The following is a 72,089-nucleotide window of genomic DNA, read 5'->3' on the forward strand; positions in this document are numbered from 1 at the left end:
AAGAGTATCAAAGAAAATGGAAAAATCTGTAAAGGAAAGGAGAAAGGACATGGATAGGAAGAAAGTAAAGTAGAGAGAAAGATTCACAAGGGGAATGAAAAATGAGAAAAGAAGCAAAAGAGGATCAGTATTGATGCTCTTTGTTGGCAGCCTTTGGGTAAGACAAAGGGATTATCCTACTTCATTCCATTCCGTATATGGTAGTTTTTCGAATGAAAAACCGTAAATGTACGTTTTTTAAAAAAAATTAATAGGAAAAGTATCGTAGAACTTTTTGAGGAATTTCACTGTCCTATGTTTTTTCTCATGACAAAAGTGGAGACAAAAGTTTTAGTCCAAACACTTATTGCCAACAACCAAAGCTTTTAAGCCCATCTCATGGATCTGAAACAAAGCAGAAGAAGAAAAGAAGAAAACGGAGAAAATGAATAGTCCATGGACCAGGTTGTAGGGTTAAAGGTGGATGGCACCTCACTTACAGCAAGAAAAAGAAAAGGAAAGAAAAGAAAAAGCATAATACATAATACAAACTAACAAACAAACTCCAAACGAGAGCCATGAGCTTTTCTTTTATCTTTTTTTCTGATTTTTGTTCTGTTGTAAAGAATTTCCGTCTTCAATTGCGGGAGACACGAAACAGGAGGTCAGAATCAGAGGATGTCACCTGTAGGCTCGATCATCGGCAGCTGGACCTGTGTTGACCTGCGACACCGAGAATAGAAGCTGCATTGTGAAGAATGTGTCCATGAGAGACGTATTCTCTGCAAGCAATCGCAATCGGGGCAAGAACCCTTCAAGCTATCAAGTCATTCATTCACCATCGTCTCGCTCGGTGTTTTCTTGCCTTCTCACACAATGGCAACAGAAAAGCTTGCGTCGCTCTCCTGGTCCTCCGATAAGGTTTGAACGACAGCATTAGAGGGAACGAGAACCGACAATGTGAGCTGGGAATGTAGAAGCTTATACATCCCCTGTTCGGCGGAGGGCACATGATCCCCATACAAATGTCGCTTTCATTTTTCTTTGTTGTGACTCGTAGACTTTGACATCCAATGTCTTCTTCGACCATTGAAAGAAAACTTTCATTCCTTGAGAATCCGAATAAATGAAGTTGCATCGTGGCCTAATTGTAATTTGGAATGAAAGTGCAAAAAGCGATTCAACTAATGTGAGCTTTTGAAGGTGGTACTGAAATGTTACCATGTAATCTCTTACTACGGCAGTATCGTGATTGCTAATCAATGACACAAATGTCAAATTGTTTCACAGACTGAATTGGTGAATATGAATGATGAGTATGGAGTTGATTATGAATTCAACCACATTCAAGGACACTATGTTATTTTTTACAGCAGTTATTTCAAGAAATTCGACCTGATTATCTGATAACTGCAAGATCAGAGATGGACTTTGTCCCAAGCAATTCTGAGGAGGAGGAAGAAAGGCTTGATCACCAGAAGTGCTTAGAGGCACTAGAACAGTGCTGCAGCCATTGATCAAGGATTGCAGTCCATCTCGAAATCATGAATCCCTGAGTAGTAGCCGTGTTTGAAGCATGAATCGTGAGAGTTGACACCGTAGCTTGAGCTAAACACTTCCTTCGGACATCTAAACATTGGCTTTGAAGTGCAGCCGAGTGCCGTTTCAATTGCATTGGTGTTGTAAATGTCATATGAGCAGAAAATAGAAGTGATAGATGGTGTGCACATGGTAGCTCTGTTTTCATAAACAGAGCTAGAGCTTCGCAGCTTGAGCTTCTTACGGTGTTGGGAGGCAAGCCCGATTATTACGCTTCGTAACGTCTTCCAGTGAATATTACAACCTCATCATTATTCAAAGTTGATGAAAAGACAAGTTAACTGAGAAACATGCCGTTGGCATCGGTATTTGAGGTCGCGTACACCTCGAGAAATACTTTAGTGGGACATCTCAGGCCGACCACTGAACATACCAACAACCATAACCTCGTTACTTATGTCTGTGTGACAACGTCTAACCTCTCCTTTTGCTGATTACACACAGTAAATGTTTGTTGGAGGCTGCATTCCACGACAGAGTGCAAGGTTATGTCGGCTATCATGAGCACCGTCGTCATGTAGCAGTTTCTAGTGTAGAAATCACATAGCCGCTTGTCTCTACCTTCTCCTGCTTGTTGGCTCTGGACCCCAGCCCCCCGTCGTCCTCTTGCTTGTGGATCTCTGCTTGCAATCACGCCCCCTCCCCGCTCCTTATTATTTGCATCTATCTTGGGCCTCTCTTCTCTGCCTTTCCCTGTTTGTTTGGCCTGCTGCCCTTATCCTCTTTAATTCCCTTCGCCTCCACTGCCCTGCCTCTTCAATTAGCCCTTTGTGTCGTTTGCTTTGCTCCTTTGATTTGTGTCTGTTGTTTGCTATTTCAGACTCATGTGTCGTAGTTGACGTTTGTAAGTTGCTGTTTGTGCTCGTGCATTACTGTTTGTCTTTGTGCACTGCTGTTTGTGTTTGTGTTGCTGTGGTATTTTCCATGCAATTCTGAACGGTGTGGGAGGTGTCGCTAGGTTCTACTTCAAATGTTCTGTGAAACACTATTTTTGAAATTGAAATCAATGCAAAAAAAAAATATTCAAAAATCCTACACACTACTGCCTAACAACTATCCAGTGCCACCAAACACTCACTAATTTTTTTCAATCTAGCAACAAATATTTCCATCATTGTGGAAATTTACAGCAAACCGACACACGACGTGATGCATCAACACAGCCACAATGCATGTGAATCGTATTGCATGTAGAATGAAGGTGAGTTCAATACCAAAGATAGCAGGCTGAAATTAAAATCTAGAAACCTATGCATAAAAACACTCACAATAGAGACTGTTCTAAAATTGAAATTGTGAGGAAATGGTCATTTATCCTTTCTTGGGACCAAAGTGGTAGTTCTAATAGTGTTCTTTAGTTTGCTTTGTAGCCTTTGAAGATGACTCTTTGATATATATATATATATATATAAACATGCTGAAATTGAATGTTTTTAAAGTTATTTACAGGAAAATATTTTCCAACTCATGCCAAACTTCTAAATTTTCCATCTATACATTTGTCTATTCTACCTTTGGATACAATACAAATAATCTAAGCTTTTGTAATTAGGCTTTTAAAATTGTCTTCAAATTTGTTCATAAATCTACAAGGTATCTTCAAATCTTAGAGAGCTTTTGTGTTTTTCAAATAAAGCCTTTAAAGCTTCAATAAATTGTCAAAGAATCACATTCATAGAAGGCATCAAAAATATTTATTATGCTTGAATTCATTCATTTATATATACTAGTAATTCAATGATGCTTCACACAAAAAATAAAAGCAAGAAATTAAAGACTACATGGTATCCACCACAATTGCACAAGCAACACTACTTTTACAACTTCAATTGTAAGCTTCCAAATTCCATGCCTAATAATCTTGCAATGCTACTTCCAAAAATTTACTTCAATAGTATGTAGATTTTGACCTCTGATTAATCAAAAGTTGAATTATTGCTTTACTTTTGTTTCACTATTGATAAAAAAAAATGAAATATGCAATCAATCAAGGATGGTTTTTATTTCCATTTATTTATCTAGTTGGTTTATCTCTCTTAAGTTGTTTCATATATATATATATATATATTAATAGAAATTTATACAATTGGCCATAAAAAATATATTGAACATTAACTGCCATTAATATATCCATCACTTCTTGTCACATCAGTTTTTTTTCTTACACCACCAACTTGTACAATAGAATATGCCTCTATCTATAACCTCCACCCTTGTATGGCCCTGATTTTGCATATGCCATTACTCTTGCTACTCCATCAATAACTTACCTATCTAAGTTTCTAGTGACCTTAGCTCAATTGTGGTGATCCAAGCTATAATCCATCCATACTACTCAAATACATTATCTTAATTAGCATCATGCCCTCTGACACACTATGGCACACTTGTGGCATTTATTGTACCTCATTTCCAAAAGGTTGTACCAATGCTTTTAGAATCATGTTTTGATCTTGTTCCTTCTTCACCTTCAGTTTTGTTGCCACTATTGTTATACCTCTTCTTAAGTTTACAACTGCCAATACATAATTCTATAATTTCATTTTTACCTTTACAAATACTCTGCATGTCATTTCCAATCCTTCGTACATCTTCTACTACTAATTCCTCCCACTACGTCAACTACAATCCATTCTTGCATCCATATCTTATGTACGATTTCCACCACAATCATTCCATTGCTACTACCATCTTCTTTTGTCATTGTCCCATCTTCCTTATTAATTCTTGCCTCTCTAATATTTTATCTGCCTTTGCTTTCATTTCACTCCATTTACATTTAAATTTGCATTCACATTCACATTCACATTCATATTTCTCAAGACTCCACTTAAAATGCTTTAGTGCAGATAATGCAGCCATTGATGCATTCTTCTCCACTTACTTCTTTATCTTTACAACTTCTCCATTAAAAGTCATGCTTGCCATCATAACATGAGAACCTATCAAGGACATGAATCTCGAAGAAAGAGAATCCTCAATAAACTCTTCTATCACTGAAGAAAACTAGAAAGTCACTCAAAAGGTGATATAATATTAACTAAAATGGCTATTGCCAAAAAACAAGAAAGACTAGAAAGTTTTGAAATAAGACTAAGACTAGAAAGGCATTCACAAGAGTGAAGAAGGCTTCACTCTTGTCTCCATATACACTATCTAACTAAGAGCTACTTGGCGATGTCCTATAGGACCTCCAACTTGTGTTGACTTTGCTTGCCACATGTCTTATCTTGCAAGGCAAGTTATCTATATATGCACCACGTAGTTGGCTTGTTCCGCAAGCTACAACATGGAGATAACTTGTTCCACAAGCTACCAGTACATAGTTAGCTTTTTGGCAAAGTTTTTAACCTACAAACAAATCTAAAGTCAAAATCGTGTCTATGAAGCGTTTAGGAAGCTTTTCAAGAAGACCTTATGAAATTATTCTATTTTTATGTACTTCTACTTAATCATATAAGTAACTATTGACGTAAATATATATGTCCGTGATATTACCCCCCCCCCCCTTCTAGAGACAAGTTTCACGAGGAGTGGTCTTCATATGTTGAAGAAGTTCAAGATGTGGCGAATTCTATTTGCTACATACTCCTATCTTTGCTTTCTTTGAAGATGGTTAATAGGTCCTCTCAACCATCTATAGTGTGTCATATCAGGGCGAAAAGACCACCCTATTATTGGGTCATTGTTGAGGCCTTCATAACTTCCTTCAAATAAAACATTTGAAACACCATCAAGAGTTGTTCCTACCTCTAATAAAATCACTAAACATCAGGAGTCTCTTCCAAGGTCGTGATACCAAATATGTTGTAGCTTGCCATCTTTTGGAGGAAGGACATGTCGTACTTGAGGATCTTCATCTTGATTTCATCCTCTTGAAGGTTGTGACAATCGTAATATTTTATTTAGATGTAAATCCACAAATGAAAGCTCCTGAGTTGAATCTGTTAGTTGTTGGTGCTCCATCTCATCACAAATACACAAAAGTTACAATGAAAGATAGAAGGTAGAATGTTATTTTCTTTTGATCTTATTTCTTTTATAGCAAAGGTTTGCTATTCTTCATCTTGGTTTTGATGGATGTCATTGATGAAAATCTTCAACTTTCTTTACTGTATTTACAAGATTCTTTGATGGCTCCTATGTGCATTCACTAATATCATATCCATACCAATAAACAAGATATTTCAACCTATTTCCGTGCCACCTTGAGTCTAAGACTTCTTCCACTTCAAACTCTTGGTTATTATCTACTTCTATAGGAAGAGGTGGCATTTGTCTTCTTCCTAAGATTTTCATTGTCTTATATGGCTCTAAAAGAGACACGTGAAATACAAGGTGGATCTTCATAGACTTTGGTAGATGTAATCGATAGGCAACATGATTAATTTTTTTACAAATAGGATAAGGTCTCAGCCTACGATAATCTAATTTATTACAAGGATGAATAGTCTTCATATTACGACAAAATAATCATACTTTGTCATCCATATTATATTGTGATTGCTCCTTGCAATAGGCATCCATGTTGATCTTTTGTTGTTCTTGAGCTTCCTTTAATTGTATCTTCATTGTTGTGTGTAGCTCTGACAAGTAATTTGTTAAATCTTCTATTGCAGGATTATCAACTTTTAAAAAGTCAAAAGTATCAAGATGTCGATGATAACCATAATTGGCACAGAAAGGTAGTTTTTGAGTGGAAGAATGTATCGAATTATTATATGCAAATTCTGCCAATGGTAAAAGAGTTGTCCAATCAACTTGATGATAGTTGATGGTATATCTCAAATATTACTCCAGAACTTGATTTACTCGTTCTGTTTGTCCATCATTTTGAGGATGAAAAGCTGAAGAAAGCTTTAAATCCACCTTTAGAATCTTAAATAGGATTTTCCAAAATCTTAATATAAATTCAATCCATGTATCCAATATAATATTCTTTGATAATCCATGATAGCAATAGATATTGTCAATGAAAAGCTTAGTTGTTTCTTCACCTATAATAGATTTTGTACATGGTACAAAATGTGCCATCTTGATAAAATTATCTACTATCACAAATATACAATCATAAGAACCTGAGATTAGAAGATCCATGATGAAATCCATAGAAACATAAGACCATGGTTGTTCTGGAATGGATAATGGTTGAAGAAGTCCATAAGGTTGATGACGAGGAGTTTTTGATCTTGAGCAAATATTACAAGATTGCACAAAATCTTTGACTGTCTTCCACATTTGCGGCTACCAAAAATCCTTGGATATTTGTTCCAAAATTTTATTGTATCCAAAATGTCCTACTGCTGGAAAGTCATGATAAGCTTGAAGAACACGTAATCGAGCTTCACCTTTTGGAACATATAGGTGTCCTTTAAAATATAATAGATTATTCTTGAATTCAAACTTGGAAGTATCATGAGACTTAAAAGAAGTATCCTTGATATCCTGAACAAGAGGATTAGAGGACATGCTTAGTTGAATTTGCTTCATAAATGTTGAATCAATAGTCAATGTTGATTTTATAGCTCAAAGATGAAAATACTCAAGCTTCAAGAGAATGGATCTTTGTTGATTAAAAGATGCATCTCCTTCTTTCAGTACAAGATAAGAACATCTAAAAAGAGCGTTTGATAGACCTTGTTGTTTTTTGGGTTGATAAGTGAACTTGAAATTGAATCTAAATAAAGACATGCTCTATCAGGCCTAACGACAATTTAAGACATGTGCTGACATAAAGTACTTGAGGTTCTTATGGTTTGTATACATGGTAATTGGACTCGAAGTACCTTCTAGATAATGATGCCATTCCTAAAATGAATCCACAATTGCAAGGAGCTCTTTGTCATGGATCTCATAATTAATCTCGATTGCTGAAAATTTCCTTGAATGAAAAGCTTTTGGGTGAAGTTTGTCATCTATTTCCATTTGTAACAATACAACACCTATAGAAAAATTTGACGCATCTATTTCCATAAAAAAATGCCTTAGAAAAGTCAATGTAATATTAAATTGGTACAAAAACAAATTCTTTCTTTAAAACATCAAATCATGCTTTTGTTTCTTTATTCCACTCAAGTTTGTCTTTACAAGTCAAATGTGTAAGTGGAGCTGCAACTTGAGAAAAATTCTTGATGAAGATTTGATAGTAATTAGCAAAGCTCAAAAAGCACTACACATCTCGAACTGTTCTTGGAATCTTCCAATCTATGATAGTTTGAACCTTCTTGGGATCCATCATAAGGCTTTCGTTGGAAATGATGTATCCTAAAAAGTCAACTTGAGTAGTGTGGAATACACACTTTTCAAACTTGGCATATAATCCTACATCTCTAAGTTTTTGTAACATACGACGAACATGAAGCTAATATTCTTTTGTGTTCTTAAAGTAGATTAGAATGTCGTCTAAATAGAAAACAATGAAATCATCTAAAAATTCACAAAAAAACATCATTCATAAGCTATTGAAAAGCGATTGATGCATTTGTGAGTCCAAAAGGCATGACATTATATTCAAAATGTCCATACCTAGTTCGAAAAGCAATCTTCTATTCATCTCCTTCTTTGATATGAACTAAGTTGTATGCTCTTTATAGATCTATTTTGGTATAGATCTTTGCTAGATTGAGTTGGTTAAGAAGTTTTGAAATCAAAGGCAAAGGATATCTATTTTTGATGGTGATCTTATTGAGTCCTCAATAATCCATACACATTCATAGAGATCCATCTTTCTTCTTCACAAATAAGATAGGAGCCCTAGCTAGAGATTTAGAATGGCGTATGAAGTTATTTGCCAAATTCTCATCAATGTATTCCTTTAATACACCCAACTCATTCTCTGATAAGCTATAGATTGGTCCGAATGATAATTGAGTTCCTTCTTATAGATCAATTGAACAATCATAAGGTCAATGCTCAAGGAGAATATCTGCATTCTTCTTTTCAAAAACGTCTTGGAATTCTTGATATTACTTAGGAATACTACTCGACATTGTTTCACCATTAGAAATGGATGTAGCATATATAGCAAAAGATGATCCTACTTTTGCAACATGCATGAAAGCTTTTGCACCTACTAGTAAAGGTTTGGACAAAGTGGACTTACATACTTCTACTTTGTTAATGGGACCTTGGATTATACTATCATGAAAGTTAAGGTTACGAGAAATCCAATCTATTTGAGGGTTATATTATTCTAGCCATGATAATCCTAAAATAATCAGATTAGAGGGAGATTTTATTACATTAAATACTACTATGATGTTATGATCTTTAATTGCTATATCTAAAAGAATAGTTTCATGGATGACATTTCCAAAAGACAACAAACGACCATCTATGATTTCTACATGTACGGATTTAACTTTCTTCACTAAAGGTATTTTTTGATTTTTGACAAAATCTTCGTCTATAAAACATGCTGAGGCTCTTAAATCTAACAAGGCAAAGACTTTGTAATTATTAGGTCGTAAATATACTTCTATTATAAAAGAAGGTGAGGGATCTGAGGAGAGGATAGAACCTTTACTAAGTATTGTAGCTGGAGACACTCGTTTTCCAACACATTATCTTCTTTGGTAATTATGCTCCTTATTTTGTAATTGTGTTGCTTCTTTGGACAATATTGAGCAGTGTGTTTAGCTTCTCCACAATATAAACACAACCCTTCTTGGCGATGTCGAGTCTTTTCCTGCTTTGTGAGAGGTTTAAAACGTATCATATCAATTTATATTGGTTCTAGCTTTGACGAATACGTTTCAAAAAACTTGAGAGCTGCCACCATTACTTGATTTGTTCCTCTCCAACCAAATCTTTATTCTTAATGTCTTTCAAATAAAATTTTTTTGTATGCAATGGCTTGAATAATAAATTGTTTCAAAGATTCTACTTTCGGTATTATTAATAACAAATCTTTGAGGCTATCCTTCAATCCATATCGAAATTGGTTGATAAGTGCTTTGTCGTTCCAATCCACATTGCAAGCAAGGTTTTGGAATTTGGCAGCATATATAGTAGTTGATTGTAATCCTTGTCGTAATAATAAAAGCTTGGTCTCTGCTATTCGTTCTCAATCACTTTCTCCGAATGTGGCCATAAACACTTCTAAGAATGAATTCAAATCATAAAGGAGTCGTGAATCTTTTTCCATTAAAGGTGCAAACCAAGAGAAAGGACTTCGTGATAGTAGTGCGCCTATGAATCTAGCTTGGATAAATCCATCAAGATATTGGAAAGGGTGCAATCTTAGATAGAGCTTGACTTGTTGTAAAAATCCTCAAAATTTTGATCTTGTTCCATTAAACTTCTTAAGCATACTAATCCTTGTCCCTATCATACTTATAGAAGCAAAATTCCCTAGATTTGGTTGTGAGGTTGATCTACTTACTTCTTTCAACTGCACAACTTCTTGCCGTAGACTCTGAACTTCTTCCATAGGCATAGGAATAGTACTTCCATGATTCACATTATAAATATGTGAGATTTTCACTCTGAGAGTATTGACAAGCTCATGAAGATCTGCTATAGTTTCAAATCTATTCTCACTTTCGTTGAGAGAAGCATCCATAATTTTTCCTTCTATAGACAACTCAAACAAATTCAAAAGTCAAATTAGAGGAGGGTTATCCGCAACCTCTAAAAACAAATCCTACAAAGAGGGATAATCCACTCTCTCCAAGAAAAAGATCAGTGTTAGAAAACAAGACTTTTTGTTTAAAGGTGGGTAGTCTGCAATCTTCAAAACACAACAATAGAAGTGGGATAATCCACTCACTTCTAAAACAAGACAAAAACAATATGTTAACACTCTTGTCAAACTGTCAAAGAGATGAATCTCGAAGAAAGAGAATCGTCAATACACTCTTCTATCACTGAAGAGAACTAAAAAGTCACTCAAAAGGTGATGTAATATTAACTAAAATGGCTATTGCCAAAAAAGAAGAAAGACTAGAAAGTCTTGAAACAAGACTAAGACTAGAAAGGCGTTGACAAGAGTGAAGAAGGCTTCACTCTTGCCTCCATATATACTATCTAACTAAGAGCTACGTGGCGATGTCCTATAGGATCTCCAACATGTGTTGACTTTGCTAGCCAAATGTCTTATCTTGCAAGGCAAGTTATCTATGTATGCGCCACGTAATTGGCTTGTTCCACAATCTACAACACTAAGATAACTTGTTCTACAAACTACCAATACATAGTTAGCTTTTTGGCAAAGTTTCTAACCTACAAAGAAATCTAAAGTCAAAATTGCATCTGTAAAGCTTCTACGAAGCTTTTCTAGAAGACTTTATGAAATTATTCTATATTTACCTACTTCTACTTAATCATATAAGTAACTATTGAGATAAATATATATGTCCGTGATAGTATAAATTAGTTTAACTTGTTTGTTGGTATGACATGTTAACAAATAAGCTAAATTTATTTTTACAAGTATATTATTAAATAGACAAATAAATTACACACATAAAGACAAATATATAAACTAATCATGGAAAATATAATCATATAATTATAATTATATAATTATAATTATATAATAATGAAATTATAAAAAATAGAATCTAAATAATGATAAATAAATAATATAAAAAACTAATTTAAAAAAATTATAAAAAATGACTATATAAGCTAAAGTCAAGATTAAAAGAAAAACCTAAGAAATTATTTCTAAAAGTCAAATTTTAAGATAAGAATTGTTGCAATAGTTAAATAAAAAACTAAAAATACACCAATATTTCTAATTAGTATATAAATTTAAATAGTATGTATTTATAATTAATATGATACACACTATTCATTGGATGGTGTTCTTTTGTTACTTTGTTGGTTGCAAAGCAAATAAGTGTGTGTCATTGTGTGTGCCATAGTTGTTAGTAGACCTAACTATAAGTTGTATATATTATATAATATAGTCTACACATTATTTAAGTATAAATATAAATAGCGTGATATAGACTATTTGAATTATCCTATTACTTATATATATTTCTAATTAGTATATACTATAAATTGTACATTTATGTCCCAAAGGCACTTTGCAAATAGTATGATATATATTAATTATGGATACTAGTATAGTTCTAACAATTAATGCAAGACCAAATGTTTTAGTAAAAGTGAAGCAAAAATTATAAATTAAATTTGAGACCTAGATCATATTTATAATTTATTGATTTTATTAATAAAATTTACATGTTATTTATTTTAAACAATAAATGAATAGAATATTAATTTTTAATTTTTAAAAGTTATTCATATTAAGATGTTTTTATTTTATCTTTTAAAAAATTAATAATATATAATTTATGTTTTCTTAAAATTTAATTAAATAATTTTTTTTTACAAATTTATTCAAAATTGGTTTTTAGATTATATATATATATATATATATATATTTATTTATTTATTTATTTAAATAATTAATGAATCACCTTCCAATAAATGATTGCATAATGGTTCAAGATTTAAAATTTTATAATAATCAAATAGTCAAAGAAATATATATATATATGACTTTAAAGAAACCAAAATGAAATACTTAAGATATGAAGTAAATAGTAAAAAATGCATCCATTTGCCAATTCCATGCTTGAACACAAGGAAGTATCAATAAGTTGGATAGAATTTTTATTAAAAATTTCATTTATGTTGTCTAAAGAACCTTAACTTTACCTATGATGTGCATGAAATTATTCTTGGTAAATCATTCCCTTTCCATTGACTGTTATTGTTTCGAAGGCACATCTATCTAGAGAAGACTCGACTGTGTATGAAGCTCATGCATTTGTTCTACGCACGTCATCTTTTGTATAAACAAGTAATGTTATTTAGGTACACGGAATATATACAAGGAGTCGTTCACAGCACAATTCTCAAGATTTCAAAAGTAATGCTTGTAATTCTGATTTGATGGTTTACAAAAGAAAAATGATGCATGTATGTAGCTTAATAATCCATTACCCTCCAAAGTATCATACAACTAAGATCAATCTCCCTGATTAAAAAAGGAAATTTACTTCCTCCTAAATTTTTCAGCAGCAGAAGACTATGGGTACTTGTGCTTGTGAAGTCTCTGCAATATGATCCATTTTAAACAGTTCCCCTCCTCGGATAAGCGTTGTTGAATGACTCTCATTCATATGTCACAAGTAGAAGAATCCACTTTAGAAGTCCGCACCAAACTCGTTTACAAACCTTGGATATTATGCAGTGCGACCCTGAAACTCAACAACCTCGCATTACGACTTAGTGCAAGTGATTCAGCGTTCTGCAGAGATAAAGCACCGATGGCAATTGAATGCTATTCCTTGAATTTGTAATGAAAAACTAAATAATGAGACTGCACACCTGATTGTCGAGGATTCTACAGGCCCTTGGACACGATTCTGTAAGCAGCTTCATCACCGACGGATGGCGCTGCATGGCTGTCTCATAAAACTCTAAATCACCATAGTTGTTGGTAGAAAGTGATACCAAGCAAACACAGAAGAGGCGTACATGTGTGCTTTAACGCTTTCAGCGTTGCAAGAGAACATATTCAACTTGGAGAATAGAGCAATTAGCACATGTATTCAATGAAAGAATGCCACCACAATATGTGTTTGAGTTGATCATGCATGATGAAAGACTCACATGCTTTATGAATGGGAGTCTGACCATCACTATCTTGCGCCTCCACACTTGCGCCATGTTGCAACAGAACCTTCACTACCTCGATGTGTCCAGCAAATGCTGCCCGGTGCAGGCTTGTAGCTTTCCCTGATCGAGTTCTCCTGTCCACTTGAGCGCCGTTCTACAACCACAGATATGCATAGTCAGCTTTTAAATCCCTGTAGCATTCAGGAACTAGGGATGTTTGTCATACATAGCGAATCAAGCTGATGATCCAGAACGTTCGGTCCTATGACCAAACCACATTCAAAATTAAGGTTCATTCTGTTGACGTTGTGTTGTGTTTGGAATCATGGTTTGGACGCGCACATTGCAGCCCTGAGACACGATAGAGCTAAACAAACGAGATGCGACAACCTAAAGACCGGCAGACATAGAAAAAGGCACAAGCGGATTGCACACCTGAAGGAGGAGAAGGCAAGCTTGGACGTGGCCATTGCGCGCGGCGTAATGCAAAGGTGCGTAACCCGATTCTCCACCTCCATCCACTTCAGCACCCCGCGCTAACAACTCCCGCATCCTCCTTACATCCCCGACTTGCGCCGCTCCTGCCAAACTCCTCTGAAAGTCCATCTCTTCTAATGATTCTGCCACGCCCTTGTGAGCACCTCCCACGCAACATTTGCAAACTCCAGTACCGGCCTCCCCTATGATGCTCATCTTCACACAAAACTCCTTATCTATACTAGCCTAGCTGCTGCATGCGTTGATACGTATTCCCTCACACCCAAACAAACGCCTAAATTCGACACAGAGCATCCTCTACTAACGATCATTAGCGGATTCCTCCTCGCATGCTTCCAATATTGAGCGAACCATCACTCTTACGAATGAAAGAGAGAAATAGCAAATAAACCGATGAGTCCTGCTTGCGTCATTCACAACACCGCGTTAGCTCCAAAACCAGTTGAAAACAGAATTGCCTAGTCAATTTCAATTTCAAGTCTTGTATGAGGTGCCGCCATCCCGAATTTGGCGATAGTCATCAGCATCGAAGAAGATCATGTGCCAGATTCGGGCTTGCTCCGTGGCCCCTAAACCTTCCGACATTCTCATCGGCGGGATTTGGATCCCAATCAGTTGAACCCTAAACACAGTTTCTCCAAAAATCCCGCCCCCCACCTTATACTTTGCCACAATTCTCACAGTGGAACACCTAAATTTTTGTCTGATATGGAACAAGCATGGGAAAGTAGAAAATCATGGATCTGGCAAGAAGGGTGCAATTTTTGCGGTCATGCAGAGCTTCGTAAACCTTTGTGCTGCGAGCGCGGCAGCGCTGCGAGAAGGATGTGTAGTATTCGCTTTGCAGTGAAGTATAGTTGGGTAGGGGGTAGATTGATTTAGTTAAGCGTAGTTCGTGAAAAATACAAAAAATAATAAAAACATTAACAATAATTCAGCGAGAAACAGTAGCGATAGGCTAGGGTTTGAATGGCGACGTATGCTACGAAGGTTAGAGGAGACACAACCGAATCAGATGGTTAGCCCCAAGCACCACCTCGAAGGAATCTGCTTGGGACACAGACGCACAAATTTATATGCAAGTAACAAAAAATATTTTTGGATGCAATAGGAGTCCACCAGCAAGTGGGTCACTTGCACACAACAAGATGCATTATGGATGAGAACCTTTCCTCCCAATTATTTTAGATGTTGTTTGGGAGTTTTAATGTGCTCAAACTAGTTGTTAATAGTATAGTATAGTAAAATTTTAATTTTTGGTGAATTATGTTGTCATAACTTTGTGGAAGAAAAACATTGTATTTGGTAGGTTGATTAAAACTATCAAAATTCTTAGCTAAATTTACTTTTATTTTAAAGAAAAATTTAATAGACACAATTTGAAAGATGTTGATATAGTCCATGTATAGAATTTTGGAAGAATTGTGTGTCTTTTAGAGACAAGATTCACAATTTAATTATAAAGTATTTTGAGTTCTAAACAATCCAAAAGTTCTATGATCTAAGTAATTAAGGTTCTAGCTTAGTTAATATTGAAGGGATTTCTAAAAGAATTCTAAAAGATGGTCAATAAGTAATAGCTCTAATTGAAGAACTTATAGGTTGGATTTTAAAGTTGGATGAGACTTAGAAATATTAGTTAAAAATTCAATAATTTTATACAAAAAATCTATTAAAATATGTTTATTTAAAACATTTATGAAAGTTTCTTAGACACAAATCATATCTTCAAAGTCTTCTAGATATATTATATAATTATAGAAATATCTCCTATAATTTTTTTTAGTTTTAAGAAGTTGCATTAGAAGCAATTTAAAATTTATTACTTGGGCAACAAACCTTTTGGTCTTACAAAACTTCTACAATACTTTCTTAATAGTTTGTATATATAAAGGTAAGATTGAGGCTATTCTTAATTTTGTTAATACCTTTCTTGTATTTTAATCTTAGTTTAAGACTATCTAATTTCTTTGTATTTGGTAATAAATATTTTAGATCTTTTATGTCTTTAAATTATTCATTTTTTGTTTTTTTATTTTTTATTTATTTATTTTAGTGACAAAAAAGTTGTTTCTTCAAAAGAATTATTTATATTTATATCCTTAAAAACTATAATAATAGACTATATGAATCTTTCTACAAAGAATTCTTTGTATCTAAATAGAATCTATTATATTTGTAATTGAAATGCTCTAAGTTTAGTAGAATATAAATAGGCTCAAACAACAAGCTTATTCAATATTGCTATACATACACCTATTATGTCTATATACATACAAGACTTGTAATTGAATGTATTGGATCCCCTCTTCCTTATCTTGGTATGAGTCTTAGTCCTCTCTTCTCCTTCTTCTTTATCTTGGTATAGATCTCGTACCTCATCTCTCTTTTATCTCAACACAAGTTCCAATCTCTTCTCCCACTTATCAAATTTGCCTCTAAATTCCACCATCAAAACTTTTGCATCTAATGTGGTGATTTTTTTCACTAATACAAGCATTGATGGATTGATATTAGACATTGTTGCTATTTTAGATCCATATATCTACATTGATGGCCAAATAACTATTGAAAGATAACTTTATAATGGATACAACAAAATACAATAAGGATGTAGTGCTACCTAAAGCAATACCTATTTATTTAGTGGGAGATCTTGCACTAGCCCCTCAACTCATTACAACACCAATAACACTTTCAAAAATCACTATTGTTGATATATGAAATAATGGTGCACAAGCTATAACTTGCATTGTGGCATCAATATTGCTTCCTTCCCTAGTCTTGCTTCTAATAGATCCCTTGTAAATGTAAGGATACTATTATAATTATTTGTTGTATATAGTATGTAGCAATATCTCCATTTTTCAAGATGCAAAATTTTCATCTCTCAATGGTTGTACTTATCAATCATCAGCATTATAAGCAACAAGTGTTAGGTGTCTCATTTAATGAGCATTGAAGTTTATGACATTAAACAAGATGATACATTAAAATTTTAAATGCATGTTTACTTACAAAAAAATGAGATAAAAATTACAATATGATGAAATCTAGTAAAACAAATCTAAGGCCTTTTAATAATATGTTAATTAATAATTGAATACTACTCACATAAAATAAATAACTTTATTTAATCAATAGCTTCATATAAAGTTAATTAATAAATTATCAGCTTATTCTAAAATATTTATAATAAATAACAATTCATAAGAGAGAAGAAAAAAAAAAAAAAAAAAAAAAAAAAAAAAAAACATCTAAAATGTCAAAAAGACAATGTACACTACCAATGCAAAAGACCATATAAACTACAAAATTATATTTATACAACATACACATATATTTACATATAAATGAGAATAAAGTGACCATAATGGCTTAAACTACTACTCAATTAATTTGTAATAGGAAAGACCATATCTTTTCTATTCTAAATTTGATCTATTCTCTTCCTCCATGTGTATCCTACCATAGACAAATTTTTAAAAAATATAATATTTCATTAGACATCAATATATAAGCCACATGACAATTGATATTTATCCTATAAATTTTCTACTTTAAAACAGTTGCATCAAAAGCAATCTACAACTTGATACTTGGGCTACAAGCCTTGTGGTCCTTATAAAGCTTTTATAAAGCCTACTTAGGAGATAGTATATATGAAGATAAATTGTGAAGCCATCCTCAATCTTTTTAATACCTTTTTTGTGTTTTAATCTTTATTTAATATTTTTTTAGTCTCTTTGTATTTGAAAATAGCCATTCTATTTTATTTTATTTATCTCATAACTATCTCTCATCATTTTTACTTTCTCTCTTCTTCAATAATACATAAGTGTATTGATTTCAAAGTTTTTTTTAGATTCATGTCCTTGAAAGCACATCTTGATATAATCCATGCTTCTTGGCTTAATCTCATTCAAAATAATGTATACTAATTATTGAATATTATTTGGTGTACTAGTCTATTTAAGCTTCTACAATCTAATTTTGTCAATATTAAAATTCTTGATTAATTTTTTATTTCTCATTTTTTACAGATTCTTGCATGAAACCAATCAAAGCATTGATAATTGTTCTTCTAAAGTTAGATGAACCATAGTGCAAAGATAGTAAACTATTCTTACTTAAAGATTTGCCAAAGACTTCTTTTAATAGCTAATATAATAATTTTTGGTTTATCAAAAAGCTAATTCTAAAAGTTAATTTTTTTAAAATTTTTTTTCTTTATTTTATTTTATTTATAAACTTTATCCAAATATCTCAAAATATTGAGAGGCCAATTGAGAGGAATCTAAGCGCTTTATAAATGAATTTTGGCTCATCCTTTTATTAAATTTAGTGTTGACTTTGGACCCATAGCATGACCATTGACATCAATATTTTCTATCTCATAAAGTCTTATGAAATGAAATCCTTCGAGTAGGTCAGCTAAAATATCATCACAAATTTATTGTAATAATGTTATCTATTTCTGATGAAGCATCAAAACAATCAATTATCCAGTCATTAAACTGCCCTGAATGCTCTCAACATCGTAACTTGCCATTGCATCAATATTTTGACTATTGCAACTAAAATTGTGATTATAAAGCCTTCTAATTACTACTAATGGCCTCAATTTCTTGCAAGGTTTTAATTATTACGACATTTCTAAATAATATTAAATTTTGTGGTCATTACCAATATGTGTAATGCTTTTAATAAATTAATTAGTTGAATGCTTCACTATTAATGCTACTTGCTATTGAATTATTGAGACACTCTACTCCTAGTAAATAGAAGGGTTTAATAGTGTCCAAAGCTAACAAAAACTCCTTGTTAATATTATTAAATACTTCAAATTTTTGCACAGAGTTACTTTTCTATTTATAAGGATTATCTTCTTATCCTGAATCTTGAAACTCAAAACCTAGAAGTGTTATATTGGTCAAACCTATGTAGGCATCTATATTCAACATAAGTGGGTTTATAAAGGCAATTTCAAGTCAAGCTTGTTCATGATATACCATGGTATTAAAAAATGGAGACAATATCCCACAAGACATTTACAATGTGATTGCTTTCAATATATCATCCTTCTCATCATATGCCTATATTTCAAAGTTTAAAGTTGATATATTATAAAAAAAAAACATATATATATATATATATATATATATAGGAATGAATGAATGAAAGACAGAGAACAAGAAAAGAAGCATGTTGCATCAAATAGGTTGAGCTGATTTTGGGCACATAAAACAAAAGCACAATTGATTCTAATGACAAGGCCCCATGACCCATGCTCCAACATTCCTTCAACTCACCTCAACCAGAGAAGATCCCAAACAACAACTTCATCACCCTTTGTCCCCATGTGCATTGTTACCACAATTAGCATTGATACCAATGTAAGGAAATAAAACATGTTGCAAAACAAATAATACCTCAAATCAAAATTAAGGCTCGCAAATCCAATCAAAAAATGAATCTCAAAACAGGGCTCTGTGACTCCTGCTCCCACAATTCCTCGTCTTTTCCCCCCTCACTTGGTGATCCCAAAGGGCTTTGTAATCCCAATCTGTTTCCAGGTGCATGGTTCTCAGGGTTCCCATCGTTCACAAAGCCTAACATCAAACCATGTGGCAAATTTCACTGTGCATCAGTCCAAGGTCTGCATTCATCCCAAAATTCCAATGCAGGTTGAAATTCTGAAACAGAAAGAGCAATGTAAGAAAATCTAAAGCATTCATATATAAGTATTGCACAAACCATAAGCAGTTATTATTCAAGCCAAAATAAATCAGAAATAAAAAGCTTCATATATACATCTAAATATGTATATATATATATATATATATATAAACACATGCATGCACACACACACACACACACACAAATGCAGGCCTTGCAATTTCAGCAAGTATGTATTTTGAAAATCCCTACCTTTTCAAATACATAAACAAACAAACAAATATTTATTGAAGCACACAAAAAAAAGAAAGTGTAAACTTGGAAGGCTTTGAATTGGAAAATTTGCTAGCATACAGTTGCAAGTTGTATTGCATTTATTGTATTTAATTTTCTGTCAAAATGATGGCAACATCATTAAAACAATTCATTGATAAGCATGAGAAGAAAAGGGAGAGGGGGTGAAGGGTTGAGAGTTTGTCGGGGTTGTTTGTGGTCGAAGATGTTGGTGGTTTCAGAAGCGGCAGCTGAGTGTGGGGGTAAGCAGGGAAGGAGAATGGTAAGTTTGAACCAAAACGTATAGGAAGACGCGTATGGAAATGATCTCCACGTGAGACTCCACGGGAGTGGGGTAGGCCCAAGTAGTGTGGCTTTGTTAGCTCAGTTGGTTAGAGCGTCGTGCTAATAACGCGAAGGTCACAGGTTCGAAACCTGTACAGAGCATCCTTATGATTTGGTTTTAATTTTTCTCCTAGAACACCACATATTTTCAACAACGCTTCATTCATTACAAAGTCAAAAAGTTGAATTTTAACCCAGTTCCAAGTACACAACAAAGAAGGATAGAATGCCCTGCTACACATAAGCTATTAAAAAACCAAAATGAAGGGACACTTTTGATATTACTTTTAGTTTTAGTATTACTATGATATATTTTTTGAAATATCATAGTAATACTAATAACAAAAACACTTTTGGCTTTGTTGGGTGGTAGCCATAATTCACATACAACCAATACATGTAGCAAATAATGAAATATACATGCACAACTCATGCATTGTACATTCAAAATAAAAAAATAAAAAATGGATGGGCTTTGCTTGACATAAATTTTAAAATACAACTAAGGGCCATAAAATATTTTTACCAATCTTATATTCAATATTTTGGATTTTATTTATTTATTTATTTATTTTTAAGATACAACATTTCTTGTTTCTTTTATTTTTTTATTTACTTACTTATTACTTATTTACTTACTTATTTATTTTGGCACAAATGAAATACACTCAATGCATTAATACAACATGGAGATTCAACAACCATCCTATGGCCTAATGCTTTAACTAAAGCACATTTAGGAACATGGTGACCACAAACCCTTACTTTCTATTGACCTAAAGGACTTTTTATTTATTTTTAATTATAAACTATCAACTTTGAAAATAAAAACCTTAGATTCTACCTTATTTTTATTTTTGTACAATCACCTAACATATGATTTTAGTCATTTAAGTTCTATTCTATTTACAAAGAAAGATTGTACAATCATATGGTTATTTTCTATCTTTTTATATGTGTTTTTTTACATCATTTAGCCATCTTCTTATAGAAGAGTTTAGATTAAGCTTCTAACTTATGTCTTGTTTTATATTTCTTCACCAAAACAAAAAGGATTTTTTAGAATCCATAGTATATGAAGGCAAGTGTCACAAAGCAAAGATTAGATGATTTTACAATGCTTGAAGTAAAAAAAAAAAAATGTCTTTATTCAAAATTGTTTGTTTCTAAGAGATTTTTTTTGAGGATCTCCATTTTTTCAAGCTATTTACTAATTTAGACATAAAATAGGGCGTCCAATTTTGTATATGTTGTATTTGTAGGCAAGTCTAAATTCTTTGTATTATGGATTTTAACTTTTTAAAGATAGCATAGAAATTTCTTTATTATATTGCACCTACTTACTATATATTACAACTTATTAATATTGAATAGAAAAAAAATAATATTGATATTTTATTTTTATATGGTTCAAATGTCATATCTTTTTATTTAAAATCTAAGATGTTGGGCTTTCTAGATGATATTCTAAGTCCATATAATACCAAAACATGTGTAGATAAATAGAATTTAAAGGTTTCATATTTTATATGTTATTTGTGTTATAATTTTACATTATTTTTTTTGAGATAGTATAAGCAAATTTTGATTTTTGATTGATGGTATGAAATAATATATAAATTATATTGAAATTACTTATTTATTTAAAAAATATTTATAATAACATGAAATATTAAATTTGTAAAGAATTGAATATAGTAATACAAATTCTTATTTGTAATATTATCATCTTCAAAGATATTGATGACTCTTGTAAGATATAAATTTCTTAAGAATTGAAATCATATGTATAGAAGGCAAACAATGACCATGTTGTATCAAGGACAAGAATTTGATGAATACAAATAAATAATTGAGATGTTGTTAAAAGGGCAAGCCTTCTTGGGAGAACATAGGATCCTTCATTGCAAGTGGGTTGTAAAAAGCACAATGTTACTCAAATAAAGTCAAATATAAAAAAATAGTCAAAGGCAAAGTATAAGATTTAGACTAAATTCTTTTTTATGCCAAGATGCATCCAATTCCTAACTCAAATCTTAGATCCATACTTCATCTTATTAAAATACATATAACTCAATTATTACTAATTTAATCTAAGAAAAGTTAAGCTTGTTGAGCTTAATTCAAGCTACAAACTTCAAATTGTTAAATTCCATAAACAAAATCTGGAAAAAATAAGAACCAAACCAAGGAAAAAAAAATTGATTGCTTGTTTGTGGACATTGCCTTCAAAACCCCTATGTACAAATTAGATTGGATCTCCTTTGTCCTAGCTTTTCTTCTTGTTTGATAAGACTTGTTGAAAAGCTAACAATGAGCTTTAGCTTCTTCTAAATTCTCAAAATAAAAAGAAGAAAATCCAATAAATGGCATAGAAAGTACCAAATTAGTCTTGAATTTTTCTTTCCAAAAACTCCACCAACCCCCCTTTCTACAAATTCATGTGAATCTCCCTTATCAGAGCTCTTCTTGTTATATGGAATATCTTATTGGAAAGCTAACAATATGATCCTTTTTTTAAAAAAATTTTGGAACAAATAGATGAAAATTCAAGAAATGCAATAAAAATTTTCAAACCAGTCTTGAATCTTACCACATGAAAACTTTTGTGACCTCCTTCTCACAAATTTGTTTGATTCTTCCTCCTCGTAGCTTCATTTCTTGCATGCTATAGTTCATTGAAAAGCTAACAACTCAATCTAAATTCTCTCAAAATGAAAAGAAGAAAATACATTAAATGGCATAGAAACCCCTAATTAGTCTTGAATTTTGCCATTCAAAAACTCCAGCAATCCCCCTTTCACAAATTTGCATGGTTCTCTGTCCTCATAGCTTCATTTTTTGTATGCCACAGCTTGTTAAAAAGCTAACAACACGATCTAACTTCCGTTAAAATAGTAGAATAAGAAGAAGAAAATACGAGAACTCGCATAGAAATCCCTAACCAGTTTTAAATTTCACTATCCAAAAATTCTAGTGACCCCCCTTTCACAAATTCGCATGGTTCTCCCTCTTTATAGATCTATTTCTTGTGTACTATAGCTTGTTGAAAAGCTAACAATATAATCTAACTTCTCTCAAAATTTCAAAATAAAAAGATGAAAATTCTGTAAGTGGCCTTCAAAACTTCAAACTAGGGTTGAATCTCTCCCTTCTCCAAAAATTCCAGCGACCCTAGTTTCTCTTCCTTTTGATCCCTACCCCCCCCCCCTTCCATAAAAAAATTAAAATCCTTGATGCCATAAATTTCTATTCCTAAGCCTCTCCTAATATCCATCTTAAACTACTATAGAACTAGGTATTTATCCTAAAAGACAATACCTTCAAGCTCAAATAATCCATTCAAGATAACAATTTCATATTCTAAATCCTATTCAAATTTGTAAATGTATTAGTACTATATTCTTCCTTCTCCCTCCCTATAAGTAAAATTAATTATCTTCTAAATATCTTTGATGCACTTAAATTAAGAGCGTCACAACAAGGTCTCTCAAAGAAAGATGAAAAAATAAAAATATGTAATATATATATATATATATATATATATATATACATATTTAAAAAGAAATTGAATAGCTTTTTATAAAAGATAAGAAAATTAAAGACCCTTGAAACTAGAGTAGAAATAAAATAAATAAATAAATAAATAAAATTGATAAGAATAAGAAATGCTTTACTCTTGTATCTATATATACTATTGAATTAGAAGCTATGTAGTGATATTTTGTAGAATCTCCAACATGTATTTAACTTGTACGTGACATGTCCGATTTGAAAAATAAGCTTCATATATGTGATCCACATGTCTAACTTGTAGTACAAGTTACCAACATGTGCTATATGTAGTCAACTTGTTGGTCAATATTTCAATCTATAAATTATATGTAGACATCTATAAAAGCAAAGTTATATTTATAAAGCCTCTAAGAAGCTTTTTTATAAAATATTATTATTATTATTATTATTACTTCTATCTATTCATATTATATACATAATTATTAGAATAAATATGAATACTCATGATTTTATCCTCCCTTCTAGAAATTGTTTTTGAAACAAACAGTGATGACATGTTGAAGAAGTCTAAGATGCGTCAAATTGTATTTGATACATATTTTGATCTTTGTTTTATTCAAAAGTAGATGATAGATTCTATCAACCATCAATATTATCCTATATCAAGGTAGGAAGACAACCTGATTTTTTATCATTATTAAAGCATGTATAACATCCTTCAAATAAAATATTTCTATTACTATCAAAAATTATTTTTTCCTCCAACAATATCATCAAACATCAAAAGTCTCTTCTAAAGTCATAATACCAAATATGTTGTATCTTGCTATCTATTCAATAAAATATATCTTTATTTTTCATGCTATTTATCTTTAAATATTTAATTATTATCTATTTCTTTAAAAAGATGTGACATTTTTTTTTTATTGACTTATTCAATGTCTTATATGGTTAAAAAAGACACATAAAATACAAGATAGATCTTCATAGACTCTTTTAGATAGAACTAATATATAATTGGATCAATTTATTCACAAATAAAAAATGATCTAAGTCTTTATATTACAACAAAGTAAGCATATCTAATTACCAACATAGAACAAAGGTTGTTCCTTGTAATAGGCAACTATATTGCTCTTTGTTATTCTTGAGTCTTCTTTAGTTATGAATTCATTGTTGTATGTAGTTTTGATAAATAATTTATAAAATCTTTTGCTATAAGATTACTAACTTTTAAAAAGTCTAACTTATCAAGTCATGGATGATAATCATAATTAACATAAAAAATATTTATTGAATAGAAGAATGTATTATATTATTATAAAAAATACTTTATTAATGATAAAAAAATTGACCATTCATCTTTATTGTAGTTGATGGTATATTATAAATATTGCTCCAAAACTTAATTCACCTATTTTTTTTGTTTATCAATTTAAGGATGAAAAGACAAAGATAATTTTATATCCACTTTCAATATCTTGAAAATAATTTTTTTAAAACTTGATACAAATTGAATTTATCTATTAGATGTAATATTCTTTGATAATCCATAATAATAATAGATATTGTCAAAAAAAATATTTAATTATTTTTTTACATGTAATAGATTTTTTACATAGTATAAAATATGTTATCTGATTCAAATAATCTACTAACACAAATATAAAATAATATAAACTTGAGATTGAAAGATCTATGATAAATCCATAGAATCAAAAGATCATAGTTACTCTTATATAAGTAGTAGTTTAAAAGTTGATAAGGTTAAAGTTAATTTTTTTTATCTTGAATAAATATTATATGATTGTAAAAATTCTTTAATTTCTTTTTATATTTAAGGCCATCAAAAACAAATTGAGATTAATTTCTAAATCTTGTTGTATCCAAAATATCATACAGTTAGAAAATTATAATGAGCTTAAAGAGCTTGTAATTGTGGTTCACCTTCTAGAACATATAAACATCCCTTGAAATAAAGTAAATTGTTCTTTGACTCAAACTTAGAAGTATTATGAGATTTTTAAGAATTATTTCTAATATCATAAACAAGAGAGTTAGATGACATAATTGATTAAACTTGCTTATAAAAACATTGAATCAATGATTACTATTGATTTTATTATTCAAAGATGGAATCTCTTTGGCTTCAAGAAAATTATTCTTTATTCATGAAAAGCTACATCTCTTTCTTTTGATACAAGATAATAACTTCTAAAAAAAGATATCTATCAAAACTTATTGTTTTTTTAGTCCATATGTGATCTTGAATTTAAATCTTAATAAAGTCCTACTTTAATAGGCTTGGCAATTATTTAAAATACATACTAACATGAATATTGGAGATTCTTGTGATTTGTATAAATAGTCAATGGACTTGAAGCACCTTCTATTGAATGGCACTATTTTTGAAATAAATGCACAATTGTAAGAAGTGCTTTGTTGTGAATCTTACAGTTGATCTCTATTGCTAAAAAGTTTTTAAATAAAAAATAATAGGGTGGAGTTGATTTTTTTTTATTTATTTTGTAATAATACCATAATCAAAACAAAGTCTGATCTGTCTGTTTTCATAAAAAATGATTTGAAAAAGTTAACATAATACGAGATTAGTGCATATACAAAAATTATTTTTAAGCTTCAAAATATCCCATTAGCTTCTTTATTTTACTCAAGCTTATTTGTACATGTCAAATATATAGCCAGAGTTGTAATTTAAAAAAAAAAAAAAAAAAAAAAAAAAAAAAACTTCATGAAGATTTTTTCCTTGAATTGGTTCTTATTTTTTCCAGATTTTGTTTATGGAATTTAACAATTTGAAGTTTGTAGCTTGAATTAAGCTCAACAAGCTTAACTTTTCTTAGATTAAATTAGTAATAATTGAGTTATATGTATTTTAATAAGATGAAGTATGGATCTAAGATTTGAGTTAGGAATTGGATGCATCTTGGCATAAAAAAGAATTTAGTCTAAATCTTATACTTTGCCTTTGACTATTTTTTTATATTTGACTTTATTTGAGTAACATTGTGCTTTTTACAACCCACTTGCAATGAAGGATCCTATGTTCTCCCAAGAAGGCTTGCCCTTTTAACAACATCTCAATTATTTATTTGTATTCATCAAATTCTTGTCCTTGATACAACATGGTCATTGTTTGCCTTCTATACATATGATTTCAATTCTTAAGAAATTTATATCTTACAAGAGTCATCAATATCTTTGAAGATGATAATATTACAAATAAGAATTTGTATTACTATATTCAATTCTTTACAAATTTAATATTTCATGTTATTATAAATATTTTTTAAATAAATAAGTAATTTCAATATAATTTATATATTATTTCATACCATCAATCAAAAATCAAAATTTGCTTATACTATCTCAAAAAAAATAATGTAAAATTATAACACAAATAACATATAAAATATGAAACCTTTAAATTCTATTTATCTACACATGTTTTGGTATTATATGGACTTAGAATATCATCTAGAAAGCCCAACATCTTAGATTTTAAATAAAAAGATATGACATTTGAACCATATAAAAATAAAATATCAATATTATTTTTTTTCTATTCAATATTAATAAGTTGTAATATATAGTAAGTAGGTGCAATATAATAAAGAAATTTCTATGCTATCTTTAAAAAGTTAAAATCCATAATACAAAGAATTTAGACTTGCCTACAAATACAACATATACAAAATTGGACGCCCTATTTTATGTCTAAATTAGTAAATAGCTTGAAAAAATGGAGATCCTCAAAAAAAATCTCTTAGAAACAAACAATTTTGAATAAAGACATTTTTTTTTTTTTACTTCAAGCATTGTAAAATCATCTAATCTTTGCTTTGTGACACTTGCCTTCATATACTATGGATTCTAAAAAATCCTTTTTGTTTTGGTGAAGAAATATAAAACAAGACATAAGTTAGAAGCTTAATCTAAACTCTTCTATAAGAAGATGGCTAAATGATGTAAAAAAACACATATAAAAAGATAGAAAATAACCATATGATTGTACAATCTTTCTTTGTAAATAGAATAGAACTTAAATGACTAAAATCATATGTTAGGTGATTGTACAAAAATAAAAATAAGGTAGAATCTAAGGTTTTTATTTTCAAAGTTGATAGTTTATAATTAAAAATAAATAAAAAGTCCTTTAGGTCAATAGAAAGTAAGGGTTTGTGGTCACCATGTTCCTAAATGTGCTTTAGTTAAAGCATTAGGCCATAGGATGGTTGTTGAATCTCCATGTTGTATTAATGCATTGAGTGTATTTCATTTGTGCCAAAATAAATAAGTAAGTAAATAAGTAATAAGTAAGTAAATAAAAAAATAAAAGAAACAAGAAATGTTGTATCTTAAAAATAAATAAATAAATAAATAAAATCCAAAATATTGAATATAAGATTGGTAAAAATATTTTATGGCCCTTAGTTGTATTTTAAAATTTATGTCAAGCAAAGCCCATCCATTTTTTATTTTTTTATTTTGAATGTACAATGCATGAGTTGTGCATGTATATTTCATTATTTGCTACATGTATTGGTTGTATGTGAATTATGGCTACCACCCAACAAAGCCAAAAGTGTTTTTGTTATTAGTATTACTATGATATTTCAAAAAATATATCATAGTAATACTAAAACTAAAAGTAATATCAAAAGTGTCCCTTCATTTTGGTTTTTTAATAGCTTATGTGTAGCAGGGCATTCTATCCTTCTTTGTTGTGTACTTGGAACTGGGTTAAAATTCAACTTTTTGACTTTGTAATGAATGAAGCGTTGTTGAAAATATGTGGTGTTCTAGGAGAAAAATTAAAACCAAATCATAAGGATGCTCTGTACAGGTTTCGAACCTGTGACCTTCGCGTTATTAGCACGACGCTCTAACCAACTGAGCTAACAAAGCCACACTACTTGGGCCTACCCCACTCCCGTGGAGTCTCACGTGGAGATCATTTCCATACGCGTCTTCCTATACGTTTTGGTTCAAACTTACCATTCTCCTTCCCTGCTTACCCCCACACTCAGCTGCCGCTTCTGAAACCACCAACATCTTCGACCACAAACAACCCCGACAAACTCTCAACCCTTCACCCCCTCTCCCTTTTCTTCTCATGCTTATCAATGAATTGTTTTAATGATGTTGCCATCATTTTGACAGAAAATTAAATACAATAAATGCAATACAACTTGCAACTGTATGCTAGCAAATTTTCCAATTCAAAGCCTTCCAAGTTTACACTTTCTTTTTTTTGTGTGCTTCAATAAATATTTGTTTGTTTGTTTATGTATTTGAAAAGGTAGGGATTTTCAAAATACATACTTGCTGAAATTGCAAGGCCTGCATTTGTGTGTGTGTGTGTGTGTGTGCATGCATGTGTTTATATATATATATATATATATATACATATTTAGATGTATATATGAAGCTTTTTATTTCTGATTTATTTTGGCTTGAATAATAACTGCTTATGGTTTGTGCAATACTTATATATGAATGCTTTAGATTTTCTTACATTGCTCTTTCTGTTTCAGAATTTCAACCTGCATTGGAATTTTGGGATGAATGCAGACCTTGGACTGATGCACAGTGAAATTTGCCACATGGTTTGATGTTAGGCTTTGTGAACGATGGGAACCCTGAGAACCATGCACCTGGAAACAGATTGGGATTACAAAGCCCTTTGGGATCACCAAGTGAGGGGGGAAAAGACGAGGAATTGTGGGAGCAGGAGTCACGAGGCAGTGGGAATCTATGGCTGAACATTCCTAAGTTCGGCCTTCACGGATAAAGCGGGTGAGACGGGGTGCCTGGGCGTTTCTATGGGCGTTTCTATCGGCGCATCCGCACCCGTTTCACAGCATGCCATTGCCATGGGCAAGGAGAAGAGGGTTTAGGATGTTGAGTTGATTTTCTCTGTTTTCCGCATTCTCCGTCTCTCTTCGTCAGTCTTTCTGCTCCCTTCTTTTATCAGATATCGTGATCAGGTGACGACTGACCTCGCATGGTATGGACTAGTTGTCGCGCCGGATTTTACAGCACCGAAATTTGTTTGTTCTCGTGATTTTGGGGTGTTGGGTCTGATGGTGCGGTTCGTTTCACGTTCTTCTGTTCTTTCTGACATTTCTCCATGTCCGAGGAGTTTACTTTTTTCGTTGCTACATTCTCCTCGCAAATCTTCATTCAAGCTTCTGCTATGACTATACGATGTCTTGCGATCTTGGTTAGGAGCTCTATTCCTGTTCAGTTTGTTTGCCGTGAAATTTCAGTGAATTAGGTAGTTTGGATTCCATCGATGTTGGTTTGCTGTCGATTGCTTTGTTTAGAACATGGATTTGTTCAATTGCGGTGTTGCCTAAGGCTCTCAGTTGTTTTGGATCAAATGATTAATGTTTTACATGAATGTGTGTGGATTTTAAAGCATACGCTGCGATCGTTTCTTGTGTTGTCGAATCTTCAGATTTATGCACGATGCACACTTAGTGCTGTTCTATTGCTCGAATTTTCAGGTGTTGTTAGAGTGAACCGTTTGGAGTCAGTCTTCTTCCTCCTTTGTAAACTGATAGAATAATTTTTTGAATGACACTTTTGTCTCTTCACGCTGTGTGATCTCTATGGAACATTTCTTTATTCGCTTTTGGTATCTTTTAGAAGATGGAAGGTCCACATTGCAGGATCTTGTCAAATGTTTCATCGCGGTTGTGATTACGAAGCAAGATTGATTTATGTGCGCAGGAATATCTTCCGAAATAGATTATCGTTGCTCGGATGAACTTCTGAGCATAGCAGGGTTTTCCACTGAAACCATTTCTTTATTCCGCTATCTAAAATTGATGCTTGAAGTTTTTTCACTTTCGTGTCCAGACCTATTCTGATACCACTATTCGATGTTGGCAAAATATTTGTTACATAAATGTCCGATTGAAAATATACTTTTAAACTTGTCTGTGGCTCCGCTTCTCTCTTGAGCGTAAAAAGCGTTAACACTTGCCTTTAAAATTATGAGTAAGCTACTGAAAGCCTCCTTTATGCTTGGGACTAGTTGGCGAACTTGAATAATTTAGAAGTGATTTTTTTTCGATTATTGGCGTGCTGGTCTACAGCTCTGCTATGCAACTCGGAATTGCGACGACAAAGTTTTAAATTGTAGGGTGTAGGTTCATCACCTTATTGCAGCATTATTCGTAGAATTACATCTGATTTCATGAATCTGAATTCGATCCCCCAGTGGTGTTTGTGATCAATTTGATCAGGTTCTTTAAATTCCAATGGAATCCTTTCTGAAAAAGATTTTTTTAATAGCTTCTGCTAGCTGTTAACTGCAGTGTGTCCAGTGGTTCTGCATTTTTTTCTTAGTACGCCAGACCAAGTTTTAATGTTAAGGACTCTCTTCATTATTACCAAACTTTGTAGATCAATATAGTTTAAGAGCTCGCCATCCTTGCAATGGATTCTGGTTAAGGGATTTCTTTTCAGAGTTTTTTGAGGTTTTGCATCATATTTGAAGTTATTATCACACTCTAATAAATTCTTCCTTTTGTGTTGACCGTGTAGGTGTATTTGCAAGTGTTCTCGTAACATAATTTTCGTTGCATCACAGGGGCCTGTGGTGATGGGATTTTGATTTGGTACAGCATTGAACACCAAAGGTTTATAAGTTTTACCGCGAGATCAGAACACTGGATTTTCAGAATATCGAAGTTGCTTAACTTTAGAGGATATGGAGGGTTTCACCCCTCCTCGTGGAATTAACTCCAGTAGTTTTCGTGAGTCCGATGTTGAACTTCTACAGAAAGGAGCCCGAGAATGGCTGGAGGCAGTGTTGGAAGTGAAACTTGACCCTGACGCAAGCTTACAGGATTTGTTAGCTGACGGCACAGTACTTTTCAACGTTTCGCAGATCGTCAAAAAGAATTTGGAAAAACTTTCTTTCAGTAAAGGTCATATCGAGAATCCGCCTGCGCCATCACTGTCCTCTCCACACGTGAATCTGAAGACTAGCCTGAAGTATCAACCATATTCCTATGTTGAAGCTTTTCTGAAGGTTTGCAAGGATGTAGGAATGTTGGATTTGGATTTATTTAATCCATCTGACGCAGTCGACAAGAAAGATATACGCCATGTGTGTGTTTGCTTACGAAGCTTGTCAAAGAAAGCGCGAATGCTGAGTATTCAACTACCTGACTTCGATAACGTGAGGCATACTTGGGTGAGCCCTTCTCCTAAACAGTCAACGTCCACTGAGGTAGTGAACAATCTCCGGGACCATATCGAGCAGCCGTCAAATAAGCTGCCTTCCGCCAGGCTCAGCATGAGCAGTAAGCTGAGCAAAGATGGTTCTTCATCGACCTCTGTAGATCCACCTTCAAGGGGTGCCTCTGATGCCGATTGTGTTAACACAAAATTATTTCAGGTCGGCTCGCAAGCTGTGGAGACCCCATATGAGACTGCTGAAATTAGGCAACCTTCATCAATGGAATTAATAGAGTCAAATGCAAAACAAGCAGTGCCTGAAGTGGAGACTACCGCCTTAATGTCTGACGAGAGGGATTTGAGACCTATTAGTCCCTCAGTAATATCTAAGGAGCCGCAAGTGAATGGGTTGGGTGTGTTGGACTTGAGTTGTAAAGACCTATCTTTCATGAAGTCGCAGGGACTTGAGCGGAACGAGCTTAAGAAAAGGGGGAAGAGCAATAACCGGTACTCATGGTTTCCATATGTAACTGGAGTGGTTATGTTTGTTGGTGCTATTGTGCTCATGGTAGTGGACAGGGAGAGAACGTCCTCACAACTTGTGCATGAGGCCCAGCCAGCGGATACTCTGGCAGAGATTTCTAGACGGACAGAAAAGTCAAGCTGGCAAGATATTATGCGAAATAACACTGATATTCATGACCCAAATATCACACATCCTAATGTGCCACGTAAACTGTAGAAGAGTAGATTATTGTTGTGGAGTCCTGTGAATTTATGAGTAAAACATGTTCATGTCGGAGGCTATACATGTCTTGCATATTCTTAGGGTTTGGGTCTGTTATTCTAATGAAACCAGCCGGCTAAACGACTGAAGCTAGTTGGAATGGCCACGCTGTCTTAGAGTGCACTCAACAGGCACTAAACACGCACACGCGCATAAATTGTGCACTGATTGTGTGAGACCAAGCTTGCAAACAGAGGAGCTCTGACTGCTGTGTAGCATTAGGATTTGTAGCTTCGTTGGTGCATGTAAACCAGGCCAAGTCGAATTCTCACTGCCCGGCATTTGAACAGCTAGATGCAGTTTCGTTAGCGTGCAAGAACAGCGATTCGACGTACATCATAGACCATAGCAGTTTAGCCAGGGTTGAAAACAGTAACCTAGAATGCAGCAGGTTCACATTCTGCCGTGCATTGGAATCTTGCTTGCGCTTATAATGACTGGAATCAAATTGTCTTTCTATCAGTACCCAACAGTACTTCAGGAAAGCTTGGGATACACAATGTTGTCCAAACGTAATTATCTCCACGTTCCTGGAAATGTACCATTTTTGAACAGTTACTTGCTCTAAGAATACGTTTAGCAGACCACCCCTTTGTAATTAGCGGACTCATAATAAGCACCTTTGTTTCGATGAACTAAGGCAGTGACGACCATATTCCAAGTTACGGGTCCTCTGTAAAGGCAACACATCTTTGGCCAGTATATGATGCTAAAATCTAGCCTTCGCATGACACCGGAAATATCATTTTGCATAACTGAGTTTTCACGCATGTTAGAAACTCCAGTGCATTCGAAGGTAAGGATGATGCGGCTTTCCGAATCGAGAAGGGCCTAGATGCCATAGCCTGGTCTAGTGAAGAAGTTTTCACTACAATCTAGGATCATCGCTGCACAGACTTCGCCATGCATAAATCAATCATGTTCTGACCTAATTTCGCAATCACACACTGTACAGACAGACTGTGAACCTTCTATGAAGAACCTAGTAACAATGACCTTGATGAAAGCATATTAAAATGACTTGCATATGGCTTGGAGCAGCAAAACCACAGCAATTAGCCATCGAAAAGAGTTTAAACAAGAATAGAACAGTGCAGGAGTGCCATAACTATACATAATTAAAAAGTTGGTTGCTCGGTATAAGGATTAATCAACACAGCAATTAAGTTTAAAATTCAACCAAGGAAGAACATAAATGCCCACACGGCAATTGTGATTCTAAACCTCCGACACACGAACTGCCCGCTCATCCGGATCAACGAAACCAGCTAATCCAATTACCTTAGCGATCTAGTCACGGCAGTCTCAAACGCAGCGCCAAGAGCTCCAAGATACAAATTTAGGTTTGCGGTGATTACGAAACCTCTAAACCACTGAGAAAATTCGATCGTGCAACACACCTCTACAACACCGCTGCCTCTTCACTCTTTGCAGCCTTGGTGGCCTCCGCATACTCCTGAAGCACGAACGCCTTCAAGGACTCCAGATCGCGCGCACCTTGATACTTCTTCACCTCCTCGCCGTTGTAAAAAATCTTCAGGCTAGGGTATGATCGGATATCCGCCTTAGTGCAAGTCGCCTTGCTCGTGGTACAATCCACAGATGCCACTTCGATCCCGGATTCGTCCGCAAGGGCCGTGCCAAGCTTCTCCCATGTGGGAGCCAAAGTCCTGCAATGGCCACACCAGGGAGCGAAGAACTTGATGAACCACAAGGTATCCTGCTCCTTCAGTTTGTCCGCGTACGTGGCATCGGTGAGGGAGACCACGTCCGCCGTCACGGCCATGACGGTAGCGCTTAGAAGCAAGAGAACAAGAACCCTTGAGGAGCCCATCTCGCGTATCAAAATAAAACCTGTCAAAAACACTAGCGCCAAGGATGAGGTGAACCTTGCTTCTGGCACGTCGATTGTTCACTTCAACTCTTACAGATCTGGAAACAGAATCAAAAACAAAGAAAGAGTTCCTGCTTACCTTGCTCTAGAAAATCTTTGCTATGTTTGAAAAGGAGTATGCAGTGGCTTCGACGATGAATAGGGGGGCTGTGAAGTGGACTCAGATTCTCCAACTCACACTAGAAGAATCCGAACCACGACGATAGGGACGCGATCGCATGTAGCCGCCGACCTAGACAAACACTCCATACGAACGCTTGAAGCCTGCGGTTAAACATGAGGGCCTTAGACCGCGCCTCTGATGGGGGCAACGTGGGGTCCCCATAACCGTTTAAATTGCCAGTAAGTTGGTGTGGGCAGAAGTTAACACTGTAACAACCTGCATCGAGGCTTAACGTTTAGTGTGAGTTTTGTCATGCATTAAAGCCCATAAAAGACAGTAGATTATTCTTTAAGACTGTATAATGAACACACATTTGACAATATTCTCACATTTAAAAGTTTGTTATGAGAATCCACACTTTTGCTAATGAGTTATAGCTTTTTGGTTCTTCAGATTGGCTCAACAAATCAAGTTCAAAATATTCCTTTAAACTACTGCGTTCCAAATCTTATTTGAGGAACATAATATTGATGAAATTTTCAAGAAATACCAGTTTCTTTGGTAATGTAAAAAAAATATAGCATTTCATTATCTTGTATATGTATGTATATATATATATATATATACATTCACAAATCATGAATTAGGGATTCTAATTTAAGTATAGATGCAAATTTTGATTTAATATTTATTTTTTAAAAAAATTGGGATAAAATCTTACGTTTTCGGGTATGAGTTTTAAACATAATGGTTCAAGTAAAATAAGAAGTTCAAGAAAAAAAAAAAAAAAAAAATCTCATGTTTATAGATATTGTTAAATATCATATCACAATTTCTGCACTAGAAATCTGTAAGCACATAAAAAGAATTACTATAAGCTTGTCAAATATATATATATACACACACACACACATTCTTATCATTGGTGTTTTAAAGGATTTTTTTTTTTTTTTTTTTTTTTTTTTTTGTCCAGGGTTTGAAGGTTGTTTTCATTATATTTTTTTCATCCTGCAAAAGGTTTTGCATTTGAAAACTAGAAATGCATATTCCTAGTTTGTAGCTTGCGAGAGGTGTTCGATGTTTAGCCCTAGGCTGAATCTATGAAGGGCGAATTTTGTACTGCATCCATACACCGTAGATTGTGTTGATGAAGTATAGGTGTGAAATATTTGTTCACACACAAAAAGATCAAAGTGTAAGGATGGGGAATGAGTACTTTTTTCATGATGCTACAGAAGTCGTTTATAGAAAGATCGTGCATCGATCCGTAAAGGAGTTTAACTAGAGTGCCGTCATCGCAAGAGTGTGTGCTTGTTTGAACAATTGAAACTTAAGGCGTGTTTGTGGATGGCTTCGTAGTGTCGGATCTCGATCTGCTCTGCAACACTTGTAGGTCCCCGACGCTACCTTCCAAGTGCCGCATCGCATTATTTGTGCTTCTCTAATTCCGTGGCTATTGTTTGCTGCAGATTTGTCGGCCTCGGTATGGTTCTGTAAATTTGCGTCTAAGATTTCTTAGATTGTCAGGTGATCGTCTGGTGGCCTTCCATTCAGGATTTCGGGTCAGGATTTGGCCGCTTCTGGCTTGTCGTTTTCACAGCTAGTTGTAGTGCGTTGCTCTATCCTTTCCTTGCCAAGTTGAGGTCAGTAGCGGGCTACGGCAACAAGTCTTAATGCTGCGCTGTAATAGCGTGGAAGTGCTTGTCGGTGTACGACCTGTGCTATCGTATGTGCTTGGTCAATGGCGACTAGGTTAACCCGGAACAAGAGTAATGACGCTAGAAATTGATGCAATTCTTTCACGGTAGTTTTTTCAAAAATATAAAACTTTAAAAAAATCTCACAACTAACAGCGTACTTAATAATCTAATTTTAGCCCAAAATGTTTTTTTAGATTTTTTTAAAATAACATATTAAATATTAATTTTATTTCAACTACTTCTAATTATTAGGTGATGTACATATTTGTAACAACTATTTTGTTATTAGGTCCAAATTGCTATTTTTGCTATATATTATTTAACTGTAATTCTTTAAAATACTTATAACTTGATACCTTTTTTTTTATATATGTTGAGCATGTATAATATACACTTCTCATTAATTAAAAAAATAAAATTAGTTACTGCATCCAAATGTACTTATAATTATAAAAATATAAATCTTAAATTTTTTAAAAACTTAATAAATATTTATAATTTTAAGTAACATATTTTACAAACTTAAAATTATGATATTTATTCTAAATTTATTTTTCATATATAAAGATAAAATATCAAATTGTATTATATTTAATAATTATAAATAAATAAATTAGATATGATTTTATTTAATTTGATATAATATATATAAAATATAAGTACATGTAAGTTACTATTTAATAGATCTAAAGTCTAAATTTTAATAATTTGGACACAGGTAAGTCTAAAAGCTAGTAAGTCAAAAAATTCTATCTAAACTTATCTTTTGATTAAAAGAAAGCTTGATTATTACCTTATATCGTCATTAGATTGTTTTGCCTCTTGTTGGTTACTGATGTGTAAGTATTAATCTTCAAATAGTTTATTTGCTAAATTTTATATTAAAAAAAATCCTTACCAACTATTAGTTTGAGCCAAATTCCATATACCTCAACATCAAAAGAAAGACCATAAAGATTGAACTTAGATAAAACAATAGAAGTACTAGAGTATTGATTTAGAAAATAATGTATAATTATAATTAATTTGAATGAGAATTTATAATAAATAATAACAACAATGAACATGGCCCTTCATACTACCAACTATTAATATTCCAGGTGACTTATACTATAGTCTTTAATTGCTAATAACTAATTATCTTTTTGTAAGCAACAACTTATTCATCTCACATAATTTGTTCAAATCTAAACTTTTGGACATTTGATTCTTATATGAATTAAATATTTCTAATGTGTCTTCTATTATTTGGGCTCTATTGATATTGTTCTTATGTAACTTGAATATATCCTAGCTATCATTTATTCTCTAAATCTTGTTACTTTAAGTTTCCTAGAAGGGTTGATTCTTCCAAACTAACATTTATAAACTAGACTAGCTAATTATTATTTATACTAAAGTTTAAAAAATAATAAGTTTTATTTATTATATATTTTAATATTATTTTAACTCATGTGAAATTTTACATTAAAAAAATATATGTACAAGGATTTTGTAATATATAAATATCGTAATATTGATGTTGTTTAAATTTTTAAATTTTTATTTTGATATTATAAATTTTTAATTCATAATCAATTTCTAAAAATTATTTATCTATTATTTTATTTTATAATAATTTAAAAAATTGCAAAATATATTTTTAAAACATCTTTAGGAATGATATTGAATGTAAAGATAGTAGCATTAATAGTGCTAATAGCAAAGATGTACATAGTGTTTATTATAAAATTTGAAAATTCTTCTATCAATTAGATAATGGCATTAAGTCATTTAATTTTACATGATCCATCTTAAAAAATAATAAAAAATAAAAAATAAAATACAAACACTTTTTTCTATATTTACATTAAAAAAAGATCCTTCTATTAATAAAATCTGATGTATCTACTCTTTTACAAAGTATGCCAAGTAATAATACAATTTGAGATATCAACAAAGGGTTGTAAATAAAAAAATTACTTATTTTGAGTAGAAAATCATCTAACAGATTTTATTCCCTAAAAGATAATTGCAAGCAAACTAATATAAAACTAAATAATAAAAAAAAATATGTTATTTACATTTATGATTTTAAATAAAGAGAATAATAAATTGTGCTGATTGGAAAAAATTAATTTAAATTGATTATGCCTACTTTTCATAAATTTTAAATTTTGAAAGCATCACAAATAATATAGTAGACTGGTGCCTTGTAGTTTACATCTTCATGGCATTATATTAGCTATTATTGCATACAAAGGATATGGTAATAATAAAAAAAAACTTCTAAACAAAAAATAGTTATCCTTTCGGATATAGGTTGAATATTGTAGTTAAGAAAAAACAATGTCTTTAGTTGATTTACTATATTCCAGATCTTGGTGCAAATATATATATCAATGGATACTTCTTACATCCAGTATAAATCCAAAAACTTGTGAAATTATTTTGAGTTTTAACATTAATTAAATTAGTTTTTTAATATTAAAAATTAATACAAAGAAAAATTAAGTAATGTAGAGTAGTATGTAATAAATTATATATTCTATATTACTTGTTTTTAAAGAATATCAATTTTTAAAACTAAAATTTTAATATTACAAAATATTATTTTATGAAATACAATGTGTTTTTTTCTTTGGAGATACTTTATGTTAAAGGCTTCTATCACATTATAACTAAGCATAATTTTTTTTATAAATAATTATAAAAAAATATTTATAAAATGATGCTTGAATTTTTTTTTCTTATTATAAAAATAACTATAAATCAATTCAATTAGCAATCAATTTGTCAATACTTTATAAGGTTTTTTAAATATGTTTAAGATTATATGATTTTTTTATGTAAAATATGTATTATTAAATTATGTTTTAAAATATTTATTATTATTTTAGAACAAAATTTAATTAAAACCATTAATCATTAAAAATAGCATATTTTGTTGCTATAAAATCTTAGATACGTGTGTGTATATGTACATAAATATACATATACATATATATACAAACTCATATACACATGATTTTATTCATTTATTTACACAAAAATTTACATTTTTTATAGACAAATTAGTTGCATTAATAGAAATCAAAGAAAATATTGGGCCAATCAGCTTTAAAGATAATTGGTTTGTTCTTTGTTGTTGGAAAAAATTATTTTAAAATTATTTTCACATACCATTAAATGATATATATATATATATATTTATTTTAACTAAAAATTATCAAACTGGTAATAACCTATATAATAGTTAGATCCTTTTAGTTCATTGTTTAACCATTGATTTACATGGGTTTCTCCAAACACCTGTGAGTATATCATTCTCCTAATGCAAGTGAGGATTATTTTCAAACAAAAAAATTTTACCTAGACACATGTTCACACATAGACATGCCTCATGTAATAGACATGGAACTATGCAAGACAGTTTTGTGCCAAATATGTAACTCAGATTGAGGACAATGAGGGTATATATATATATATATATATATATGTGTGTAAGGGAATGTTAAAGAAACCTAGGTTTTTATTTAATTGACCTACCCATCATGAAGAATATGAGGGTATACATATAGAAATGTTAAAGAGACCTAGGTTTTTATAAAATTGACCTACCCATCATGAAGAATATGGTAATCATGATGAATGTGGTTAATCTTCATTGGTCTATTTAATATTCCTATGTATATATATGTGTAGAAGTTTCGAAACAGAAGAAATGAGCATAGAGTTTCCGAGTAGCTTTCAGAGCAATTCCCTTTGGAGCATCCCAGACCAGCCAGTGTGTACGGCTTCCTTTCAGAACATTAATTTCTGACTCAGTGCTCGAACCCTCCCTATCTGCTTCCATTATCCCACGTTTGTCAGAGCCCCAAACGTGTTCAATTCCTCACGTGTTTTTGGTAAAAACATTCTCCAACGTGAATCATGCGCTTCTCCCGACTATCATCATTTGCATTCCAGCACAACACCACCAGAATCTTGATCTTCATCCATTTTCGCCACCTGGTCCAATCCGTGAAAGGCAACAATGATGCCCGTCCTCACTACATCCAGAATCTCACATCGTGGCACAATTCAAACTCGCAGAATCTGTCCATCCTGTAACTATCATCCATCCAACGCTTGATGCTGAAGTGGACATTTTAGGGGTTTGGACTAAACATAGTGAAGATATTATACTCGTGGGTAAAACACGTGTTAGAAGTTTTCCTGTCGGTGCGGATCAGTTATCGAGGATCTTGGACGATCAGGAGCACTTTGGTCGGAAGGGCAATTGTCGTTACGAATCTTCGATTTGCGTTGATTTACTGGTCCATTCCAGGGAGCTGTTCACATGGTTAAGATGGTCGGATATTTGATCTCATCGGAGAGGATCTTGTAGTGTGATAGCGTTGCTAATTACCCGCCCTTCCAACTTTAAACTAATTTATCGACATTTGCTCTGGGTACAGTTTTTGCTCTCACATGTTGCTTTGCTTAAGACACGGATTTCTATAGGTTGTCCAACCATCGGTAATGAGGTCGGTGCTTCCCAGTCTACCTGAGGAAGGCGGCACCGATTATAGAATGTGCGCTGCACTGAAACTGGTGGGTGGGCCCATGCACATTCTTAGACCTAACTCTGTGATTTCCGGGGGAGGCTGTAGAGTTTTTGTTTGATTGTGGCTTTCCTACTGAGGGTATCATGAAATCGGTAGCGATCTTCGCGACCCACGCTGGGCAATTGCCCGGGAATTTGAAACGTGCGTGAATAGGGAAGATGGCGGGGTAGGGGCATCGAGTAGCAGCTTGTAGCTATGGGTGATTCGCGAGCTCAATAATTTTGTGATTTGCGGTGGTGGCTTGTGAGGACGACTGCACACACTCTGAATGGGACTTGGAGTGTGTATGGAGTGCTCACGGACAGTGTAACCCTTGCGGTTCGGAGAGGATTCTATTTTTATGTATTTTGAGATTGTAGTTTATTACTTTCGTGGGTTGAGAGCGGTGGTGCTTTGGTGTTGTGTATTGTGGTCTATCCACAGGGGTAGGCAGGTTGTGCTGGCATTGGCAGTGATGATCTGTGGGATATGATGTTGACGTATTCTTTGATGTTTTGTGTTTGGATTAGGACTTCGAGTGTATTTTGAGTGTGCTCCTTTATATGAGTGATTGTGGTGTTGAGATGTTTCATTGTCACGTTCTTGGGTTGTTGGGTTATGGGTAGAATAGCAGCAGACATGCGGTCCGTCTTTGAGTCGCGGTTCGAATTGAAGGTGGAAAAGGGTGGATAAGTATAGGAATTTTTAATTCAGTGGTTAGGTTGAAATTTATGCGTTTGGCGTTTTCGAAAACGGCCGCTGGAGAGTAACGGATGTGCTGCAATTTGTGTCAGATTTCATCCTTTTCTTAGCGTGAAGGGGAATGGTCAGTGGTTGAAGCTACCCTTGCGGAATCGATGTATTTATCTGGGGTTCGGGTGCGCTCTCAGTTCCTCTTAACGCACACTGAACGTATTTTCTGAATTCGTATTTTTGCTTTGTTCTTACGACGTGTTTGTGTAGCTCCTGTAGTTACCAGCTCACTTCGATTTTCGTTTCGTAGCAGAACATATATATACACCTATACATTATCCTTCCTATTTTGTACAAGTTTATTATGTCTAATAATTTATATTACTGTTTTTATGCTTCCAAATGTTGCATGAGTTGACGATAAATGAAGTGTAGAAAAACCATAGTAATGGAGGTATTTTTCAGATTGTAGTTAGAGCTTGTGACAGTACTGATTGATTAGACTGTTCAATTGATTAGGCAGAATCGTGTGGTTTAACTTCAACTGGACAGTCAATCTGTATTTCAGGTCCTTTACATCATAATCCACGGTGAGCGCTTCCTGTTGAATTAGACATTGCTCTTGCATGCATATTGTACCCAACTGTGGCTTTGTAGGTCTTATCAATGCTGAAATGATTTGATGCTATCTTTCGCTTGAATAATTACGATCCATGTGGTTATCTGTTCGGTTTACTGTATATTGTATATTAGTCGTCTTTCATGTAAGTCTATTTCAAAAAACATTTTAGGTTGACGATTGTGACATTTTAGGCTTTCAGTAGATTCTTCATTCTTGAAGGTACACATGTCGTTGTGTAAGGAACCAAGAGCAGCTTGAGTAAGTTGTGGTTCGAAAGTGGATTTATGATGTCGGGCGTTTATTTTAAGTGACAAATAGGATGTACTTAATCAGAATATTAACGTAACCTGGTTCCTAGGTTGGTGATTTTGTTTGTTGCACAAGATGGACACGGATCTGTATTAACATGTATTTCTAGTTATAACTAGCTTACTTTGTATTAATAGATTTGGGGAGCCTTTTGTAAGGATCATGTAAATGAGGATTATCTTTCCTTTTTTCTTTTTTTTACTCAGGTATCACTGCTTCATTTTGTTTTACAACCTCATCGTTGAAGAGTATTTATGATCATAGATTTGTAGTAGCAAACAGTGGGAGTTGCGGCTGTAGGAAACCGCAGATTGTTTCGGTTAATCACTCAAATACTTTGTTATCTGAAACAGCCTTTGGCCACCCACCGGCGTATCTCTGAAGAATTTTAACCAACGTTGAGTTGAGGGGTTGGAATAGGCACATGGGAAAGTTGCATACATGCTTCATCTGGTAAAGCAGTGACGACATTCTCTGTTTCCATGTTCTCTCTTCTGTCTGTTACGTTTTTAAAAAAGTTCGGTCCTTCGTCGTTCGTCTCAAGGATTGTATGTGTCTCGGAGCATCTCATTCTGTTATTTGATTGTTCCACTGTAGGTTTAGACCTTCATCCTTGTCCAGGTATGCATGTTTTGGTATCTCCAGACTTCCACCTGCTTTCAGAGTATATGTCCTCATGTAGTCTTAAGTTGATTGATGGGTTTTCCATCCAATCATGTGTCATTTCAATGTACCCTAACTTGGTGTGGTATTGTTGACAAATTCATGTTTGGATGAGCATCTGCGGGCAGTTTAATATGATTTTATTTTAGTTAATTAATTAATTATATGTGGAGCTCTTTGGATTTGAGCAACATGGTGAATGATGGAATTCGTCATGTTTGGCAGCCTCTGGAGCTTGAATATATTAACAATAACTGATTATTATAATTGCGAAATTTCTGATCAATTTGATAGATTGTAATTATCTAGCTCCAATGAAGTGTTATCGGTTTTCCTAAAGAAGGGTTTACCACGAGTTTTCAAAAGATGAATGAGGAACGTCACTGCTATGATAGGAATCGTGTAAATAAAAGTGATTGTAGAATAGTCTTCTTGAAACGCGATACTAACTTCTCTCTTCTAGTAGGTTGAACTTTGTAATGATTTCTTTGACTGGGCAGTGCTATTGCAGGTGAAATTTCATTCAATTTGGGATTTCATTACCATGGCTAGGTTGGGGCTGCATGGTAACATGTTTCGCTTGAATACAGCGTTATTTTGATGGGAAAGCCACAATATATGAATTATACTTACATTTGCTTTTCCTTCTATGAAGAAAATTAAATTACGGTTGCACACATGATTATCTTTGCTGTAAAGATGTTACCATTGCAACCACAGTCTATCTAAGGTATTAGCTCTCTTGGATGAAAGTTGTACGAATTTTTGTCTGGCTTGTATCTTCGTTTAATCTTATCAAGATCCTAGTATGTTCTTGTTGTTCTCACAATCAAGAGGTAACTCCAACTCGGGTTTTTGTAATCTTAGTATTACCTATATTCTGTAATTGTTGTGTTCATGTATCCCTGAATTATAGACGGTTACCTCGTTCAAATGAATTTCACTTCATTCTAAGGATTGGAATTGTTGTCGTGAAAATGTTTAATAGTGTATACGCTGATGCTTTATATTTCTAGCATTGTTCACGGATTTCTTCTTGCATGCTACTAGTTGGTTTGCATGGACTGCGCCAGTAAGTATTAACAACACTTGAGTCTCTCATCTTGGTTTATGCGAACAGATTATGATGCTAAGATGGTATTGTTGGCAAGAATACTGAATTTTATAGCACAAGCAGTTAAATTGACTCATGCAAGAGATCAAAACTAGCTATGCTGTATGAGTCTAGTGTCAATCATGTATGAAGGAGAGCTGCATTGGATGTTTTTCATTTTTTATGTTTCAGCAAATAATTATGAATTTTGCAGTTTTAAAGTTTTGGAGAAACTTTGCATCAGTAGGATCTTATCAATATTTTCAGCACTGATTTGAGCCGTTGCAGCTTTTCGAGATAATCTCTGAATCTTATAATGTTATGAATGGAACTTTATTTTACTGCGTAAATGCAATGACCTTGAGTGAACATTTGTTCACGAACTGCAGAGATGTGCAGAATTAAGCTTGGTTGATTAGTGCTTAACATACTGTAGGAAGTTTTGTAACAGCTGATGCTATTGCTGTTTTCTGATGCCATTTTCCAAATCTTTTTCTAATTTCAACTGGTGAATGCAGCTGACTCTTTGAAGTCCTTCATCTACGCACCCTCTGAAAACCTGAACATTTTTACTGCAGAGGAGTTTTATTTTGGTTCGTTGTGCAGCCCATTCAGGTAAGAAGCATTCACCAAATAAATAAATTACCGCTTCGTATCTTTCTTCAGATGTGTATCAACGTTTGTCGTTGTAACCTTAAGCGCTTTGCAACGATTAAGTTGAAACCATGAGTGCTGTAAAAACGACTGTCAACCAACTATTTGCATTTTTCGGTGCTATCGACGTCTGTTGATTTTGTAGGTTTACTGCGACTATGCACTTCCATTTCTAGATCTCCGTACGCTGGATTTGGGACTTTCTTCAAATTTTGGTGACGAAGAAAACTAACAGGTAAACTATCAAACAAACAGTTGAACAGAAAAATAATAGTTACGCAAAATAAATATTATCAGAGAAAGAAAATGAGAAAAAGAGAATGAGAATCTCGCCGAAAGGGAAGTCTAAATTCATCGGCATCTGCGAGTTGCATTCAGGTCTGCAGGCATCTTTGCATTCCTGTTTTCTTCTCAGTCGCTCGTACGTACTGCGACCTAGTGCCTCTAACAGAACATTTATTCCAACCACAAGCACAACACTTTGTATTGCAAGACAAGTTGGTTTACCTTGAATTTGCACCAAGGCTGAACGAAGATTTTCACTTTATCAGAAACAATGAACGCGTTGGTTCTCAAGAATACTACATTGAACGTTTCTATTTATAGACCTTCCAGTGGAGTTTTGAACATTTGAAAGTCAATTAGTTATCATTCATGCGAGAAACTTCAGCATCTCTTGGATAAACTGCGAAGTAATGTGGAGAGGCGGTGAGCTGGGTACGCGTAGATTTGTAGTGGGAACTTTCTGGAAATTTTTGGGGCATGGCTGAATCACCATTGGAGACTGGGGACAGGTGTTGGGGCGTTATTTAGTGCAATGTGTTCTTTGAAACTTTCTTTCCAGGTTCATTGGTGCCAGCACGACCGTTCCCAAGAGCACATGTGTTCAATGTGCCGAACGGTGCGCCTGGACTCTTTTTGCGAATTGAAATATTCAAAATCATTTACACATGTGCACTTTGATGCAAGTAGCAGGTCCCCACACGTTTCTAAATCAATATTCTCCACATTCATCGAGGGTTTTTGTCGTATTCCCGCTCTCTGCTCATTGTATGCTAGAAACTGTCCAAGTATGGAGGGCGCGATCCTAGTTGTAAAGTGTCAAACAGGTTGACTTGCGCGTTACCGCAAATTTTGTTTTTTAAATAGACCCTGTGAGTGGAATACTAGAATAACCAGGACTTGTCAGAAACCACATGGCCCAGATTGAGGAGAGGTAAGGTTAGAACGTCGAACCTGCCTGGTGCGCGTCTCGACACAACGATGCATCTTTTTCTCTCTCCCTCCATCTTTTGATTTTTTCCGACAAATCACGTAGTAGGGCCACTGCGGCAACTTTGGCCATGATCATATAACTAAGCACTTGAAGTGGGGTTATTTTAAGGTTTTTCTAATTCCTTTTTGGAAAAGCTCTATCCTCACTTAATTGAATGGACCATGAGAGGACTCACTAGTTAAGACTTCGCTGTAATTTTAGACTCCAGACGTAGATAATAGTAGTCTTCTTAGTGCATATTCACTCTTAGTACGTGGGGTGAAATTGGTAAGATCACTGTAGCAACTCACAAGCCTCAATTGCCGTTTGAGTATATAAATCCATCAGGAACGCTTGATTTGTGAAAACTTTTCTATTACTCACTTGGCCATCGGGCTGTGTAAGTGTCGGTGACGTGGAGAGGTGCCACAGATGATCTGAAAAGGTAAATGTGGGATTGCTGTTCTTGCCAATGAACTCCACATTGGACATGACACACGCAAACGAGTTAACTTCGACTAGTCTGTAATGGTTTTGACCTCAGAACTGGGAAGTTGTGCAACTTTCAGCTGGACATAGACATGAAGGTATGAATTATACACGTGGCGTAAAATGCGGTTGAATTATGCAGGACCAATCTGATTATCTTCTCATGCGTAGGCTACCCATTCATTTGCTGAGGGACATATAGACCATGTTGAAATCAATTATAATACTGAATCAGCTTTTACTAGCCTTAGATTGACAAGTGATTCGATGACCCCACGGGTGTGTGCCAGAGCATGCGTTCTTTGTGACCCCTCTGTAGGACCAGATCCTTGTGGAGTCCAAAGCAAGATTTTGGACTCTAGTCTCCCAATTTTGATTTACATGCTTTCCTGTTCATACTTCTCCTTGATTATGTTACCGGTTTGTGAGAATATTCTAATCCGACGTCCACGTCAGCCCCTACATAGCTGGAAACTGGGTTGCTTTTTGGAATTACGCTTGGGGAAGAAGCTTAGTCTCGAGATTGCACCAATGGCCACTGGGGCCTGTTACTCAAAGGTAGGCTTACCATACTTTTTACACAATCATAAGGCATATGCTCATCGTCTTTCATCCACAAGCATCTTCAAACAGCGCCGCTGTTCACTAAGCTACAGTCCTTAGAGTAGAGTAAGTTCACATATATGTAAATATATGTATATACACTTCTTGTTTTGTTTTGTTTTGTTACGTTTTACATGGTGGTATTCTATTTTTATTGAAATACAAGGGAATAATCCTTTACTGGTTAAGGAAGTGAATTACATATGCAGACCTCTAAGTGGTCTATATTCAGATGGAACTAAGCTTACATTTGAAGGTGGAATGTAGTTCCATCTCAAGTAGGGTTTGGTATCTCTTAGTCCCAACTTAACATTTTTAATCCATGTTTTTTCAAACTTTTTGCGAAGTTCGGTTTTCCTTTCAGGTCTTGGAGCTTTCTTCCAGCTTGATTAACCTATGCCACAGCACAAATGTGGCTTTATTTTCTGGCCAAGATGCTTGCTTGAAGATTACGGCATTTGTTTTCTACCATATGGTCCAAAAGCAAATTCCTACTGTGAGAAGCCACAAAGTTTTAATATCTTTGAGGTTTAGAGCAGTATCAAAGATTGCTTAATCTGATGTCAGAGCTAATCGTTCTGGTTATTTCTGAAGTAAGCTTTTCTCTATTGCAGAGTCGGATTTGCTTCGAAGACGAGTGGTCCCGATCTGATCTGGCGCATATTGCTGGCTTGTATTTTCTGAGAAGAAGAGCTCTCTTTACCCACAAGCCTGCCTCTGACTTGTAGTTCAAAAGAACCGTGAAATTGATTATTTATTTACTTATTGGGTTTATTGTCTCGTTTTGTTTTCTTCATTTCCCATTTGATTCTTAGAAGCGTAAATTAGAATTGAGCCGAAGCTTTGTTGTGTTTCGAACTGACCGGGTTTTCAGTACTTTTTGTTTTTTGTTATTTACCCTGAATTACATGTACCACTGTAGAAACTCAAGTTACTCGTTTGTGAATATGATTCGATTATATTAATGATGACCACGTGTGTTTGACACGCTTCGTATGAGGAGAATTATTCCAACAAAGCATAAGTAGAACGAGAATTCCAGTTACCTCCTAACCAAATATATTGAGTTTATAATAACTTTTCTAATTGCAGCCGAGCTGTTTAGATCACCTTCTCCACTCTTATCATCTCTTTCCTTTTCCTTCTTCCCTGTGGATGGTGGCTGCAGCCTATTCGAGCATGGGCACCATATATTGGAGGCACCAATAGTTTATCGGCAGCTGCCTCATTGGTTGTGAGTAAAGTTCCTCATCGAATAGTTTCTATTTGCAGAAGGGCCAGCTTTCATCTTTTTCCTCCTTAAACCAAGTTAAAACATGCTCCATCTGCCGAATTCTCGGTGTACACATCGGCTGATTGCCGGACAGCAGGACAAGTCTGAGATTATTCTGTGGAATAGAACATGTGTGTAAGCCTCTCTAGGTCTATTTTATCCCTTTTATATTGCTACCCATGACCTGCTCAAACTTGTGCAAATTACCCCCCCCCCCATCAACATATTTATCCAGGTTCGTGCCCCAAGTCAATGAATGAGAAGATAAGCATGTTTTAGATTACAATATTATATTTTGAACATAAAATTATTTCTAAATTTATTAAAGCTGAATTAAGTGTAAACCAATTTTTATAGTGATGGTTTTATCTAATTAATTGATGATGATTATCCTTCTTTTTTTCATGATTCTCTTGTACTTTTGAGTTTTATGATGTTTCAAGCATGCCGCAGTATTTTAGTAAAACAAAATGTCTTCTTGATCTCAATATAAACTTTTAAAATATAGGCTCTTAAATGTTTTGGATTCATTTTATAGTTCAGAATCCAAAACCTTTAAGAGCCTATATTTTAAAAGTCTAAGGTTTATTTTATTAATTAATTAAGTGTTATACTCTGATAGAATATTTGATAAATTTTAATTTAATGCCTGTGTTAATAATATGTAGATTGATAAGACCAAAATCCTTACATGTGTACAAGTCAAAATAATCAATAAAATATACTCAGGAGCAAAATAAAAAGTACATACCAATAATGAGGCTAAGATTAAGTATTGCACAGAAGAAATGTAATGCTTTTACCAATATTAATAAATAAAGAAAACTCATATCAAATCATACATAGAAATGAAATTTAATTTCAAAGTGGTGTTCTAACCAGAAGCAAATACAAGCACCCAATACTTGTTAAACCCATGATATCAATACATGCTCAATGCAAGGATTCAAACCCATCAATGATCTTGGTCAACTCAAGGCTGTAAAATAGCTCTTGGTCTAATCTTTTGAGATAGCACCAATCTGTTGTAAACATGAGTAACACATGAAAATATCCACACAGTGAAACATGGTGGGATATCACTCTTAGATTTATTATAGAAAATAGGTCATCCAGAGAAAGACCCAAAATGGCAGGCAGGGAACTAGCTCGGGATCACCATGGGAATAAATCCTTGTGGTTTAAGCTTTATGTCAGTTTCTGCCAAAACAGGTGATCTGAGTGCCCTTTATGTAGGGCAGCAAAGGCTACATGGTAGTATGATGCCCAGAATGGAAATTTAGCTGCAGTGGAATATGGAGTTGGCTATTACTTGACATGTGCTGTTAACATGACAACATGCCACATGAAAGATCTGGATGAATATTGAGAGTGTGCAGTTATTTTTGGTACAATCCAGTCACTAGAAGTTTCTGTTGTGTGTGATGCATTGCAATGAATACATGGGAAATGCCAAAGAAGCATGAATAGAGCTGCAGAAAATCACACATTAAAACCATGGATGTCTTAATCTCTTTATATATATATATATATATATATATATATATGCTAAAAAACAAGTTAATTGATCAACTTTAGTTTCTACAAGTTTAAAAACAAGTGTTTGTGCTTGGGTTTTAATTTTCACCTAATGTCTTTTAACAAGGCCTTTTCCAAGCACACCTACTTGAACAAAGATTTGGTGTAATCAACCTGACCAAAGCTTGAAATTCCACATCCTGTATACCTATCCATTCTGTATAGGGTAGGAAATGTTAATCCATTTGAAATTGCTGTCCAATTACATGAGAATTAGAGTGCATGTGTGGAATGATAAAAAAAAAAGAAAAAAAGTGTCAAGGTTAGATATGTTCTTGATAGAGAGAGAAATTGGAACATGGACTTCTTCATTGACCTTCATGACTTCTAATTCATCATTCCCCCAAATATCCTCCAAGCATGCACTTCATGAGTTGAATCCAACATTCTTCATACAATCTAGAGAGCGTGTTTGCTCCCTCTCACATGTGCTTGCAATGTTGGTGACTTGCAAAAGTTGGAGGATCAGAATTCCTTTCCAGTTCTTGAGCTTGGGTGTCAGGCTGTGGTGCACCCTGAGAATATAGTACTTTAAAATTTTAAAGCTCTTTTGATTTCTCACAATACAACAACAGAACAAGTCAACCAAAGAATAGTTGTGCATTCAAAAAACATGTTTTTATCTATTATGCTGGTATAAATGTTTTTTTAAGTATAGTCAGTAAATAAATAAATACGACGTTTTGAAAGAAATATTTTTAACCATATATAATTTAAATTATCTGGAAATACATAATTAACTTAACAACTCAGAATATTTGCTTACAGAACCACATCACCTCTGATACTGTTACAGAAGCACAATTGTACAGCAAACACTCACAATTGGTGAATTTTTCTAGAAATCAACCCACTACTTGCATAATACTCTACATCAGCAAAAACAACACGTGAGAAATCGTGGAGAAGAATGACACATGCGAAACCCAGACAAAGACGAAACGGTGCAGGGGAGGGGGTGTGTGTGGACGATGTCCGATACCGCCACAACGGAGAGACAGAGAGTGGGCCCAGTGTGTCCACCAGGGTAGGGGAAGGGGGATCTGGTTGGGGCGGGCTTCATGTGACGACGACGGGTCAGTCAACGAGGAGGGTAGCAGTAGTTTCCTCTCTGTCTCACCCCCTTTTGGATCGGAGGAGGACGAGGGAGGCATGCAGGTGCAGGGGAGCAGGAGGGACCAGGGACGAGGGAGGCATGCAGGTGCAGGGGAGCAGGAGGGACCAGGGACGAGGGAGGGGGAGAGGGAGGTAGGAGGGGGGAGGGAATGGAATAGGCTAGATAGCTAGCTAGCTTGTCACGCCCGTCCAAAGGGGAAAACGTGCGCATTTCCAGACTAACTGCGAGACCCCTCAGCCGGCATCTCACCCCCTCTAAACTGCCATCTCGGGACTACCACAGGCCACACTTCCTCTCTCCCCTTGCCTTGCTCGCACACAGCTTGTTCGCGGCTGGCTGGCTGGCTGGTTGGCTTGCTCATAACCTTTTACCCCTGCGCCTCGGTGGTAGCAGCAGACGCGTGCGTGTGCTGGGTGAGTGTTCATTGCAGCGTCACCGTCAAGGGGTGGATCGCGAGAGTTCTGTGTGGTTGAGGTTGTTGGAGATCAGTGAGAGAGTGTGTGTGTGTGTGGGTTTTGCCGGTATCGCTACCGACGAGCCGGCATTCGAAGACGTGTGCAGGGAGCCCTGCATTCTGTCTGAGTTGACCAGTGCTGTTGTTTTTCGGTGAGGTAGAGTTTGAGCTCGTGGTTGTCGGTGGTGATGCGTGTTGTGTTTCTCGGCTGCTGTGAGTGTTGGAAGAGCGCACTGGAGCGTGCTCGACCCTTCGTGGAAACATACCAGTTGGGTACCTAATTTTAGCGGATGATCAGGAGCACGGGGTTGCAAGTGGGGAGTTAGTTGCACATTTTGTTCGTCATGCAATTATTCTAGACCTACTTGCAAAGGTTTCGGTTCTGACCGCTCCTTCTTGCGCTGGGATCCAATTTGGCTGACGCTCTCGGGATCGAGACAGCGATCAGAAACAACGAGACAGATTTATTTTCAACAGCACCAGTGCAAGGGCATGCAATTCATTTGGCTGAATTTGAAGCTCGTCGCAGTTTTGGATTGCCGATAGCGTCGACAGCACTGACGAATGCAAGGATTTCCTCCCGCATTTGTAGCTTGACTTGGGAACCTTTTTTTTTTTCTTGTTTTTAATTTAGACAATTATTCAATTTCCTCCTCCTCCTCCTCCTGATATTCTGTAGCATGGATACCCCCCACGAACACCCTTGAACGCAGTAGTTCGCAGTTCTCTATCCAGGCACTTGAACGAGACAGAAGAAAACGTGCATCATTCTTCTCTGCCAATGCGACGCTTATTCCTCTGAGGCATAGATTTTATTTTCCTTCACAAGGTCCTTAAAATTCCCATTAATACTCGTCGTTTTAGCAGCTAGAAATAGCATGCAGAAGTCAAGCTGGGGCACATTTTAATAGTGTGCAATTGGAGGGTGAATTTTAACATTAATCGGATCAGCTCGCGACCATTTGTACGCAGTCAAGATGAATTACTCTCAAGACGCAAGCGTTTCCGTGTCTGCTCATGAGCCAGCGCAGTATTTGCAGAAGCAACTCGAGAGCTTGTTGCAACACCTGGGATGGTCCTACATTGCTCTTTGGACTTTCAATCCTCAGACCAGGTTAATCGCATTCCCACTCCTTCACCTTCTACAATCAAAGCTTTGACATTCGCCATTAATCCCAGCTGTTGTCAAGAATCGAGTTATTTCTGGATTTTCAGACCGCAAATTTTTCATGTGGTTCGATGTCGCATCATCAGATTTGGGAACATCAGAGTGATTGCTGTCGATCGTGGATCTTCCAGGACTGAGATTCAACAGACGGAGGATTTTAGGATTCAACAAAGATTAGAACTGTAAAGAAATGCATGTGTCCTGGTACTCTGCATGGAGTTAGTAAACCTCAGGCCTGGCCTGACTTTGTGACTAGTATAAGAAGAGGAACAGCTTCTCTACAAACAACGCACAGTATTGTGGTTTCCAAGGCAGGCTAACTCAGAAGTGGGATCTGCGAATTTTGTGCGAACAGGAATCTGGGATGGAAAGGGGGTCACTTCAGAGTGAATTCGACAGCGGTGAACAGCCATGGTGACACAGAAGTTTGGAGTAAGGAGCTTTTTAATTCTACGTACAATTCCTCCACGTTCCCTCGTGGCCGTGGGTAAGCCTCCTCTCCTACCCAGTTCAGAGTCAAATTTAATGCTCTGCTGATTGTTCTGCTTGACAGAGTATGAAATCAGTAGCTCATCGATTATGGCTAAATTTTCATACCCTTCTCAACCAACATGGCCATTCTTTAGTATAACCCCGCAATTGATGGGGATGTAGGCTGATAACTTAGAATTCCACAACAAGAGAACTCTTTGTGATGTTCTTCAGAGTCATTGTAAATGAGCTTTCTAGGAGTGCAAACAAACCCTGTATGTTTGTATTATTAAAATGGTGATCCTATTACATGAACCATGTCTACTTAGTTGGGGTACCCATTGGGTGAGCATAAAGAAAAAATTCCGCAACTCTTTAATGGATGCAACCATGTTGTTGGTGGTTTGAGAATATTATTTGTGCTTGGCCTGTGTGACTCACAACTGCTTGTTTAAACATTTACAGGTCTGTTGGCAGGGCATTCGATGAAAGAAGGAATGTTTGGTTGACGAGACCGTCCGTAGTCCAGTCCGCTGGATCCAAGGAATTATCTCAGTTTTTAAGCCATGCGAGAATTGAGGTACACACACGAGCATATTCTGTCGCGGTGTTCTAACATTCATCACAGATTGTTTTGTTGGCGCTCTTTGCTATGTATGTATGAAACTGGTCCTCTCAAAACGAGGATTTCGTTATTCAACTTAAATTTCGTTTTTATAGTGATAGTTATGTGCAGAGAAACACCTGTATGATCATTCTGAGATTGTATTAGAGTTGCTAACGGGAGCCTCAACTATTTTGTGAACAGACCGCGATGTTCATTTACTGGACCGATGGTATACTAGAGATCGGTACTTGTGAACGTGTAAGCACCTACCGAATAATTATACACACACACACACACACATATATATATATATATATATATACACATACATACATACATATACATAGAAGATTCTGATGCATCCCCCATTTGCACTTTCTTTTGAATATCATGGATTTAGTCATGTTCATCATCTTGCCACCCTTGTATATATCGCTTTAAACTCATTGATTTGCATGACCGCAGGTGCATGAGGATCTCGGATTAATGACAAGTATACAGCAATTTTTCTCAAAAACAATACTGCCAAAACTTGGACAAGTATCTGCGCATCCTGCTGCCTCTCAAGGTCCTTCCAGTGCTCCACTATCTCCACATGCCGCAAGCTCCGCGATGCTATCCACTTTCCCATCGTTGGGTCCTGTGACGCATCAGTCGCATAATCCGATCCAGACATTCGAGCCGAACTCGCTCAATGAGCAGATCATTAGAAGGTACTATATTCAACTCCCCTTTTCCTTGAACATCAATGATGAAGTCCTTATTTTAAAAATACGCTTACCTTGAGTACATTTGACTTGCCTCAAGTTGTGACTTATCAACAAATCTATCAAATTGGAACAGAGACATGTTTTTGCCACAATCTGAAGTCGACGTCGAGAAACAACTTGTCAACGAACTGAATACACTCACAGATTCTACAAGATGGAGAGTACCATCCACCAGGCCAGAGACAGATAATATCCTACAAACGCCGTTACCTGCAAAAAATCAAGCGTTGAAGTACGTTAAAGGCTCATACAAATCCCACTCCGGCACCACTTCTTCCAGTGTGAGCAGCTTAGAAGATCACGGCTCTAAACCACAGGTTTCTGTTGACTCCCCTGCGCAGAACAGTCTTATCTTCATGGACCCGGCCAGCCAGCGCCACCGTTTGGGGCACCGCTCTGATTCACATGCAAGCGCATCTTCGAGAAGGTGATTCACCCACGAAATCTACATTTCTACACTAGTTAATTGGCTTCACAGATGTATAGTATCTGTAAAGAAGGATTGTTAAACACACTGTGGCCGCATCAGATTGACAATGTGAAACTTTTCGATAATCGTTACAGAGGAGCATCATCGCACAGTCGTGAGGTTCAGCTTCAGGACGCTAACACAATAACAGCTGCGTCCCAGCATGAGCTTCGAGTAGTAGACGACGATGTGATCAATTTCAATTTCGAGGAAGAGGCTCAATGGCAGAACCTTTACCATCCGCCTCTTGACACCACCAACCTGAACCAGATGAGCCAGCTGCCGTCTACCAGCTTTGAAGATGTTAATATGTTCAACGCTCCGACCGTTCGAAATGAGCCACAACTCCCCAGGCAGAGTACCACAAGCTCAATCTCAGCGCAATCACAAGGCGGACAGTTCAAGTCATGGCAGCATACGCGAATCCTGGCGCCGATGATACAAACGGACCGCACCAATCAGCAGCTTCTCCGTCGCTGTATTGACTTGATGAAAACTATTCCTAATTTACAGCAGGGGGCTGAAAGGGAACGATCACCTGTGATGAATAACACGGACTCGCAGGAACGGCGAGTGACCTCGAGCTCCAGTCCTGAGGCTGGTCTGCCGGACATTAGCATCGCGCCAGACCCATTTGACCAGGTAGACAATTGCTCACACATCTGCAGTTAACAAACGTTTTACTAACTGATTTATCCTCGATCAAGTATGATGACAGTATGTCAAGAGTTGGCTGGCCCAGGAATCTCAGATCATCGTTTCCGTGACGCAGGTTGCTCCATCGAGAGGAGGGCACCGGCCTGCTCGTGGCGGTTCAAGGATCGCAACCATGGGTCCTATCCATGCTGGCCACGATGAGGCAGCCATGAACCACATGATGGCAGAGAGACGCCGCAGAGTGAAACAAAAGGAAAATTTCTCCGCTTTGAGGAAATTGGTGCCCATCATTTCCAAGGTATGAATTCTCTTGCGTCCATGTCTCCTTGCTTGCCTGTGTCGTGAAATCCTGCCAGTTCGGAGAAGCATGCGTTCTGTTCTCTGATTTAATGGTGCGATCGGGGTTTTTCAACAACAGGCAGACAAAGCTTCCATACTTGGGGATGCCATTGTCTACCTCAAGGACTTGCAGAGACAAATTGAAGAATTGAAAGAAAGCACGGCTGAGACTGAGAGAAGGTATGAGGATTTGAAGATATCTTACCAAAGCTTGGAGCAACGCAACAAGGAGCTGGAATTACTTGCAGGGGGCGCCAACATGCGGCCGGCAAGGTTACATTCCATGCAATCCTTTTGAATCACATAATTCTTTAATCCGCTTGTACATCCTATTTCCACAGCAATATTGATTTTGCGTCTGGATATTGAATGACTCCAAATTAGTAAGTGGGTCGGTAAAGTAGCATTGGAAGTCCCGGGGATAACCTTTCCTTGAAGTCCGCCTTCGAGGAGTTTACCTGTAGAGACGGTTAGGACAAGAGAAGTTAAGTTTGCCAGAGTATGACATGAGAGAAAATAGATAGAATTTACCTTGAGAGTAATGTGTGCAGGTGGCAAATTTGCAATCAATTTTGTACAGACTTCAGGTCAACTAGTTACTTTTAATTTAGCCTGAAAGTTGAGATCCTCTCCCCATTCTGTGAAACTGTTTTTCTACATACTGTACTAGTAATGTATGAAGTTGCTGAACATTACTAATGTCATCGTCTTGTTTTTCTTGTTGTATTTTTATAATTCCAGCTTTTCTCTAGAGTTGGGGCTAAGTTGTCGGTACATGTGACTGAAGTTTTAGAATATGTCTGGTCTGCGCTTGAGACATATTCTAAAATAACATGGCACTGCAGCCTTGGTTTCGTGCAACAAAACTTGCTGGTCACTTAGTCTGGGTTGACTCTTTGCAAACTGTGTCGGTTTTGCAGCATTCCTTATCCTTAGCTTCTGCTGCCTTCAAAAAGGGAGGCTTTATGATACACAGGACTGTCCTGATGAACTACATATCTCCAGCACAAATATAATATTCTGAACACAACCAGACTGACCATATATGTACACTTAGGCTAATCTTGTTACATTCATCACCAGCAGGGAATGTACATTGGAACTTCTCAGTATCCCAACTGTAGGCTTAAAGAAAGAAATTCTACAGTTATTCAACATAGTAACCAGGATTCCAAAACCAGGTTTCCCATCTCCTTGAAATCCTAATCAGAGGGGATAAAGATTGGAAAGATGTGTGCATTACAAGAATTTGTTTGTTCAAACACCAACTACAATTCTTCCTCTCCTTCAAACTACCAGTAGCACATGATAATGTCATGTTGAAGTTGAATTGTGGGTTGTTGAGGAGAGGGTGAATGCAAAGCATGGCATTGAACATGGGTCTCCTGCACTGAAATGGAAGGCAACTCTGAGCATGCCATGCAGTACTTATGACCTGTAACATGAATCAGTCATGTGTGTGGAGGACTCTTGGTGTGAGCATTATTCAATGTGTCCTGCCCATTCCATCACTCACCCTGTAAATAACTAGCTCATTTCACAGTGACTGTCTTGGATAGTGGAGTTTCTAGGATTTTGGAGATCCACTCATGAAGCTCCATTAGTGGCAGATAGTAGAGTATATGGGATTTATCATATGACAAAATACAACAAAAAACTTTCTAGGATTGTTGGAGGTTTGAAGCTTATGTTTTAATAGTTCCTCATCTTGTTATTGTTCTGTAGATCTTTTAGATCTCCAATTTTAGTTTGAAGAAAAGATTAATGGATTTTATGAAATCCCCTTTAAAAAGGATTGAAATATATAATTTTGAGGTGGATGGTCATCATAAGTTATATCAAAATCTCATAGTGGTTTGAAATAGCTGATAGACTAAATTCTTGCAATTTAAAGGGTAATAGTTATTCAATCCAATAGTCAATTAATTGAAATTAAAAATTAATTTAAAGGATTTCATTGAAAACATTGATATGCAATAGACAATGTTTGTAGCATATGGTCATCCAACTCCTTTGTTTAATATAGAACTATTTTTTAGGTTTTGGCAGTTATTTCTTAATTTTTATTTATTTATTTATTTATTATTACTATTATTAAGATTCATATATAAATATATTTATTTTTTTACTAATTTAAATTTTTAGTTAATTTTAAAAAAATTATGCAATTAAAAAAAACAATTGTTAGTTAGACACCTTTCTTTTACTATGTAGACTCCCCTTTTTACTTTATGGACACCCTTTTGTGCCACATACCCCCCTCCACACACACACACAATAAAATGCTTAATTATATTCAGAATTTTTAGAATAAAATTCTAATAAAATATTTTCATGCAATGGCTTATGGAATTTTATATATTTACTTATTTATTTTATTGATTTAATTTAAAATATGTTCATAATGTACTTTACATAATTTTTTATTCACTGAAAAAACTGTTTAATCTATTTAAATATTTTTTAAAAATAAATTTATTATAAGATATTTTTTAAAAATAAATTTATTATAAAATATTTTATTATAAATAAGAATTTTACTAAATGTATAGAGTGGTGTGTGGTACAAGGGGTGTTTACATAGTAATAGGGAGGTATCTGCCTAGCAGTTCTTTAAAAAGATGACAATGGTAATGATTTTTTTATTAATATAGACAAGTAAATTAAGAAATTAAATTGTTTAATTTTAATAGATAAATATTTTTAATTAATTTAATTTTAAAATATTAAAGTTTATCAAAATAAAATTATGATTTAAAAAGTTAAATAAATGATATGGCATTATTAAAGTGATGTTATCATCATTTTTATTTTTATTTTTATTCTTATGTAAATATAAAAATAGATAAATACTGATATATTTATTTTATTCGGTTTAAATAGATATTAATAATATTAAAATATGTTTTATAAATAAAGATTAATTATTTGCATAAAAAACTAAATAATAAAGGCTTAATTAAATAATAAATATATCCCTCTTAAATTATATCTCTTTCCTAATATTTTTTTGCTTATTTGATAATATTTTCTCAATTATTATTATTATTATTATTATTATTATTGTTTTTATTTTTAGGTTAAAAACTTACAACCTTGTTTTTTGCATAATTAATAAAAAAAGTGAAATTTTATAATTCAAGTGAGAAGTTTTTAGCAGCCATATGTTCATTCCACACCTTTGAGTTTCTTTTTGGGTGAGACCAGAATTTTTGAAGATGGGCTTGAGGATGAATGCCAAGGAAAAAAACCACACAAATTTACTTGGACTTTCCAAGAGGAATTGCACAAACAATTGCAAGTTTTGAAGTCACAAGGAATAGACTCTTGTGCACTAAATCTCATGCAATAATTATTTATCTCATTTAAAAAAAAATCTTATTGTAATTTTTTTTTTTTCAAAATCAATTGCTGTAATGCATCAAGACTGTAACAAATAATAGCCAATTCTAAACACCTAACAAAGAAAATACAACTTTGAATATTACTATAGTATTTGTAAAATTTAGATGATGTACTATAAATAAGGACATATAACAAAAATGTTCAAAGACATGGCATCAATTATGATACTTGATTTGGAAAGAAAAATAACAAAATCAATAAATTCCTACCTTGGCTTTTTATAGTCATTGTACTAACTCAAAGATACTCAACCTCTAAGCAAATTTACTCTTTTATATCATGATCTTTTAAAATAAATCTTATATGGTATTTTAGCATTCAATATTGGTTTAGTTTTAATAAAATGTTAAAATTATCTTCCATTTTTTGCTGAGACTTTTGTCATGAAACTCAAGAATTTCATCTATTGTCTCATAGTCTGCTCCAAAAAGAACACTTGTAGGCCGCACATGGAAGATGACTACAATGTTTGGAGGGCAAAGGTAATTGACTACTGCCCATTTCCTTACATAGATACTTCCACAATTATTGGCAATGATAACATGAAAGAGATCGAGGGAGACAAATAAAAAAAACCCTTCTACAACTATAATACATATCTTATGCACCATATATTATCTACATGCTTCTTTATGCTCTTTTATTTGTCAAATCACCTAAGAACTATGAACTTTTATAACTCCACATAAATCATAAAATTTCTATCTACCAAGGTTATAAATTATGCATGATAAATTTTTAATTATTATCCTTATTTATTATATATTTAAAATAATAATAATAATTTAATTTTTTTGCACATGCCAATTTTTTTCATAGTTATTAGATTTAAATATTATCTAATTCTATTTATTATTTTATGATATTAATTTTTTTTCTACTTAAATAATTTTTTTAATTATAAAAAATAAAAATAAAATTTAAATCTTATTATTTTTCTTGTCAAATTTTAAATCTTATTATATTTCTAAATATTTTTTGAATCCAAATAAGTATCAATAAATTCTATAACATCTTAGATTAAGCTTAATCGAATATTTCTAATATATATATATATATATATATATATATAATTTTTTTATATAAAATCTATTAAAACATAGAAATAAAAGCTAGATTTTTTATTTATTTAAAGATATATAGTTATAATTTTTTTTTTTTATTTGATTTTATAATAGTGAAGGATTTTTTGCAGCTAAAGTTAAATAATAAGTATTATTTTAAGATTCTTATTGATTTAACAAGGTCCTTACAACCTTATTTTTGTAATTAAAAAAATTATTTATTATTTCATAATTGTGGTTTTATTAATTTTAAAGGTACAATATAAAAAATTGATATATTTTTTGTAATTATGTCCTATATTATTATATAATTTATATAATTGGAACATGATAAGCTTTTTTGTTATTTTTAGTTTTAATTTTAGAAGTTTTAAAAGGTAATAAGAACAATGCCGTTAGAACATAGTATATGCATTATTTGATGAATATTTAGAATATTTTATAGATAATTATTAAGAGATTTAGATGCTCTAATTCTAACTTAATAAAGTTATAATTGTAAATGTATGTTTGATAATATTTTGTTAAACGATTATTTTTTCTGTATACTTTCTATATATAATTGAATTTTTATTTCCTATTTAAAAATTAATATCAAATTATTGTTGAGGTGATACAATGGGAGGAAAGATCATAAATGAGAAATTTGTGGTAGAAAAATTTAATGGATTTTTTTTTAAGATTATTGTGGATGATAAAAATATAAATTTTAAAATATTTTAAAAAGCTTATATAGTAATAAAAAACAAGAAGATAGAAAGCTTATTGTAATTAATTCTTATATTATTTAAGTAAATAGAAATAAACAGAAGTAAGTAAAAGTAGAATATACTAAGTAGATAATATCTTCTTTAATAAATTTTAAGAATTTTCGTAGATGCACTTTAGATGTTTAAATTATTATAGATATGCTACGTGGCTATTAAAACTTATTTTATGATTTTTTTATTTTAAGAAATATCATTTGAAGCAATAATAGGATTAATTTATGATTTATTTAGAATTTCATTAAATATTTTAAAGGTTTGTTGAGGATCTATTTAAATTTATTTATGATTTTAAAGGATTTATTTAATTTCTTTGTTAATTTTTAGTTCGTACTCAAATTTAACAACAACCTTTTACTTCAAGTTATTTATTAATATATTAATTTTTAGCTTGATCTAACTTTTAAACTAATATTTTTATTACAAAAGATTGATATTCTTATTAATTCTAAAACTACCAATCTATCAATTTGGACTTTTTTATAATAAATTTTAAATAAATATACTCTTAAATTTAAATTAAAGATAATTTTATTGGTTTTATATCTATTATATAATATTTTGCTTTGTTTATGGCTTTAAAAAGCAAATATAAAATTTTTTAAATTTTTTTTAGAAAAAAAGATAAAAAATATCAAAATATTTTATTATCATCAATATTTTAATTATAATTTTTTAAAAAAACTTCTACTAATATTTTAATCTAGTATTTTTGCATCTATTCATATTTGTCTCATCTTTTATTTAATATTCATATTATAATACAACAACATTGTACGACTTGATGCTTAAATCATAAGTCTTATGGTTCTTAGGAAGATTTTACAAGATTGTTTTGATAGCTAGTACATATAGAAACAAGAATAAAACTATTTTTAGTCTTTTTAATTCTATTTTTATATTCTACCTTTGATTTAAGATTCTTTAGTTTCTTTGTATTTGACAACATCCATTTTGAATCTTTGACATTTTATATTTATATCTTTTGTCTTTATTTTTTTTCTTCAATGATATACAAATAATTTTTTTTCAATATTATGAAAAATTTACTTAAATTGAATTTATAGACACACTTTTATTTGGAATTTTATTCTCTTGATTCATATTTTTGATAAAAAAGAATTCATAATTTCCATGTGAATTAAATTTAATCTCATAGTACTTACAACTAGATTTAGAAAGAATGATTAAAATAGGATAGCAAAAACAAAACTTCTATTTTTATAATAAATGATAAAATTCACTACTATTTGTGTTGTCAAATTCCAAAACTTTTTTCACAATATTATTGTATGATGTGAAAATTATCTTAAGAATGCATTGATGATCTGATTGTAGAAGGATATAATCTTACCTTAAAGCTAGATTTACAATCCAAAAAACTAATATATAAGGTATTTAGAATTACCTTAAAAATCTTAAATAATTTAGATTATCTTGTTATATTATACTTAATTTTAAATAAGTCTTAAAATATCCTAAAAAAATCATAATTAAATCTTTAATTATTTAAAAAAATTTATAAAAAATCATAATAAATCATAAAAAATCTTTAAAAAATCCTAAATAAATCATTTTTTTAAAAGAAATTATAAAGATATCCTAAAAAACTTTCAATTGAATCTTAGTCAAATACTAATAGAATTCTAATAAAATCCTAATTTTAAAATCAAAACTTAAATAAATCTTAAAAAATCCAAATCATATCTTAGGTAAAGACCACTATAAATTTCAAATCTCAATAATTATTATATTGATTTTTAATTTTGATTCAAGATTTTTATACAATTTAATTTACTAGTTGAAAAGAAGCACAGACAATTTAAATAGGATGTAATATAAAAATTAAGATATATATATATATATATATATATATATATATATTTTTAATTTTTTTTAATCTGCTAAGATATTGGGTGTCTTTCTTTTCTAACTTCAGAATAAATCTTTACCTTTAAGATTTTCCATTGAATCTTCAACTTTATCTTATGATTTGCAAGAATGCAAAAATAATAAATTAACTATTAGCATACAAAGAAATTATTCTAATCCAACTTAAAAATTGCTAAAAGTCTGAGAAATCTTTATCAACCTTCAATATCCAATTTTTAAGATCCTAGCTCACTTGAACCTCATTTACATTTAATTTGATCTTATACTTGAGAAGTATTAATAACACCCATTTAAATCAAATACACTTATGAAACCACCAAATTTCACTTATAAATCTACTAAAAAAACCATAAAAATTACCAAAATAATAACTCTTTTTTATTTTATACAAAATAGAATCATTCAAAAAAACCCTATCTTTGAAAAGTTGGAAATTATGAAAAAAATGAAAAGTTGGATTAGAATAATTTCTTTGTTTCTAATAGTTAATTTATTATTTTTTATTCCAAATCCTATCTCATAAAATTAATATGCACTTAAATCCCTCAAAATTTATTTATAAAAAAATTCCATTGAGTTTATTTTCAAAACCTATACTTTGATTGAAAAAAAGTAAGCAATTTTATATTTCAAGATTTGGTTTTGACCTTGGTTTATAATTGGTCCTCTACAAATTTAAATCTAAGATTTATTTATATAATTTTTAATAAGTCCTACTCTTCACTTCTATCTAAAGATACCTATAATCATATTCTTGCTGATCTACCTTATTATGCCTTATTTATGGCTCTACAAAGTAAATAAAAACATTTTTTTTATAAAAAATTAATATAAGAACTTTTTGATTTTACTACCTCCTTAACTATTAGCTATAATTTTAAGGCAATTTTACACTATATTTTAAAATAAGTTCTTCTATATTATAATATTTTTTTCTTTCTTTCACCTAATAGCCATGTTACAATATAAAAATAAGGATTAGAATGATAAAATAATTATCAATGAATTTCTAACATAGATTAAATAAATTCCAAAGATTTATTATTAATAATATAATAAGCAAATTCATTAGAAGAATTTATTATTTAAGCTATTGCAAGTAATAATTGACTTTTTGAAAGATATAAAGAATAATAATTTGATTTAACAAGAATAAATCAAGTTATGATAATAACTTATAAGTTTTCATAAATTTATTCATTAAAGCTAAAGTCTATTCAAATTAATAGGGTATGTTTTAAATTTCTTTTTAAACAAAAAAACTCAATATTACTAATAGATATTATATTTAAATTATAGAGAACCTAAAAAGTATATTCAATATTATCCAAAGAAGCAATAGAACCATAAAATGAAAGTCATTGCTATCAAAAAAGATGATGTATAATAAAAAAAATTTATCCAATTACTATAGAGACCATGTAGCTAGAATCTTGAGCAACACCTAATAAAAGTCCTATTCTCTCTTCTAACCTTCACTTTATTTTTATAAAAGGCATCTCTTTCGATCTAAAAATCACAAAGCCTTTATTTTATTACATTCAAGAATATTAATTTAGTTTTTAGATAATTCTTTTTAAAAGGCATAGAATATCTTTAATAAAAATAACCAAGTCTATGCATATAGAAGTCATATATGTTTATCTTTTGCCTTTTAAAGATGTTATTTATAAAATTATTTTTACAGATGTAGCAACAAATAGTTATAATAGTTTAGTGATATTTAATATTATTAGATTTATTTTAAATCTAGTTATTTTAGGATTATTATAGCTAAGAAAATAATTCTTTAAATAAATCAAATTTCTTGTAATTTTAATTTTTTTAAAGAATAACTAAGACTTTTGCTAACAAAGTAAAAAAACATGACCCAAGTACTACCAAATATTTATTTTTAGGCTTAATTAGGCTTTAGAGCTTTTATACATGTTGTAAAAATAATCGTCTTTTGATATTTATGCAACATTCATTTTTAAAAATATATTTCAAATATATTTCAAATATATTTTACATATTTGAAATATATTTCGCATATTTGAAATATATTTCACATATTTCAAATATATTTCACATATTTCAAATATATTTCACATATTTCAAATATATTTCACATATTTCAAATATATTTCACATATTTCAAATATATTTCACATATTTCAAATATATTTCACATATTTCAAATATATTTTATATATTTTAAATATATTTTACATATTTCAAATATATTTTACATATTTCAAATATATTTTATATATTTTAAATATATTTTACATATTTAAAATATATTTCAAATATATTTCACATATATTTCATATATTTCAAATACATTTTAAATATATTTCAAATACATTTCAAATATATTTCAAATACATTTCAAATATATTTCAAATACATTTCAAATATATTTCAAATACATTTCAAATATATTTCAAATACATTTCAAATATATTTCAAATACATTTCAAATATATTTCAAATACATTTCAAATATATTTCAAATACATTTCAAATACATTTCAAATACATTTCAAATACATTTCAAATATATTTCAAATATATTTCAAATATATTTCATATATTTCATATATTTCATATATTTCATATATTTCATATATTTCATATATTTCATATATTTCATATAAATTTCAAATATATAAAATATATTTGAAATATATTTTCACTAAGAGGAAATTTTGGATAAAACAAGACTTTTGAACTTATATCCAAAGATTTTTAGTGGCTTCAAATGCAGAAGGTTGTAAAAGACTCTGTACAATCATGAGATTTTTTTTCAAGATGAAAAACTCTTCATCATTGATTCTATGGATTTTTTTAGCTATTACCTATTTTAAAACAACCATAGTCTTTTTTTTCTATAGATTTTATTATAGATCTTTTAATCCTAAGCTTGTTTGATTTTATATTTATAATAATAATTTTTTTTACTAAAATGGCACATTTTGTATTATTTACAAAATCTATCATATGTGAAGAAATGGCTAAGTTTTTTCTTGATAATATTTATTGCTATCATGGATTATTCAAAGATTTTATATTAAATAGTAGGATTCAATTTGTATTAGATTTTGGAGAATTATTTATAAGATTTTAAAGATAGATCTAAAGCTCTCTTTGATTTTTTATTATCAAATTGATAAGCAAATGGAATAAGTAAATCAAATTATAGAGCAATATTTGAGATATACCATCAATTGTTATTAAGATGATTGAATAATTCTTTTGTAATTAATAGAGTTTTCATATAATTATTTGGTATATTTTTCTATTCAATAAATATATTTCTTTACCAATAATGGTTATCATCTATGACTCTATATTTTTGACTTTTCAAAAGTTGATAATCCTATCACAAAAAATTTGGCAAATTATTTATTAGAATTACAAATAACAATGAAGGTGCAGTTAAAAGAAGCTCAAGAATGACAAAAAATCAATGTGGATGTCTATTGCAAGACACAACTATAACTCAATATAAATGACAAGCTATGATTATTTCATTGCAATATCAAAACTACTTGTTTAAATGATAAGTTAGACCTTTTTTTATTTATGAAAAAATCAATTATATTGGTTAACATTTATATCTATCAAAGTCTATGAAAATCCATCATGTATTCCACGTGTTTCTTCTTGAGCCATATAAGATAGTGAATATCTTGAAAAAAAGACAAATACCACCTCCTCCTATATAAGTGAATAATAATTAAGAATTCAATGTAGAAGAAATCTTAGATTCAAGGGGGCGTCGAAATAGATTGGAATATCTTATTTATTGGCACAAACATGATATTTGAGAATGAATATGGAAGCCAACAAAGAATCTTGTAAATATAGTAAAGAATATTGAGTCTTTTTATTGATAACATCCATCAAAATCAAGATGAAGAATAACAATTCTTTGCTATAAAAGAAATAAGATCCAAGAAAGATAGCATTCTATCTTTCATCTTTGTTTGTAGCTTTTGTATATTTGTAGTACTAAAGAGATAGAGAATCAACAACTACTAGATTTAATTTAAGAAATATCATTTGATGACTTATCAAATGAGACCTTGTAATTGTTACAACTTTTAAGACAATATAATCAAGATAAAGATCCTAAAAAATAATGCATTTCTTTGAATAGATGGCAAGATACAACGTGTTTGTTATTACAACCTTAGAAGAGATTCTTGATGTTTGGAGATTCTATTAGAGATAAGAATAATTCTTGACAATGTTCCAAATATTTTATTTGAATGGAATTATGAAGGATTCAACAAAAATCAAATAACAAGGTGGTGTTACTCTCATAGTATGAAATGCTATTGATAGATGAGAGGACCTATCAACCATTTTCAAAGAGAACAAAGATCAAAGTATGTAGCAAATATAATTTGTAACATCTTGAATTTCTTCAATATATAATAATTTTTACTTGTAGAATTCATCTCTAGAAGGAAGAATAATTTCATGAACATACATATTTATTCTAATATTTACCTATATGATTAAATAGAAGTAGGTAAAAATACATTGATTTTGTAATATCTTCTAGAGAAGCTTTTAAGAAGCTTATAGATGTTACTTTGACTTTACACATATTTGTAGTTAATTATTAGGCTACATATTTAGTCAATAAGTTAGTTACATGTAATATGTATTAGTAGCTTATAGAATAAGCTAATTATATGGTACATATATAGATAAATTGTCTTGTAAGTTAAGATATGTATCTAGCAAAGTCAACATGTATTGGAGGTCCTATAGGATATTGCCATGTAGCTCTTAATTAGAGAGTATATATAGAGACAAGAATGAAACCTTCTTTACTCTTGTTGATGGCTTTTTAATCTTTAGTCTTGTTTCAAGACTTTCAAGTCTTGTCTTTGGCAATAGCCATTTTAATTAAATATATTACCATCTTTGAGTGATTTTTTAGTTTTTTTGAGTGACATAAGAATAAATTGAAGTTTCCTTTCTTCAAGTTTCATGTCCTTGAAAAATATGCATTGTCATATTTTGTGTATTCTTGTTTAAAAATGCATCATGTGCCTAGCTGTGGAAAATAAGTAAAAATGCAAAAATAATTCTACCAAATCTAATAGAATCTTAAATAACCTTGAATAGACCTTAATAATCTTGAATGAACTTTGATCAATGCAAAATAAATTTAAAAGAAGTTATAAAAGAAACACAAAAAAGTTTCAAACTAAATTTAAAAAAAAATTAAGAAATTTAAAAATAAACCTTTAAAAAAAATAATAATCTTAAAAATATTATAAATAAAAATATTTAAAGAAAAATAAAGAATCCTAAAAAATACTATAAATAAAAATATTTAAAGAAAAATAAAGAATCCTAAAAATACTAAAAATAGAAAATTTAATGTAATCCTAATTAAAATTTTAATTTAATTTTAATCAAACTCTTGGTCAAATCCTAAGTCAAATCTTAATTGAAATCTTAATTGAACTTTAACCAAATCCTAAGACAAACCTTAATTAAAATTTTAATAAAATCTTAAATCCAAAAAAAATTCCAAAAAAACCTTAATCAATCCTTAGTCAAGTTCTAAATCAAATTCTAAGAAAATCCAAATCCTAACCAAATCTTAAATCATATCCTAAATCCTAATGAAACCATAGACAAATCTTAAATAAAATCCTATAGTAAGTTGGAATGTCAACAATTAATGATCAAACTATTGTTATCAACTCAAAATTTTTACTTTTTTAATATTTTAGTTAGAAATAAGTATAAGAAAATTAAAACTAATCATGCTTACCAATTGAAAGAAATATAAGATAATCTAATCAAGTGTTAGGCAAACTCCTACTCCAATCTAAATGCTAAAATTTTACTATCAATATCTCTTTTTTGAATCATTAAATTACTCCCAAATTTCATCTAAAATATTGAAAATCAAGTTTAGTATTTGTAAAAAAAAATTTCACTTCAATCCAATCAATCAATTGCTAGAGATCTTAGAAATACTCACTAACCTTCAAACTCTAATTTTTTAGACCTCAATCCATAGAAACCTTTATATATTTTGATCTTATCATTTGATTGACTTCAAAATTTGCACACACATTAACATTTAGAACGAAAACACACTACCTAAAATTCACCCATATATACATCACAAAACTCAAGAAACCTTCAAATTTATAAATATATTTTTATTTCTCAAAAATTTAAACCAATCAAGAATATCACTAATTTTGAAAATCCTTCACAAACTCAATATTAACTTGATTGATATAAAATCAATGTCCAAAATCTTTTCTTAAGTTTGTTCTCAAATTCCACTCTCCAATCTCTCAAAGAACTCCAAAGTCACTATAAGAGTGTCATTTTGTGCTTCAAGGTTTAATTTCAACCTAGATTGATAACTGGTATCAATTCTTATCTTCTTAAATTATATTTTACCAAATTCTACACATAATTTCTTTTTACATATGTTTATATCATTTCTTATCTCATTTATTTTGATTTGACTCATTTATGCCTCCACAAAGTAAATAGAAATTCTTTCTATAAAAAAAAAGTATTAATATTAAATCTTTTATTACCTTTCTATTATTTATTCTTATTTTTCTACTACATCTTTTTCTTAGGTTCTACTATAATAATATTTATATTTATAATTTTTACTATATAATTATATTATTATACAATAGCATCTATATCATAATATAATATGACAAGATAATATAAAATCTAATTTTATTTACTTTCTATAAAACATTTTATATTTAAATAAATATGTATGTTTGTAATATTATCTCTCTTTTTAGAAATGAGTTCTACAAGGAGGAGCAATCATATGTTGAAAAAATTCAAGATGTGGCAAATTGTATTTATTACATATTTTAAACTTTGTTCTTTTCGAAGGTGGTTAATAGATCCTCATAGTATTAAGGATATGAATCTCAAAGAAAGAAAATCCTCAACACATTCTTGTGTCACTAAAAAGAAAAAGAAAGTCACTCAAAGATGATATAATATTGAACTAAAATGACTATTGCCAAAAATAAGAAGATTAAAAAGCCTTGAAACAAGACTAAGGACTAGAAAGGCATTGATAATAGTAAAGAAGGCTTCATTCTTACCTCCATATATACTACCTAACTAGGAGCTATGTGGCAATGTCCTATACAACCTCCAACATGTATTGACTTTATAAGCCACATGTCTTTACTTACAAGGCAAGTTACCTATGGATACACCATATAGTTAGCTTGTTTTCTAAGCTGCCAATATGTATAACATGTGGCTAATTTAAGGACCAAGTTTTTAACCTAAAAATCAATTATAAACACGTCTAAAGTCAAAATCACATCTATGAAGTTTCTAAAAAGCTTTTCCAGAAGATTTTTTGAAATTAATCAATATTTACCTACTTCTACCTAATAATATAAATAACTATTGGGATAAATATATATGTCCGTGACATTACCTCCCTTTTTAGGAACGAATTCCATAAGGAGCAGACTTCATATTTTAAGAAGTCTAGTATGCGACAAATTGTATTTGCCACATATTCCAATCTTGCTGTCTTCAAAGATGGTTGATAAGTCCTCTCAGCCATCAATAGAGTTTCATACCAAGGCGAGAAGATCAACCTATTATTTGGTTGTTATTGAGGCATTCGTAACTTTTTTCAAATAAAATATTTAGAACATCTATTAGAGTTATTTTTACCTCTAATAAAAATCACCAAACATTGTGACTCTCTTCTAAGGTTGTGATATCAAATACATTGTATCTCGCCATCTATTTGAGAAGACATGTCATTCTTGAGGATCTTCATTTCAATTTTTTTTTATCTTGAAGGTTGTAACAATTCCAATGACTCATCTGATAAGTCTATAAATGAAAGTTCTTAAATTGAATCTGTTGATTGTTGGTTTTCCATCTGCTTAGTCTCACAAATATACAAAAGCTATAAAGAAAGATAGATGGTAGAATGTTATCTTCTTTTGATCTTGTTTCTTTTATAACAAAGATTTGTAATTCTTGATCTTGATTTTAATACATATTTTTGATGAAAGGCTTCAACTTTCTTTGCTAAATTTGCAAGATTTTTTATTGGCTCCCATGTACATTCACTAATATCATATCCGTGCCAATAAACAAGATATTCTAAGTTATTTTGGCACTGCCTTGAGTCTAAGATTTATTTTATTTCAAATTCTTCATTATTATCTACTTCTATAGGAAGAAGTGGCATTTGTCTTCTTCTTGAGATATTCACTATGTTATACGACTCAAGAAGGGATACATAAAATACATGGTGGATCTTCATAGACTCTAGTAGATATAATCAATAAGTAACAAGATTGATTTATTCACAAATAGAAAAAGGTCCCAACCTACGATAGTCCAACTTATCACAAGGATAAGTAGTCTTGATATTATAATGAAGTAACCATATCTTATTATCTATGTTGAATTCTGATTTTTCTTTATAATAGGCATCCACATTGATCTTTTGTCATTCTTGAGCTTCCTTTAATTGTATCTTCATTGTTGCATATAGCTCTAACAAACAATTTGCTAAATCTTTTGTCATAAGATTATCAACTTTTGAATGGTCAAAAGTATCAAGTTATAGATAATAACCATTATTGGCAAAGAAAGGTGTTTTTTGAGTACAAGAATGTACCAAATTATTGTATGCAAACTTTGTCAATGGCAAAAGAGTTATTCAATCATCTTGATGATAATTGATGGCACATTTCAAATACTGCTCTAAAATTTGATTCACTTGTTCCATTTATCCATCAATTTGAGGATAAAAAGCCAAAAAAAACTTTATATTTACCTTTAAAATCTTGAATAGGGTTTTCTAAAATCTTAATACACATTG

At 32.4% G+C, this 72,089-nt stretch overlaps 5 protein-coding genes and 2 non-coding genes across 65 annotated transcripts; 4 read left to right on the forward strand and 3 right to left on the reverse strand.

Annotated features, from left to right (window-relative positions):
* Window positions 1-12,458: 12,458 nt before the first annotated feature.
* LOC112283243 (uncharacterized) lies at window positions 12,459-14,749 on the reverse strand. The gene is made up of 4 exons (XM_024521714.3): window positions 13,654-14,749; window positions 13,213-13,372; window positions 12,928-13,004; window positions 12,459-12,797 (listed from the first exon to the last, which is right to left on the reverse strand). Exons 1-4 carry the CDS (start codon window positions 13,909-13,911, stop codon window positions 12,783-12,785), a joined length of 510 nt encoding a protein of 169 aa, XP_024377482.1. The 5' UTR covers window positions 13,912-14,749; the 3' UTR covers window positions 12,459-12,782.
* Window positions 14,750-20,041: 5,292 nt separating this feature from the next.
* Window positions 20,042-20,115, forward strand: TRNAI-AAU (transfer RNA isoleucine (anticodon AAU)). The gene has a single exon. It is a non-coding gene; the product is annotated as a tRNA-Ile (tRNA).
* An 8,269-nt stretch (window positions 20,116-28,384) lies between these two features.
* Window positions 28,385-28,458, reverse strand: TRNAI-AAU (transfer RNA isoleucine (anticodon AAU)). The gene has a single exon. It is a non-coding gene; the product is annotated as a tRNA-Ile (tRNA).
* An 872-nt stretch (window positions 28,459-29,330) lies between these two features.
* LOC112283461 (uncharacterized) lies at window positions 29,331-32,553 on the forward strand. 9 transcript variants are annotated; one of them, XM_090250924.1, is made up of 3 exons: window positions 29,358-30,343; window positions 30,596-30,706; window positions 31,108-32,553. In XM_090250924.1, the coding sequence occupies exon 3, from the start codon at window positions 31,274-31,276 to the stop codon at window positions 32,486-32,488; it is 1,215 nt and encodes a 404-aa protein (XP_090107050.1). In that variant the 5' UTR covers window positions 29,358-30,343; window positions 30,596-30,706; window positions 31,108-31,273; the 3' UTR covers window positions 32,489-32,553. The 9 variants fall into 9 exon arrangements, with proteins under 9 accessions (XP_090107056.1, XP_090107050.1, XP_090107051.1 ...); XM_090250925.1 differs by having other exon boundaries at window positions 30,596-30,699; XM_090250930.1 differs by lacking the exons at window positions 29,358-30,343; window positions 30,596-30,706 and adding an exon at window positions 29,331-29,349.
* Window positions 32,554-33,673: 1,120 nt separating this feature from the next.
* On the reverse strand, window positions 33,674-34,572 carry LOC112283463 (protein disulfide-isomerase 5-1). Of its 2 annotated transcripts, none has more exons than XM_024522138.3 (2): window positions 34,507-34,572; window positions 33,674-34,387 (listed from the first exon to the last, which is right to left on the reverse strand). In XM_024522138.3, the coding sequence occupies exon 2, from the start codon at window positions 34,365-34,367 to the stop codon at window positions 33,936-33,938; it is 432 nt and encodes a 143-aa protein (XP_024377906.1). In that variant the 5' UTR covers window positions 34,368-34,387; window positions 34,507-34,572; the 3' UTR covers window positions 33,674-33,935. The 2 variants fall into 2 exon arrangements, with proteins under 2 accessions (XP_024377906.1, XP_024377907.1); XM_024522139.3 differs by having other exon boundaries at window positions 33,674-34,399.
* A 5,880-nt stretch (window positions 34,573-40,452) lies between these two features.
* On the forward strand, window positions 40,453-48,148 carry LOC112283911 (uncharacterized). 49 transcript variants are annotated; one of them, XM_090250949.1, is made up of 9 exons: window positions 40,670-40,805; window positions 41,593-41,676; window positions 42,015-42,081; window positions 42,776-42,875; window positions 44,697-44,793; window positions 44,978-45,067; window positions 45,211-47,134; window positions 47,544-47,675; window positions 47,794-48,148. In XM_090250949.1, the coding sequence occupies exons 7-9, from the start codon at window positions 46,844-46,846 to the stop codon at window positions 47,905-47,907; spliced, it is 537 nt and encodes a 178-aa protein (XP_090107075.1). In that variant the 5' UTR covers window positions 40,670-40,805; window positions 41,593-41,676; window positions 42,015-42,081; window positions 42,776-42,875; window positions 44,697-44,793; window positions 44,978-45,067; window positions 45,211-46,843; the 3' UTR covers window positions 47,908-48,148. The 49 variants fall into 49 exon arrangements, with proteins under 49 accessions (XP_073390785.1, XP_073390765.1, XP_073390771.1 ...); XM_090250950.1 differs by lacking the exon at window positions 40,670-40,805 and adding an exon at window positions 41,055-41,125 and having other exon boundaries at window positions 45,384-47,134; XM_090250948.1 differs by having other exon boundaries at window positions 40,663-40,805; window positions 42,011-42,081; window positions 44,978-47,134.
* Window positions 48,149-52,352: 4,204 nt separating this feature from the next.
* On the forward strand, window positions 52,353-56,713 carry LOC112283437 (basic helix-loop-helix protein A). 2 transcript variants are annotated; one of them, XM_090250952.1, is made up of 10 exons: window positions 52,353-52,715; window positions 53,125-53,256; window positions 53,706-53,820; window positions 54,049-54,105; window positions 54,313-54,560; window positions 54,691-54,849; window positions 54,964-55,044; window positions 55,182-55,728; window positions 55,859-56,041; window positions 56,162-56,713. In XM_090250952.1, exons 1-10 carry the CDS (start codon window positions 52,579-52,581, stop codon window positions 56,378-56,380), a joined length of 1,878 nt encoding a protein of 625 aa, XP_090107078.1. In that variant the 5' UTR covers window positions 52,353-52,578; the 3' UTR covers window positions 56,381-56,713. The 2 variants fall into 2 exon arrangements, with proteins under 2 accessions (XP_090107078.1, XP_090107077.1); XM_090250951.1 differs by having other exon boundaries at window positions 54,691-55,044.
* The last annotated feature ends 15,376 nt before the right edge of the window (window positions 56,714-72,089 follow it).

This window comes from Physcomitrium patens, chromosome 6 (genome assembly GCF_059467195.1).
Source record: "Physcomitrium patens ecotype Gransden chromosome 6, ASM5946719v1, whole genome shotgun sequence".
NCBI classification, from domain to species: Eukaryota; Viridiplantae; Streptophyta; class Bryopsida; order Funariales; family Funariaceae; genus Physcomitrium; species Physcomitrium patens.

What these genes read in the sequence shown, in the direction of transcription:
- LOC112283243 (XM_024521714.3), bottom strand. Translation starts at nt 13,911, where the DNA reads ATGAGCATCATAGGGGAGGCCGGTACTGGAGTTTGCAAATGTTGCGTG. An exon ending in CTTGCCTTCTCCTCCTTCAG is followed by an intron (nt 13,373 to 13,653) that starts GTGTGCAATCCG and finishes CTGTGGTTGTAG; the next exon opens with AACGGCGCTCAAGTGGACAG. An exon ending in GACTCCCATTCATAAAGCAT is followed by an intron (nt 13,005 to 13,212) that starts GTGAGTCTTTCA and finishes TTTATGAGACAG; the next exon opens with CCATGCAGCGCCATCCGTCG.
- LOC112283461 (XM_090250930.1), top strand. Translation starts at nt 31,274, where the DNA reads ATGGAGGGTTTCACCCCTCCTCGTGGAATTAACTCCAGTAGTTTTCGT.
- LOC112283463 (XM_024522138.3), bottom strand. Translation starts at nt 34,367, where the DNA reads ATGGGCTCCTCAAGGGTTCTTGTTCTCTTGCTTCTAAGCGCTACCGTC.
- LOC112283911 (XM_073534684.2), top strand. Translation starts at nt 46,844, where the DNA reads ATGACCCCACGGGTGTGTGCCAGAGCATGCGTTCTTTGTGACCCCTCT. An exon ending in CTGGGGCCTGTTACTCAAAG is followed by an intron (nt 47,135 to 47,543) that starts GTAGGCTTACCA and finishes TTTTCCTTTCAG; the next exon opens with GTCTTGGAGCTTTCTTCCAG. An exon ending in TCCAAAAGCAAATTCCTACT is followed by an intron (nt 47,676 to 47,793) that starts GTGAGAAGCCAC and finishes TCTCTATTGCAG; the next exon opens with AGTCGGATTTGCTTCGAAGA.
- LOC112283437 (XM_090250951.1), top strand. Translation starts at nt 52,579, where the DNA reads ATGAATTACTCTCAAGACGCAAGCGTTTCCGTGTCTGCTCATGAGCCA. An exon ending in TAAGCCATGCGAGAATTGAG is followed by an intron (nt 53,821 to 54,048) that starts GTACACACACGA and finishes TTTTGTGAACAG; the next exon opens with ACCGCGATGTTCATTTACTG. An exon ending in AGATCGGTACTTGTGAACGT is followed by an intron (nt 54,106 to 54,312) that starts GTAAGCACCTAC and finishes GCATGACCGCAG; the next exon opens with GTGCATGAGGATCTCGGATT.